Source organism: Nicotiana sylvestris, chromosome 10 (genome assembly GCF_000393655.2).
Source record: "Nicotiana sylvestris chromosome 10, ASM39365v2, whole genome shotgun sequence".
In the NCBI taxonomy this organism is placed as follows: domain Eukaryota; kingdom Viridiplantae; phylum Streptophyta; class Magnoliopsida; order Solanales; family Solanaceae; genus Nicotiana; species Nicotiana sylvestris.
The window spans coordinates 157130936-157203024 of NC_091066.1; the positions used below are offsets into that span (position 1 = coordinate 157130936).

At 37.3% G+C, this 72089-nt stretch overlaps 4 protein-coding genes across 5 annotated transcripts; all 4 read left to right on the forward strand.

Moving 5' to 3' along the window:
* The first annotated feature begins 11735 nt into the window (after positions 1-11735).
* Positions 11736-12710, forward strand: LOC104221211 (F-box/FBD/LRR-repeat protein At1g13570-like). Its single transcript, XM_009772221.2, has one exon. The coding sequence runs from the start codon at positions 11736-11738 to the stop codon at positions 12708-12710; it is 975 nt and encodes a 324-aa protein (XP_009770523.2).
* Positions 12711-19900: 7190 nt separating this feature from the next.
* On the forward strand, positions 19901-26772 carry LOC104240526 (F-box/FBD/LRR-repeat protein At1g13570-like). Of its 2 annotated transcripts, none has more exons than XM_070160303.1 (4): positions 19901-20040; positions 23925-24620; positions 25859-26023; positions 26129-26772. In XM_070160303.1, the coding sequence occupies exons 2-4, from the start codon at positions 23934-23936 to the stop codon at positions 26456-26458; spliced, it is 1182 nt and encodes a 393-aa protein (XP_070016404.1). In that variant the 5' UTR covers positions 19901-20040; positions 23925-23933; the 3' UTR covers positions 26459-26772. The 2 variants fall into 2 exon arrangements, with proteins under 2 accessions (XP_070016404.1, XP_070016405.1); XM_070160304.1 differs by having other exon boundaries at positions 19904-20025.
* A 30303-nt stretch (positions 26773-57075) lies between these two features.
* LOC104227297 (F-box/FBD/LRR-repeat protein At1g13570-like) lies at positions 57076-58804 on the forward strand. Its single transcript, XM_009779518.2, has 3 exons — positions 57076-57966; positions 58262-58420; positions 58508-58804. Exons 1-3 carry the CDS (start codon positions 57076-57078, stop codon positions 58802-58804), a joined length of 1347 nt encoding a protein of 448 aa, XP_009777820.2.
* A 9903-nt stretch (positions 58805-68707) lies between these two features.
* On the forward strand, positions 68708-70133 carry LOC138880160 (secreted RxLR effector protein 161-like). Its single transcript, XM_070159828.1, has 2 exons — positions 68708-69176; positions 70054-70133. The coding sequence occupies exons 1-2, from the start codon at positions 68708-68710 to the stop codon at positions 70131-70133; spliced, it is 549 nt and encodes a 182-aa protein (XP_070015929.1).
* The last annotated feature ends 1956 nt before the right edge of the window (positions 70134-72089 follow it).

Genomic DNA, 72089 nt, shown 5'->3' on the forward strand with positions numbered 1-72089 from the left:
TCCGCCCTTCTGTTTTTCTCGCTTTCTTTGTTCATAGCTGTACAAAGCCGAACAAACTTCTCTGAGAGAAACTTCGTCATTTCCATGGAGTAGAGTAGTTTCAAGGTGCTCGTACTCATCAGGAAGTGACGCCAACAACATCAAGGCCAAGTCACCATCATCATAAGTTGTATCCATATTTTGCAAATCTGTGACCAACTTATTGAAACTGGTGATATGTTCATTCATCGTGGTACCAGGAACATAGGTGAAGTGAAACAGTCTCTTCTTCATGTACAATTTATTTTGACTATTTTTCTTCAAAAATTTATCCTCCAGTGCTTTCCATAATTTACTTGCAGAAGTTTCCTTTGTGTATGGATATTTCTGCTCTCTAGCAAGGTAGGATCGAATGGTACCGCAAGCAACACGGTTGATAATTCTCCAATCTTCTTCTCCAATAACATCTGGTTTCTTTTCTTCAATGGCCAGATCTAGCCCTTGTTGAAAAAGGACATCTAGAACCTCGCCTTGCCACATCCCAAAATGTCCGGACCCGTCAAAAATTTCTACCGCAAATTTCGCATTTGACACAATTCTTGTCATAAGCGAAGATGCCAATGATGACGTATTGTTGACACTTGATGTAGATTCTTCTTGTTTATTGTCTCCCATATTTGACACAAATATTATTTAATAGCTGACGACACAAATCAAGATTATTTCCTTTCTGATGTAGAAGATCAGACTAAGCTGCAACTACAGAGCATACTCAGACAGAACCTTGACTCAGTTACCAAGATAAATCTTTTCTGATGTGGAAGATCAGACTATGCTGCAACCACAGAGCATACTTAGACAGTACCTTGGCTCTGATACCAATTGTTGCGGAAGCCAAATGTATATAGTGTGAATAAGTCACAACTACTATACCAAAAATTATGACAGCCACCAAATAATAAATAAGACAATAAAGCAACAATAAAGGGAACACCAGAATTTACGAGGTTCGGCTAATTTTGCCTACTCCTCGGACACAACCAATATTTTATTTCACTCCAAAAATACAAGTGAAATAATACTAAAGAGAGAAGATACAAATGCCTTAAACAGATGAGAAGGCAAATGAGAGGTGTGTTTCAATCCTAAACATTAGGCCTTCTTTTATAGGGGAAAAATCCCCCCCAAACTTAACTCCCAACCAATGTGGGACTTTGGCATTTTGCCAAACTTCAACAAATCTCCACCTTGGCAAAATTCCACATTTTCAATTCTCTCTCAATAACAAATTTTGGTTGTGTCTTCATCTTCAATCTTCAGTGTTCAACAATGTTGATCAAATCCAAACAATGTTGAAACTTGACCGCAGTCACCACCTTTGTCAGCATATCAGCAGGATTCTCTGTAGTATGAATTTTCTTCACCGTGACTCCACCTTCTTCTATGATTTCTCGTACGAAATGATACCGAACATCAATGTGCTTCGTCCTTGCATGATAAACTTGGTTCTTCGCTAATTGAATAGCACTTTGACTATCACAAAAAATTGTGATACCTTTTTGTTCAACACCAAGCTCCTTTAGCAATCCTTGAAGCCAAATTGCCTCTTTCACAGCATCTGTAATAGCCATGTACTCTGCCTCTGTTGTAGACAAAGCAACTGTTGACTGCAAAGTAGACTTCCAACTAACTGGTGCCTTTGCAAAAGTAAACACATAACCAGTAGTTGATCTTCGTTTGTCCACAGTGACACTAAACTAAGAGCAAGTCTCAGGTTATCTAAAACTCATGGACTGCACCACTTTTCCGCTCAGCAAATTCATCTGGTCAAATTAACGAAAATCTCAGGTTTCGATCCTGAGATTGAGTTTATTCGGTTTCTTCTCTTTAGTTCGCCATCACTTGTGACAATGAGCGTCATGGAGCACCCGGAACTTGAAGCCGTAGAAGCATTGGATATAGCTAGGAAGTTGCTCCAGCTTCGACCACCAACAGCAGTACATATTGATTTTTTGAGGGACAGTTTAATATCATAATGTTATTTTAAGGAACTGGAATTTGGTGAGAGGATTAGTATAACTTCGATTTGTGTTTTAGTCTCTGCTCATATATAGATTCATAATTTTTTTTTTTTTTACGTATTTTTCCCAAATCGCTACAAAAACACATTATGTTTGACCTTGTTGATTGAGAATACTATCGTATTTCTGTCATAACACAAAATTCCGCATATTATATGGGGTACAAGTGGACCCGTAAACTTTGGCAGGAATTCTGTGTATGTATATGTATATATCTTAGAAATGGTTAATTTAAATTAATTGGAACCCTGAACGCTAAAAACCTTAGGGAGCACTGGTTGAGTAGAATATTGTGCCCTTTCGCATTAACATCATGGGTCTTCCTTTGGGTACATGTGCTATATACAGTGTGTACACATAAGCCATGTATGACACAATTATATTTTAAACTGATCTGTCTCAATTTCAAAACTAACTGGTGAATATGGCCAAATTAGGTCTAATCTTAGCTTATTTATCCAGAACTCAGAAGCAAACTTTTTGCTAATGATGCGTACAATGTGGCAATTCAGGCTACTTAAGGGCGCCAAAGGTTGCAGTTACAACTTATAAAATATCAAGAAAGGGTCATTCTAATTCGTTCTAATATAGAGATTAGAGATAAGTCAATATGGTCGTATTTGATAAAAATGCATTTATAGCATCAAAGACGACGACGATGACAATAACAATAACAACGACGACGACCTGGTAAAATTCCACTAGTGGCGTCTAGGGAAGGTAGTGTGTGTTGAAGTTTGGCAAAATGCCAAAGTCCCACATTGGTTGGGAGTTAAGTTTGGAGGGGATTTTTCCCCTATAAAAGAAGGCCTAATGTTTAGGATTGAAACACACCTCTCATTTGCCTTCTCATCTGTTTAAGGCATTTGTATCTTCTCTCTTTTAGTATTATTTCACTTGTATTTTTGGAGTGAAATAAAATATTGGTTGTGTCCGAGGAGTAGGCAAAATTAGCCGAACCTCGTAAATTCTGGTGTTCCCTTTATTGTTGTTTTATTGTCTTATTTATTATTTGGTGGCTGTCATAATTTTTGGTATAGTAGTTGTGACTTATTCACACTATATACATTTGGCTTCCGCAACAATTGGTATCAGAGCCAAGGTACTGTCTAAGTATGCTCTGTGGTTGCAGCATAGTCTGATCTTCCACATCAGAAAAGATTTATCTTGGTAACTGAGTCAAGGTTCTGTCTGAGTATGCTCTGTAGTTGCAGCTTAGTCTGATCTTCTACATCAGAAAGGAAATAATCTTGATTTGTGTCGTCAGCTATTAAATAATATTTGTGTCAAATATGGGGGACAATAAACAAGAAGAATCTACATCAAGTGTCAACAATACGTCATCATTGGCATCTTCGCTTATGACAAGAATTGTGTCAAATGCGAAATTTGCGGTAGAAATTTTTGACGGGTCCGGACATTTTGGGATGTGGCAAGGCGAGGTTCTAGATGTCCTTTTTCAACAAGGGTTAGATCTGGCCATTGAAGAAAAGAAACCAGATGTTATTGGAGAAGAAGATTGGAGAATTATCAACCGTGTTGCTTGCGGTACCATTCGATCCTACCTTGCTAGAGAGCAGAAATATCCATACACAAAGGAAACTTCTGCAAGTAAATTATGGAAAGCACTGGAGGATAAATTTTTGAAGAAAAACAGTCAAAATAAATTGTACATGAAGAAGAGACTGTTTCACTTCACCTATGTTCCTGGTACCACGATGAATGAACATATCACCAGTTTCAATAAGTTGGTCACAGATTTGCAAAATATGGATACAACTTATGATGATGGTGACTTGGCCTTAATGTTGTTGGCGTCACTTCCTGATGAGTACGAGCACCTTGAAACTACTCTACTCCATGGAAATGACGAAATTTCTCTCAGAGAAGTTTGTTCAGCTTTGTACAGCTATGAACAAAGAAAGCGAGAAAAACAGAAGGGCGGAGAAGGAGAAGCACTGTTTGTGAGGGGTCGTCCTCAAAATCAAACGAGGACAAAGAAGGGAAGATCCAAGTCAAGATCCAGACCCAGCAAAGATGAATGTGCCTTTTGTCGAGAAAAAGGGCACTGGAAGAAAGACTGTCCGAAGTTGAAGAATAAGGCCAAACATAACAATGGAAAGGCTATTATGGATTCAAATGTAGCTGATTGTGATGATTCAGACTTCTCATTAGTTACAACAGAGTCATCAACATCATCAGACATATGGTTGATGGACTCGGCTTGTAGCTATCATATGTGTCCCAACAGGGACTGGTTCGTGGAATTTCAAGAAGGAGAATATGGAGTCATCCACACAGCGGATAACAGCCCTCTTACCTCATATGGCATTGGTTCAATACGATTAAGGAACCATGATGGAATGATCAGAACATTGATAGATGTTCGATATGTACCGGATTTGAAGAAGAATCTCATCTCTGTGGGAGCCCTAGAATCAAAAGGGTTCAAAATCATTGCAGAAAATGGAGTGATGAGAGTATGCTCCGGTGCACTAGTGGTAATGAAGGCTAATCGGAAGAATAATAATATGTACCGCTATCGTGGCAGTACAGTTATTGGGACAGCGACAGTAACATCCAGTGACGACAAAGAGGCAGAAGCAACCAAGCTATGGCACATGCGCTTGGGACATGCTGGAGGAAAATCCTTGAAAACTCTATCAGATCAAGGATTGTTAAAAGGAGTAAAGGCTTGCAACTTGGAGTTTTGTGAGCATTGTGTTAAAGGGAAACAGACAAGGGTTAAATTTGGTACAGCGATCCATAATACTAAAGGCATTTTGGATTATGTACACTCTGATGTTTGGGGTCCTTCCAAAACACCTTCATTGGGTGGGAAGCACTATTTTGTAACCTTTGTTGATGATTTTTCCCGAAGAGTATGGGTGTATACAATGAAGAGCAAAGATGAAGTGTTGGGAATTTTTCTCAAATGGAAGACGATGGTGGAAAATCAGACAGGCAGGAGAATCAAGTGTATTCGCACAGACAATGGAGGTGAATACAAAAATGATCATTTCAATAAGGTCTGTGAAAATGATGGCATCATCCGACACTTCACTGTTAGACATACACCACAACAGAATGGAGTGGCAGAACGTATGAACCGGACCTTGCTGGAGAAGGTACGGTGTATGTTGTCCAATGCTGGCTTGGGCAAAGAATTTTGGGCTGAGGCAATTACATATGCATGCCACCTCATTAATCGTCTACCATCTGCTGCTATTGATGGCAAAACACCATTTGAAAAATGGTACGGAAAACCTGCTGTAGATTATAACTCTTTGCACGTGTTTGGCTCAACTGCATATTATCATGTGACGGAGTCAAAATTGGATCCAAGGGCAAAGAAGGCTATTTTTATGGGAATTACTTCTGGAGTCAAAGGATATCGCTTATGGTGTCCTATGACAAAGAAAGTAATATTCAGCAGAGATGTTACCTTTGATGAATTTGCTATGGTAAATAAGGTAACAGAAGATACCAAACAAAATGAAGGTGCTTCTAAGCAGGTGGAGTTTGAGGGAAAATTTATTTTTCCTACACAAGAAGCAGAGGAGGAAACAAATGAAGATTACCCTCTGGAAGGAGAGCCAGTAGAGGAGATTCCAACTCAGGAATCTCAACAACAACTTGAATCAATAGCAACCAGCAGGCCAAAAAGAACAATAACGAAACCTGTTCGTCTCATAGAGACGGTTGCTTGTGCAACCTCAATTGTAGCTGATGATGTTCCTACTACTTATAAAGACGCTGTCCAAAGTTCAGAAGAAGATAAGTGGAGGATTTCCATGAATGATGAAATACAGTCCCTTCATCAGAATCATACATGGAGATTGGCCAATCTCCCGAAGGGAAAGAAAGCAATTGGGTGCAAATGGGTATTTGCAAAGAAAGAAGGATTTCCTAACCAATTAGATGTTCGCTACAAAGCAAGATTGGTGGCCAAAGGATATGCTCAAAAGGAGGGAATTGATTACAATGAAGTGTTTTCTCCAGTTGTAAAACATTCCTCCATTAGAATTATGTTGGCTTTGGTAGCACAATTGGATTTGGAACTAGTTCAGATGGATGTAAAAACTGCGTTTTTACATGGAAACTTGGAGGAGGAAATCTACATGACTCAGCCAGAAGGATTCAAAGTTGCTGGAAAAGAAAATATGGTGTGCAAACTTGAAAAATCGTTGTACGGATTGAAACAATCTTCTAGACAATGGTACAAGCGATTTGACGAGTTTATGTTGCGGCAAGGGTACAAGAGAAGCAAATACGATCATTGTGTGTATTTGCACAAGCTTAAAGATGGTTCATTTGTATATCTTCTCCTATATGTTGATGATATGTTGATAGCTTCCAAGAATTTGGAAGAAATTGATAAGTTGAAGATTCAACTGAAGAAGGAGTTCGAGATGAAGGATTTGGGTGAGGCAAAGAAAATTCTTGGCATGGAGATAATTAGAGATAGACGTTCAAAGAAACTCTGTTTATCTCAAAAGGAATATTTGAAGAGAGTACTTCAACGTTTTGGCATAGATGACAAGACTAAGCCAGTTAGTACTCCACTTGCTTCCCATTTTAAGCTAAGTACTACTATGTCGCCAATGGATGAAGCTGAACGAGAGTATATGTCAAAGGTACCATACGCAAATGTTGTTGGTAGCTTGATGTATGCAATGGTTTGCACAAGGCCTGACATTTCACAAGCTGTTGGAGTTATTAGCAGATATATGCACAATCCAGGGAAGGAGCATTGGCAAGCTGTGAAGTGGATTCTACGGTATATTCATAATACTGTAGATGTCGGGTTAGTTTTTGAGCAGGAAGACAATCAGTCTGTAGTTGGATATTGTGACTCAGATTTTGCGGGTGATATGGACAAACGAAGATCAACTACTGGTTATGTGTTTACTTTTGCAAAGGCACCAGTTAGTTGGAAGTCTACTTTGCAGTCAACAGTTGCTTTGTCTACAACAGAGGCAGAGTACATGGCTATTACAGATGCTGTGAAAGAGGCAATTTGGCTTCAAGGATTGCTAAAGGAGCTTGGTGTTGAACAAAAAGGTATCACAATTTTTTGTGATAGTCAAAGTGCTATTCAATTAGCGAAGAACCAAGTTTATCATGCAAGGACGAAGCACATTGATGTTCGGTATCATTTCGTACGAGAAATCATAGAAGAAGGTGGAGTCACGGTGAAGAAAATTCATACTACAGAGAATCCTGCTGATATGCTGACAAAGGTGGTGACTGCGGTCAAGTTTCAACATTGTTTGGATTTGATCAACATTGTTGAACACTGAAGATTGAAGATGAAGACACAACCAAAATTTGTTATTGAGAGAGAATTGAAAATGTGGAATTTTGCCAAGGTGGAGATTTGTTGAAGTTTGGCAAAATGCCAAAGTCCCACATTGGTTGGGAGTTAAGTTTGGAGGGGATTTTTCCCCTATAAAAGAAGGCCTAATGTTTAGGATTGAAATACACCTCTCATTTGCCTTCTCATCTGTTTAAGGCATTTGTATCTTCTCTTTTTAGTATTATTTCACTTATATTTTTGGAGTGAAATAAAATATTGGTTGTGTCCGAGGAGTAGGCAAAATTAGCCGAACCTCGTAAATTCTGGTGTTCCCTTTATTGTCTTATTTATTATTTGGTGGCTGTCATAATTTTTGGTATAGTAGTTGTGACTTATTCACACTATATACATTTGGCTTCCGCAACAGTGTGTACGCAGACCTTACCCCTACTCCGAGAGAGTAGAGAGGTGGTTTCCGAAAGACCTTCGGCTCAAGAAGACAAAAAGAGACAATATATCAGTACCATCAACAAAAACAAAAGAATAATAACAGCATCATAAAAGCCAGAAAATAGATGAATATTATAGTAATAACCAGTAAATAGCATCAAAGACGAGTAAATAAAACGCAAGTTATTTTTAAGGCACTGTAAATTAAGGAAGTGATGAGAGCTTTACAGCAACGGTAAAGTTGTATCCGTATGATCTATAGGTCATAGGTTCGAGCCGTAGAAGTAATCACTAATGCTTGCAATATGATAGACTATCTACATCACACTCCTTGGGTTGCAGCCCTTCTCTGAACTCTGCGCTACTACAACGTAAGAGACACTTAGCTGAGGATAAAAATTATGCTGTTCAATTTTCTAGTTAACAATGGACAATCTACTCCTCTACACTAAACATTCTGTACTGTACTGTACTATCAATCTTGTGATCATCTCCGGACTTCTCAGCTTCTGTCGGGAAGATCGCAAATTTCTTTCTTGTCACAGGTAATAGACACAACCAGCGAGGGCAGAGGTAGAACACGACCTTTGGCCGAACCCATTAATTTTTATCCAAATGTATTTATTTTAAGAAAATTATCGAATATGTACAATTTATTAATTTAGACCCAGTAACTTAAACAAGTTAGAACTCAACACCAACACACGTCTTTTTTTAATTTTCTCTTTTTTCTTTGTGATCTCCTCCGCTTTTACTTAGATGCAAAAATATCTATCTTCTTTGAGTAATTTCTAACAAAAGTCTAGCAATGGTTGCCGCTTTATTCGCTTTTTGTCCACTTTTAGATATAGTATTGCATGATATTTTTCGGATGAATATTTCAAGAAGATGAGAAATGGAGAAAATATTATAGTCGTTGCTAGAGAAAACTTTTTCCGGCCAAGCTCCTTGTCCTCCATTATCGTCAGTGTTCCTTTATTTATACACTGTGTAATCAATGTATAATAATTGTATAATATGGTGTACAATCAGTGTGTATACCTTATACAATAATGATACATGTATTATACAAAATTGGACGTGAAAAGTTACGGTGGCTATGGTGAGTGTTAAAAATATTGCATATAATGTGTATATATTATGTATGCACATTTATATGAAAGGTGTATCTACACTGATATAATGCATATACAATTTTTATACAAATTCAATGTTCATATAATTTTGTATATATTTTGTATAGAAAGTGTATAATAGTATATATATTGTTCAACGACATATAAAAGGTGTATATACACTTTATACTTGAATATAATGTGTATAGTACATGCAAAACCTATATATCACCTTCTTCCTCTTCTTCTAATATCATGAGTATTTTTTCTTATACAATATTATATTTTTCTAGATCGGATCACTAATTTTTTTGTTTGTAAAAGATAAAAAAGGAAATTGTAATTTGTGTATAATATGATGAAGTTTGGTGGTTATGGAGAAGACGATTAGGTTTAATGGAATTTCTAGGCTGAAAAGGGTGGATTTTGACGGGGATTTCATTAGGTTTGAAGGATTTTTGGGATTATTTGGCGGGATTTAAATTTTTTTGAGTACTAATATTAAACGTAAAAGAAGGTTAAGTGACTATCAAAAATTGGGCTAGCAGCTATTATGATTGCATTGAGGAGCCACAGTTTTCCGCTGGTTTTCTGCGTTTCACTTGCTAGCCCTTATAATTGGTTTTGGGCTATGAATTGTATGCTTTATCTTAAGGAATTTTTCATAAAGCACCATCTTTTAGGTCTAATTAGCCATTTATAGATACCCTTTGCTATATTACGTGTTATAGATACCTTTTATGTTTTTATACAATGTATTTCATGTATTTAAGCCGTTGTATTCATTAATACAACCAAAAAAATAGGCGTAAAAACTGAAATTTCAGCTAAGTTTGACATGTATTTAGCTGTATTCAAGCGACATTAACGTTAAATACAGTAACGTATCTACGCAAAATCTGGAAGGTTAAACTGGTTAAAAACGGAAGGAAATCAAATCACATGATATTCTCCTAATTTAACTCAACGGACTAAAACGATCCCTCATTAATCTGTATTTGAAAGATACATAATAAAGATTATAACTGAATAAAGAGAAATACATATGAATAATATAGTTGAGTAGAATTGTATACAGTTGAATACAACAAAATACAACTTAATTCATCTGAATAAAACACTTGAATAAAACAAAATACAAATGAATAAAACTCTTGAACGATGTGAATATATAAATGAATGCTACTGAATACATGTGAATACAACTGAAATATATATTCGAATACAACTGAATACAAATAGGCGATTTGGGCGATCTAGAGAGAGAAACAGCCTTATGGCTTCGCCGGCCGGCGGCCAGCCATTAATTCCGGCTGGTCAGCCCCCTAACACATCTGAGATATATTAGTAGTTCACAACACTGGTAGAAGGCCAAAAAAGGATTCTCTACCATTAATGGTGACTATGTCCATCAACTTAGTTCACTTCTCCATACTATAGACCAGCTATGGCCAAGTTTGTTGCAATAAACAAGGTGAGAAAAGGGCAATCAACAAAGGATATCTTCTTAAACAGGCGATCAAATTGGCCTTGCTGATCTTCCCATCGTGATCTGTATCAAACAAGGTGAGAAGTCTGTGGATCTGCGATGGTCAAGATAATGGAGTAATAATGGAGGAGAACTAGAGAATTTGGTGGGAGAAGAGGTATGAATCGTGGGTTGAGGGAGAGAGTAAAGTGTATGCAAAAAGAGAGAGAGAACGTGGTTAGTCAATTTTACTGTGATTATGTGAGAGAAAAGACTAAAAAGGAGAGAGAAAAATATTATTTAGCATATATGGTGCCTTAAATGTAGGATGTATCTATAATTAGATATTTGGCTATAAAGTATAAAAGGTATCTATAGGATGTAATATTTTAAAATAGTATTTATTTAAAATAAATAGGGTACTAAGGTTTTCTATAGGGTGTAATCTTATAGCTATCCATTGTCATTAATTTTCGCCGAGTGGCTACAAATGATTTTTGCTCTAGTTTAAATAGGGGAATGGATTGAGCCAAATTCGCCAAAAAGTCAGCAGCCCAATTATAATTTAATACTCACAGTTTATATTTATGTTTTTTTTAGTCGCGGCTACTAGTAGCAATTTTAAAAATTAAGCCCATATTAGATAGAAACGTCTCCTCCGCATTTACTGTATAGATACTCAACAACACTGCGCTGCCGCTCCCCTGTTTCTCTTTACCTATTTCTTCAGTCAAGTTCTTTATTTTCTAACGGAATCTAATTGTAATTTTCTCTGTTATCATTAATTTCTCTTTCATATCTGTTCTGCACTTCTCAATGGCACTTTGATTTTCTTTTTGCTTTGCTAACTTTTGATTTTGAGAGTTACATAATGCTTAGAAATTTAAGAATTCAATACCCTCTGCCTTTTTTTTTGCCCTTTTCTATATGTTGATTTATTTTCCCTATTTGAGACATAAAATAAAAGAGCTTTTAAGTCTGACAAGAGCCTCTCTATCCCTCGGGCCAGGGGTAAGACATGCGTACGCACTACCTCCTCAGACCCCATTTGTGGGATTTCACTGTGTCGTTGTTATTCTTGTTGTTTAAGTCTGACAAGAGAATGCATGTAGTTATTATGTTGATATTGCTGTTTATTGGATTTTCTGTTATTTTTTTGTTGTATTTTTTTCATAGGGAAAAAGTGGAGCTGATTACATTGGCGTATTTGATTCTTATTGATAGGAAGATATGCCTCCAACGTAGGAAAATAAATCAATCAGAAACAAGTCAGGAGTCAATTGCTGATGAAGATATAATCAGTAACTTGCCAAGGAACGTAATAGATTGCATTTTTAGGGAAAATGCCTATACGTGAAGCGGTAAGAACGAGTGTTCTTTCAAAGAAGTGGAGATTTTACTACTTAACCATTCCGGAGTTAGTTTTTGATGACCAGTTCTGCAAAGAACTTCAAGACTATGCCGCCACTCAGAAGAAATTGCGTATATTATCTGAATATGAACTCGAGCTCAAGTACCAATTTGACGAAATTGTTACCAAGTCTCTTATGCTTCATCCTGGTCGAATAGAGACATTTAAAGCGTGCATTCCTAGTTTCAATTCCACAAAGGGTCCTAATGTGAACAAATGGATTCTGTACTTGTCTCGGAAAAATATCAAGAAATTAAACTTAGAATATCCCAAGAAGGATATTGTACGTCATAAGTTACCTCCTTATTTCTTTTCTTGTCTGGATTTGACATACTTGAAGCTCCGTAATTTTGATGTCTCGCCTCCGCCACCAGAGTGTAAAGGCTTCCTATATCTTGACCAATTAGTGCTTATTGGTATTTACTTTGCGAACAACTGTTTTGAAAGTATTCTCTCCGGTTGCCCGGTTCTTCAGAGGCTAGAATTGCATTTGTGTACCGGTATTCGTCATGTTAATATCAGTGGTTGTAAACTCAAGAGGTTGCGCATAAAGGCCTATGATAAGTTTGAATCAATTTCCTTAGAAAACGCTCCTAACTTGACTGAAGTTTCTGTAATGCTGGACAGAATTGTAACAGACTCGGACAAAGTTGTAATAGGCTTGGAAGCCAATCCTAATTCTGATTTGGTTAAGTTTGTGGATAGCTGTCCTAGAGTCGAACTACTTTGTCTAAATGGAAAGTTTCTGCAGGTTTGTACTGCTATTGAAGTTACTTATACATGTCTCTATTTTCCTATTACTAAATTCAAGTTTTTCTTTACCTTCACAACTGACACTATAGGCAGGGGCGAAGCTACAGCCTATCAACTGACCACCCTTTGTCGAAAAATTACATTGTGTATATAGGTTAAATATTAGGTTTTAGAGGTATATAATTTATGTTTGAACACCTTTTATCGGAAATTCTTTTTCTTTTCTTTCAAATTTGAATACCCTTGAAATTTTTGGCTTCACCACTGACTATAAGGGTTCCAAGAATTATTTTTTTATTTAATCTGATTAAGATGTGATTCACAATCATTTTTTCCAGCTCCTAGCTCAAACACCAGTTCCCCCTAAGCTATCGACATCGCCAGACTCTCTAAAGATTCTTGAATTCAAAGGTGTAAATTTTATGAACTTTGATGAGATATCTGCTGTTGTTTGCTTGATTAGAAGTGCTCCGAATTTGCAAGAACTTTATATTGAGGTAAGTAGTAACACTCCATCTAATTTATGGTAATTTGTTTTGGAAACGAATAAACACTTAAAGTCAACCTTTCTATAACAGTTGCATTTGTTTCGATATTTCTTGGATGTTATAGTGAATGATATTATAGAAGACATATATTATAACATAACATAAAAAATTAATTTCGAGAAAAACTTGGCTTTTGCAGTGAATGGTTGTTATATAGGGATGTTGTTATAGAGACGTATGACTGTATTTGATTTTATTTTCTATTTTTGTGTAGGCTTCTACGGTCAAGCTAAACCAAGAGCAGGTCTCAGGTTATCTAAAACTCCTGGACTGCTCAACTTTTCCCCTTAGCAAACTTCATCTGGTCAAGTTAACGAATATCTCAGCTTTCGATCCTGAGTTTGAGTTTATTCGATTCATTCTCTTTAGCTCGCCCTCACTTGCGACAATGAGCATCCTGCAGCACCCACAACTTGAAGTTGCAGAAGCATTGGAAATAACTAAAAAGCTGCTCCTGTTTCGGCTATCATCAGCAGTGAGTATAGAGTTCTCGAGCGACAGTAAAACATAAGTGTCATAGTGTTATTTTTAGGGAACTGGCATTGGTATGAGAATTAGTATAACTTGTATTTTGATTTTGAAACTGATGTAACTTTCAGCAAAGTAACTTGCTTAAGTTCAAATTACTGAACCATTTCTTCATTTTATCTAATCTTAGCTTAATCTGGAATTCCTAAACAAAACTTTTTGCTAGTGAATACATTGAATGTGGCTTTTCAGGCTTATGCACAGGCTTTTTGCTAATGCTACCAATTCTTATGGACATCCTTCTTGATGCTAATTTTGTACATTGGTTTTCTGTTTTTTTTTTTTTTTTTTTGGTAAAAGAGAGTAGTACTCTCTTGCATTTACTAACTTTAATTTACTTTGTAGGAGTATATTTCATTGTACAAATGAGGAGTGCTCCTTTCCTATATCCTCCTTTCTTATTTTGAACGTCATAGTTAGTTTAGCACAAGGATCAAATGTATATAAGTGTAACATGTATGCCTTGGTCTCTCCAACACTCGGCTAGCGTTTAGACAAATATTTGATTGAAACTTAAAAAAAGAGTTTTTTAGTTGTGTTGAAAAAACAATTTTTGAAAGTTAAAATTATGTTTGAACATGCATTTTATTTGAAGAAAAGTTGAAGTTTGTGAGTGGGAGAAAATATTTCACTCAAAAACTTGAATTTTTTCTCCCAAAACGTGATCATATTTCATAAACAAATAATACTTTTTTTAAATTGAAACAATAAAGCCAAAATATATGACCAAACGAGACTTAAATAAGACTCTGGGGGGTAAGGTTGCATATCCCTTCGTTCATGTACTCTCTTTTTGGGTAAAAATATCTTTACACTCGTAACTTAAATTTTTAACTATATTGTCACGACTCAAAATCCACTATAGGTCGTGATGGCCTAACGCCGCCGTCAGGCAAGCCAACGGTGAATGATCAGCTTAATTACTCATTTTTATTACTTTGAAATCATAATTCTCATTAATTAAATAGTATAAAACTTGGTACTCGTAGAGAACCCGTGATTTTATTTTACAATTCCTGTATAAAATACATTTCAAGGTGAAATGATAATAATTACGTGAACTACAATAATGAACAACCAGTAGGAACCCCCAAAATCCGGTGTCACAAGTGCATGATCATCTACTAAGGAGTACAATAATAATACGACACTCGTATGGAATACAAGTTAGACATGACAATATGAATAACTGTGATGGAGACTCTTTATGCTGCGGATCGTAATATGGAATGCAGCTCATCGTAAAGTCCCCGCAATAGCCGCGTCTCTGCGCCCAGAGGACCGCCAGAAACATATATATATTTGCACAATAAGTGCAGCAAGTATAGCATGAGTACGTAAATCAACGCGTACCCAGTAAGTATCTAGCCTAACCCCAGAGAAGTAGCGATAAGGGGTCGATATCGACACTTACTAGTGGTTCAATAAGACAGACAGTAAGAAATAAACAATATGGGGGCAGAGCAGATAAACAGTATGAACAAATATAAATACGAGGTACAATCCTCTTCTAAACGGTAAACTCAAGCTTTCATCAAGCAGTTAGCTCCTCAACCGGAGTATATATAAGATGGACCTCACCAGATAGGTCATCACAACTCAAATCAGGAAAAAGAACTCGGATGTGCTGGTTTCTTTCCATATATTACACACGATGTTGCCGAGGCGAACAGTTCGATCCACAAGAGTTTTTTTATAGAAATGCCGCGGCGAACGACCCGACTCCCATCATAATATGTGCATTGTCGAGGGTCGAACATCACGAATCATAGACATATATCATACTGCCGAGGCGAAAGGCCCGCTCCCATAAGAGTGTGGTACATAATTCTACCGAGGTGAAAGACTCGATCCCATTACAATTAGAAGCTTTAACGGGTCCTTGACCCACTCACGAATAAACGTGTGAGTTACGAATCTTTAAGGAAAACCTTTCGATGAAAACGCATTAGCGCGGGAGAAGTCTATAATAGGAGCATAATTATTCTACGACTAATCATGTAGCTCGTCAAATCTCTACAATAGCAAGTCTATCACTTTACGTAAGCCTAGTCCCAAGTCGTAAAGTAAAATAAAGGAAATTAATAGGCAAGGGACAACTCAAATAGTACAGTTATAGCATGGTGGGAACCTAACTCTACCCGGACATAACATGAATCTAACTACGTACAGACTCTCGTCACCTCGTGCGTACGTAGCCCCCGCAACAAGTAGCATATATCAAATACATCACCTAGGGGTAGTTTCCCCCTTATTAGACACGAGACTTACTCACTCCAAAGTTTCATAACCGACTCCAACACCTCTCTAGCACCTCAACCAAAGGCCCAATAATCTGAAACTAGTCAAACAATCATGAAAACCAATAAAAATATACTCCCACCTCATAATTAATTAATTAATTAATTTATAACACTTCCCACCTCTACTCAAAAAGTCAACACAGTCAACCTCGGGCGCACGTGCCTAGATTCCAAAAAATTTCGAAGATAAACTTTACTCATGACCCCACGAACTCAAATACGATTTATCCCAATTTCATGTCCAATTTTGTAGTCAAATTCCAAGATTACCAAATTTTAGGTTTTTCACCAAAATCCCAAATTTCTACTAATTTCCTATTTAATTCCACATATAAATCATGTATTTAACTCACAATATGCGAGAATTACTTACCTTGACATAACTGATGAAAATTTCCCTTCCAAGAGCTCCAAAAACCACCCAACCAAAAGAAAATGTGAGAGAAATGGGCTAAGTCTCGGATTAAAAGCATCCCATTACTTAGCGATTTTCGCATATGCGAACGAGTTAATCGCAACTGCGAGCTCGCTTTTGCGAGACAAAGCTCGCTTCTGTGAATTGCACTGCCCAACTGCTCTATCGCACATGCGCTAGAATGTCCGCTTCTACGCAAACGTAGGTGCGAGCCACCATTGCGCTTCTGCGCTTCCTACCTCTTTTGCGTTGCCACAGACCGCATCTGCGACCACGCAGGTGCGAGAATTGCTTCGCAGCTGCGACCACTGCATTACCATTCCCCAGTCGCTTCTGTGACCTTCATCTCGCTTCTGCGAAGTCGCTTATGCGACCAAGGCTTCGCAAAAGCTACTACACCGGCAACAGAAATTCCAGCAGCTTCAACAAGGCTCTAAATGATCCGAACCCCGTCCGAAACTCACCCGAGCCACTTGGGGCCTTAACTAGATATACCAACACGTCCCAAAGTATGATACGAACTTGCTCGAGGCCTCAAATCACACCAAATAATATCCAAACTACGAATCGATGATCAAAATCATTCTTTATACTTTCAAACTTCCAAACTTCGACGATCGTCCGAATCATATCAAAATATCCCGGAATGACACAAAACTCTACCCACCAATCACAAATAACGATACGAACTTATTCCAAGGCTTGGAACCCCAAACGGACATCGATAACACCAGAGTCCACCTCAAACCAAATTTAAGAAATTCTAAGACCTTCAAAATGCCAACTTTCCACAATAAGTGTTGAAATGCTCCTAGGCGACACGGTACTCAACCCGAACATACGCCCAAGTCCGAAATCATCATACGAACCTATTGGAACCCTCATATCCCGATTCTAAGATCGTTACTCAAAAGTCAAACCTTAGTCACTCCTTCCAACTTAAAGCTTCTGAAATTAGAATTTTCCTTCCAAATCAACTCCGAACTTCCCAAAATCCAAATCCAACCATACGTACAAGTCGTAACACATGAAGTGAAGCTACTCAGGGCCTCAAACTGCCGAACGACGCACTAGGGCTCAAAACGACCGGTCGGATCGTACATATATTCACAAATAATTCCTTTCTTTACCCATTTTTTAAGGAGAAGAGTCAAAACTACCCCTAAAGTATGCGAAATTGACAACATTTGCCCACCGCTAATAGTTTGGCTCACTCGTGCCCCTATGGCTATCAAAATTGGCCCAAGTCCAAATAACCCATAACCTGCCCAAGGTTGGGCAGTTATTGACCCGTCTATTTATTGAACTCAGTCCATCTTGACCCAACTCATTTCAATTCATTTAAAGTTGGGCTAATTTTTAGCCAAATTGATCCATGAGTAAAAGTATCTTATAAAACTTTATTTTTGGTTTGATATGTTTTATATGACCATAACAAAAGAAATAAAGTCTTAGTATTTAGTAATTATACAATTCACAAGAAAACAACACATAGATTAATTAAAGCTTGGTAAGAGTTGGGCGGATTGTGCTATGACCCAAATTTTAGCTCATCTTGACTTAGGCCATCTCATCCCAAATAACTTGGGAGAATTAAAAAATAGCCAGATTTACAAGTGGTCATTCAAAAATAGCCACAATTTCAAAAGTAATCGAAATTTAGCAACTTTTTATGTAAAGATAAATCTAACGAAAACACTGTTCAAAATTCGGAAAAATACTCCAGCATAATATACTGGAATTCCAATAAATATGCTGGAAGTTTATACACAGGTGCACCGAACTCCAGTATATTATGCTGGATCGGTCTGTTGCAGCAAAATAGTGGCTATTTTTCAGTGACTTGGCAAACACTAACTATTTTTGAATGACCAGTCCGAAAACTGGCTAGTCCGTACTATTTTAACAAATAACTTTTGGGTGAATTATTGACCCGTCCATTTATTGATTCAATCCATTTTGACCCGCTTAAAATTGGCTCAACCTGCCCATTTAACACCCCTGCCCTTATGGTTATCTAGTTGCGCCACATATGCCTCTATTTTCATACAAACCAAACTTAGCATAATTAGAAGACTAATTAGAACATATTCGGACTTAAACACATACATTAAGGGCAAATTTAGTCCAATTTAATTTCTAACTATAATTATGTAGCAAATTGTAAAGCTGCATTTATGAACCAACTTGGCTAAATTATAGTGAATTTCTCACCAGTTTAAGGCATCACATATAGAGCACATTATGTGCCATTTTTAAGATACAACAAACCATTATATCATGTACTCTCTCCGTTCACTTTTACTTGTCCACTATGAATTTTGCATAATTCTTAAAAAATAATAAATGAAATGCATAATTTATCATGATATTCATATTAATTTATGCATATTTTTAATGGATTTAAGAAAATAGTTTGAAATGAGTAATTAATACTGTATGTATAACAAGAAAAAAGAAATTGCTTTTCTTGATATGCTAAAAATGACAAGTAACAGTGAAAATCTATTTTTACTAAACTGGACAAGTAAAAGTGAACGGAAGGAGTAATAAGATCATTACATTGTTTCAAGCCACAAAATATATTTTCTAGGTTAAAAGAAAACACTTAACCACCCATATTATCCACTAAAAATGGATTGGATAATGAACTTTTTAAAAACGGATCAAATATGGATTAGAACTATATTATCCATTTAGAAAATGGTTAACTACGGGGTAACCAATGAGTTTAACTCTTACATTTTGTAAAGTCTCAAATTGGAGGTTTCTCAGGATACTATGAATTCTCCTAAAAGTGATCATATTCAAGAATCATGGATAATATGGTTGGTTAACCCGTTTTTATCCGTATTAAATATGACTGGATCAGATAATTGAACCGTTTTTTCAGTAAAAATAGCACGGTATAGCCAGTTTTCGGACTGGTCATTCAAAATAGCCAGCGTTTACGAAGTCAATAAAAAATAGCCACTATTTTGCTGCAACAAAGACCGGTCCAGCATAATATACTGGAATTAGGTGCACCTGTGTATAAACTCCAACATATTATGCTGGACCGGTATACTTTGCTGACTCCAGTATAATATACTGGAGACTGGAACACCGGTGCTCCAAACTCCAGTATATTATACTGGACAATTATACTTGCTGGAACTTCAGTATATTATGCTGGAGTTCTAGTGTACTTATGCTGAAACTCCATCATATTATGGTGGAGTTCCAGCATACTTATCCTGGAACTCCAATATAATATGCTAGAGTCCAAGCATACTTATACTGGAACTCCAGTATAATATACTGGCGTATTTTCCAGGTTTTGAACAGTGTTTTCGCTCAGATTTATCTTTACATGAAAAGTGGCTAAATTTTGATTACTTTTGAAACTGGGCTATTTTTGAATGACCAGTTGTAAATCTGGCTATTTTTGAATCTCTCCCGTTTTTCCATTACCCGTTTCCGACCCGATCCATATCCGACACGACCTCGTTTGCCTCTACTCATTTACATTACACTAAAATCACCAAAATGCCATCCATGTGTAATTCCTCCGTGGCTCTCCATTATCATTTTCCTCTTCCGTCTCCTTCTACCTAAAAAGGAAACCCAACTCTCCTAAGTCCCAAGTCCTAGGTCCGTCCCTCGTCACTCGCCGTTGCGGCTAGACTGCTAGAGGTACGACGGCCACTTGTAAGTTCCGAATGTCTCTTCTTCTTCCTTTTTTTTTTTCAGAAATCGATATTATTTAGAACACTGATTTTTTACATTGTTTTTGTTCCTACCATATCTATCTAGATCTTAAAATCTGTTTCATATATCAGGCCTCAGATCTAGTAGTTAAGGTTCTAGGTTATGCAGTTTCGAAAAGAATCGAAGTGTTACACTATATTGGTGAGGCACTTTTAGTTTTCTAGGGTAGTGACGTCATGGAAAGGTCTGTGCTTTAGCCATTTGCTTTTCTCAACGGTTAAGACTGACTATGAAAAGCTGTTTGTAAAGCTGATAGGGATGGCAATGTGGCTGTGCGGCTGCGGGGCGATGCGGGTTTAAACTTGTGCGGGGCGGGGCGGGGCGGGTTTACATTTATGCGGGGCAGGACGGGGCGGGTTAAAATAATTCTTTTTAAAATTCATAGCGGGCGGGTTGCGGGTTTGTGATTAAGCTGTTGCGGATTTATGTATTAAGCCGTTGCGGGTTTGTGATGAAATACTAGGTGTAATGTCTTGGTTCATCTGAATGATTTTGAATTTGAACATCTGTTTGCGCGTGACTTAAATAAAAATTAATCTTTTTCTTCATATTGATATAGTTTAATATACCAAGCAAATTTTGGATTAAAATAACATAAACTACTGCCAGAAGAATCAATCACCAAATTTCAAGTTCTCCCTTATTCACTTCTGTTTTTCATTCCGTTGTCCTAGATTGCTTCCTTTCGCCACTAGTCATTTGTAAAATTTAAAGTAACTGCTACTTGAATTTTCTGAAATTTAAGCATACAACTTTAGTGATACCAAATAATTATTAGTTGGCCTGCACAAGAAAATGGACCATTGATGCTAGATTTCTTTTCTTTTTGGTTGGGAAAATGGAAGAGATACTTTTCATTTTACTTCTACTGGGTATTTTTACTACTTGATGTAAAGAGTTTGGACTTTAGATAGTTTTAAAAAAATTTCCTTTTTTTATTTTTATAAATACCTTGAAATATGAATGAGCAGTATTCAACAACACAGTGAAATTGCCATTTGAAATTAGGTACGTACCAACAAAATATAATGAATTTAAAGTTTTTATTTACATTTAAATTTATGAATATATAAATAACAAAGTAGAAAAAAGGAGGGCAAAAGATTATGTGGGGCGGGGCGGGGCGGGTTGAACTTTTTGCGGGTTGAGCCAAACCCGCCCCGCAACCGCACCATTGCCATCCCTAGTAAAGCAAAACGGGAAAGATTAAATATCGCTAGTAAATAATATTCATTTTCTAGTATTTCCTTTTATTTTCCACGACTTAATCGTATTGTTAGGTGTGTGAATAAAAGTCTCAAATTGGTAGTGGAAAAGATTGGGAAGTATGAATACTGGTGGTGGTATGAGGCCTTTAGGGAAAACTGTGCTAACTTGACCCAAAGCGTATAATATTACGCCATGTTAAAAGAGTATCTTCGGGCTGCTTGAGCCCAATACGTATATTGACTCAATGTAGTAAAACTCAGAGGAAAGTTAACTCTATTTCATTGTGTATAGCATCAGAAAAGTAGAGATCAAAATGAAAAAAGGAGGATATCACAAACTTTAAAGCTGAACGTGAAGAAGCTTCCATCAATGAATGTGGTATACCCTCATCTTGTGTGCGGGGGAAGATCTTTTTCTCGTATACTTTGGGAAACTCTTGAATCATTTCATGAGATAATTCCTCATAATATTTCTAACACAAAAATTGCCAGCTACATTGCTTTCACCAGGAACCGCCAATACTTGTCAAATTGTGGTCGTATAGTATCTTCGTACACTAATCCAAAACGACTAGTTTTGAAGGTTGTTTACAAGACTAAAAGAATGTCCCGTAGGCAATACAATAAGGAATATGCTTTATTCATCAATTACGCACTTGTGCTGTTTGTTGAGTAACTCCATGTAATTAGACATCTTAATTTAACAAATGTTTTCTTAGGTGCATGAGGTAGACCCAGAAAATATGGTTGAATCTTATATTCTGATGTAGATCTTTAATTCTTCTTAGGCTTGCAAGTGACTTTTTGCTTTTGGTTTCTTGTTGTCTTAAGTCGTCCTCTTTTCTTTACAAGTTATTCTCTGATTTGTGCCTGCCTTAAGGCTAAGGGGAGAACTGCATGTCCTACTAGTTGGATAGAGGCCTACCTTCCTATTGGCTTCTGCGGTGAAAAGTTGTTGGGCTAAAGAGTATTGAAGCTAATCCGTAAAATCAAATGCAGATGAATAGATCCACTTTCGCTTTAGAAAATAAGATCCTAGAAGCAATTGTCAGCACCCAAGAGTGTGGCCTAGTGGTCAATGAAGTCGGTAAGAACCATTAGGTTTTAGGTTGAAATCCTAGCGGAGGCAAAAATATAGGTGATTTCTTCTCATCTATCCATATCAACCTAGTTACCTGGTACCTGTTGCTGGTGGGAGGTGGCAGGTATCCCGTGGAATTAGTCGAGGTGTGGGCAAGCTGGCCCGGACACCACACCATCAACATAAAAATAAAGATCCTAGAAGCAATTGTTTAGCATGAAATTATCTGTCATAATGAAAACAACAAGACAGTAAGGTAGGGGTAAGGTCTGCGTACACACTACCCTCCCCGGACCGCACAGTGTGGGATATTACTGGGTATGTTGTTGTTGTTGTTAACTCATGCACTAAAGATAACACTTGTTTAAGATTGTGAAATTACTGCATAAGTAGCACCACCTGTGTAATATAATAAATACATCCTCTTATTATCCAGCCTGCTTACCTTAATAAATACATCCTCTTATTATTCAGCCTGCTTACCTACGTCGTGTTCTTTTGATCTTGTAAATAACCCTCAGGACAAATCATTTAGGTCTGGTTTGAAATTTCATTGCGTGAATATACTAACAACTGTTGTTTGAAGATTTTTTTGGTTTCTTCTGAAAGCTTCGTACCTGATGGCTTTTGTAATAGAGGCCTTATGTGGAACTATCTTTGGAAATTATCCAAGAGTTTTGCGGTGACTTTTGTTTATTGTATCTAAAAGTCTTACCAGTTCTAGGGTCAACTATGCCTTGTATAAGAAGTGAAGAAGATCTTTTTCAGCAGCTTCCTATATTTGCAACCTCTAACTTATATGATCCCAATGGCGAGCTAAAGTTCATATTTCTTCTCTATTAGCTTCTTACTTATTTTCCATTGAGCGGTGTTATTTTCCTTGTTGGGATCATATAGTTCCATACTTTAAAAGTTGTTTATTGACCTTGTAATGTTTTTGGATCTTGGAGTTCAATAGTAGGTATGGACCCCGGTTGGTTGAGCAGCAGTGGTTGGATCATCTTCTAATTTAACACTATCTGGTTAAAAATCACATCTAAATCTAAGTTCATTTTAGTATCTTCAGTTTGTTGATGTCTTTTACTGACTATTATAGTCTCCTGAGTAATTAAGTGCTATGAGTATTCTGCTTCTTTATATGAACTCAGCAAGACAAGGACGAGATGATGAAGAATGTCATTTTAGTTGAAGATAGAAACATGTAGTATCAACGAAAATTGTTAACCTATAGAGAGTGGAAGGAAGGTACCAAATTTGCCTAATTAACGAAAAATTGAACTGGTTGAGCTTGAAAGTCGAAACGCGAATTACAAAATCCAAATTCCAGATTGGTTGATAGCCTTATAAATTAAAAATTGAAGCCTGAATATTGAGAGAGTTAAGAGAAAATTGAATGTGGAAGTTAGAGTGTGAGAAAATGAATTAGGGTGTGATTTAAGATCTGCATTAATATCTAATGCTAATGCTACTAATAGCCCAACCAGTTATAGATCCTCAATTCATGTTTAAGCTAATAGATTTGTCAAATATTTCAGATAAAAAGTATGAGTCGATGGGGTAGAAGCAAGGAAGCTACTGATGCGAGAAAGTCTACCATTGGAGACTTACCAACTGATATTAAACAGAGGATACTAGAGTATATGCCCATCCAAGTTGCTGCAAGAACTAGCATCTTATCAAAGAGATGGCCATATATATGGTCTACGCAGCCAAACCTTGTGTTTGATCACCACTTTTTTCAGTATGTATCTAATAACAGGGCATCTGCTGGAAGGATAATCCATAAAATTCTCATGCGACATACTGGACTGATTCTGGGATTCCAACTTATCTCTAGGGAACACAAGCTGGCACAGTCAGATGTGGATCAGTGCATTACCTTTCTCTTAGAAAATGGTGTCCAGAAGCTCACCATAGATATGGCCAACAATAAACCTTATGCATTGCCTTGTGCCATTTTCAGTAGTTCAACATTGACACATTTGAAGCTTTCGAGGTGTATCTTTGAGCTGCCTGATGTTATCAAATTGCCCAATCTTGTCAGCCTTAATCTAGAACTTGCTGAACTTGCCAGTCGAAAAACTGTACGCTTTCCTCATCTTCCAATGCTCGAGATTTTGAAGATAAACATGTCCAGAATCTGCAGTTATACTGAAATATTTTCTTTCTATCACGTGGCCCCAATGCTGAGAAGCATTAAACACCTCTACTTGGCTGGTTCGTTCCTAGAGGTAAGATAATGCCTGCATTCTTTACGTAACTGCTGGTGGTCAAACGAGCCTTCAACTTTTATAAAACATAGTAATTTTTATGAGTTTAAGTTATATACATCGTAGCGTAAGTAAATTTTACACTATCGGGTCATCTTTATATCCTTTAGATGACCCGATAGTGTAAAAAATAATTTACTGACAGTGTCTATAACTTTAAACTCAATTTTTATAGTACTACCATATCACAAGAAGAAAAAAGACAACTGCATCTACCTGTTCATTAAAAAGTAAGGTTAGTAATTTGATGGTCCAACAGATTCGTAAGGAGCATGTAGGGGAGGGGGGTAGTATGAGACCTCTCATTTAGAAGGAACATGCAAGATTGGGAGATTGCGGAGCTCCAAGACTTATTGACACTGCTATATGGGCAAGATAGGGCTCAGCCATCATGTGATTCCTGGAGATGGGGTCTGCGTGGCGATGGTCTGTTCACCGTAAAGTCCTTTTACCAGAGTATGTTGGTTAGAGAGGAGACCTCTTTTCCATACTCCTCGATCTGGATTCCTAAGGCGCCTATGAAGGTGTGCTTTTTTGCATGGCTAGCGGTGAGGGGAGTGATTTTGACTGCTGAGAATCTACGAAAGAGGGGAATTACACTTGTTAGTTGGTGCTATATGCGTAAAAGCTCAGGGGAAGAAGTTGATCATCTTTTGTTGCATTGCCCTGTGTCCTCGGCTTTGTGGAGGGCGATCATGAACCTTTTTGGTGTTTAATGGGTGATGCCAAGCACTGTAAAGGAAATGCTATATAACTGGGCCGGTTTCCGTAGAAGAAGAAAGAAAAAGGCGTGGAAGTTCGCCCCGTTAGCTCTCATGTGGATAGTTTGGGGGGAGAGAAATAGGAGAGCTTTTGAGGGGATTGAGTATCCTTTTTCACATCTTAAGAAAAGTGTTTTGTCTTTGATCGCTTTTGGTGCACTCATATAGCCCCTATTTGTATGGAAGATTGGGCGTCTTTTGTAGAGAATCATGTTCTGATGTAAATTCTCTACTTTTGGTATACTTCTTGTATACGGGAGTTCTCTCCCTTTTGATTAATACAATTTACCTTATCAAAAAAAAAAAGTAATTTGAAAAATAAGACTGATTATTGATAGTGTAAAAATTTGTTACATTGTCAAGCATATATAAGTTAAATATGTATGAATTAACAATTAAGTAAAACACATCAGTTTTCTGTCAAATTGCTTTTTGCAGAACTCATGGATGGTTCCTGAGCCAGAGAGGCTTGTTCAACCACTAAACCTGGAAAGGTTGATACTATATGACTTGGAGATTTCTTACAAACATATTTATTGTGCTCTTTGCTTCCTTCGGATTTCACCTAAACTTTATGAACTCAGCATACGTGAAACCGTGAGGGTAAGACATACTGTGGCTTACGGTACTTTATACGTGTCTATATGTATGTAAAACTTCATATGTATGTTGGGAAGCTTGACTGAGTGCAATATGATTCTTCTTTAGGTTGGTGATACACCGAGTAATACAACGGAGTTGCTTTCAAATTACTTTTCCGAGCCTCGGAACCTTGTGAATGAAGCACTGAAAATGATTAAGACAGTGAGGTTAAGGAAGTTCAAGGGTTCAAGAGTTGAAATGTGCCTAGTAAGACTCCTCCTTGCTCACTCTTTAAACCTAGAGAAGATGATCATTGAACAGTATTCGAGAAATGCCACAAGGTGTAATGAACATTTGAAAGAACTGGTAAGCTTTCCTCGAGCATCACCCAAAGCAGTACTCAAGTATTTAGAATCTCCATCCCACGAAACGAGGAAAAGAGCAGCTCCAGTTTAGATTCTAGCGTATTATGACTTTTTGGTTAGGTGCATTGATGTCCTATTCAAACTGAATGTCATTTAGCTAAATATGGATGTAATTTGGCAAACACTTTCTCTGACTAACAGGGCCTCAGCCTTTTTTTTTTTGGCTGTAAACTCTGCTCTATGTATAGACCTGCTGTCACATTTTGTTATGATCCTTCTTAATGTTAGTAAATAATATAAAGCCTTGTCAGCAAATGAAAATTGTATGTAATTTTTTTTCAAAGGGAGAATGTTCAAATTTGCCCTTGGAACTTCATGAAATGGTCAAGATTTATCCTCTATTAACCATTGGGATCAGATGTATGTTTGTATCATTACAAAAATGGATTAGATGTGCCCTTATCGACTAATGGCAGAAGCTACATGGGTCATTCGTCAATCGTATCTAAATATTATCACTATTATGTAGACAATATTATTGGTCGTTGCTCATGTATTACACAGCGATCGAGATTTGCATTTTCATATTGACCAATACATCTTTTTTGGTGATTGATTTGATATGATAACTAATGTGTCATTATTGTGTAACGAATGGACCACCAATTCCTTAGCAATGAGAGAATTAGAGGAGCCGAAAGGAGAATTAAGGGAGAGAAGGGAAAGATATAGAGAAGAACAGTGAGAAAAATTTAGAGAGGAAAATAATCAAATATCATTCAGTCATTACACACCGTTACAATATTTATTCTATATAAGAAATATAGATGTAGAATGAGGTCGTAGGCCACAGCTAACTAATTACAAGGTCTAAAATAAAAATAAATACTTACGGAGTGTTATAAATATATTATATTATGGATGTTCATTTAGTACTCCGTTGTAAATAATTTTCCTGGAGAAGATTATCCATATCTGGTATAGTAGCAGCTTACACAGCAGCTTGCAGTAGCAGCTTACACAGCAGCTTGCGCAGCAGCTTACGCAGCAGCTGCAGTAACAGCTAACACAACAGCTTGCGTAGCAGCTTACACATCAGCTTCCTTTCTTCTATAAATAGAAGAGATTTCAGTTCATTATGTACATCAGTTTGAGTTCGAATAATATATCAGTTTCTTTCTATACTTGTCTTTACTTTACTTTCTTTATTTTATAACACGTTATCAGCACGAGACTCTACCATCTCGAGCAAATATTTTGAAAGTATCTGAGGTAAGAACTTTCTTTTCCTAAATAATGTCAAATATTTCTAAACTTGAATTTGTAGCCCTGAATATATCGGGCAAAAGCTACATGTCTTGGGTGCTTGATGCTGAAATTCATCTTGATGCGATAAGTCTGACAGACACCATCAAAGACAAAAATCAGGCATCAAATCAAGACCGTGCCAAAGCAATGATATTCCTACGCCATCACCTTGATGAAGGCCTGAAAATGGAATATCTTACTGTTAAAGATTCAGTCATACTGTGGAATAATTTGAAAGATAGATATGACCACCTGAAGATGGTCGTTCTTCCACAGGCACGATATGATTGGACTCATCTAAGACTACAAGATTTTAAATCTATCAGTGAGTATAATTCTGCTATGTTCAGAATTATTTCCCAATTGAAGTTATGTGGTGATAATATTACTGATCATGATATGTTGGAGAAAACTTTCACCACTTTTCATGCCTCGAATATGCTCCTGCAGCAGCAATATCGAGAGATGGGATTTAAAAAGTATTCTGAACTTATCTCACATCTTCTTATAGCAGAGCAACATAATGGGCTATTAATGAAAAATCATGAAAGTCGACCTATTGGTTCTTGTCCATTCCCTGAAGTGAATGAGACGAACTTCCACCAAGCTAAACGTGGAAGAGGTCGTGGCCCCAGTCGTGGTCATGGCCGTGGTCGGGGAAGAAACCCCAATCATGGTAATAATAATGCACCAAAGAAGCCTCCTCACCACCAGCAGTGGAAAAGGAAGGAACAAAAGCATGAAGCGGTGCAAGCGCCAAATGCAGAAAATGCATGCTATAGATGTGGAGGAAAAGGGCACTGGTCACGTACTTGTCGTACGCCAAAGCACCTGGTTGAGCTTTATCAAGCCTCCCTGAAGAAGACAGAGAAAAATGCTGAAGCAAATTTTATTTCTGAAGATAATTTAGACTTCATGCATTTGGATGTAGCTGATTACTTTGCACTCCCAGAAGGAGAAACAAGTCATGTAATCGGTAGTGAATCTGTAGAAATGTAAATATTTTAATTTTTGTTGTTTGTAATAGATAGTATGGTTATGTAATTGTTGTACATAAATAAAAGTTATGCTTTGATAATGATGTTTACTATAATATATTTTATTTATGTTATTTTGAAGAATATGGATAACCCTCAAATTATGTTTGGATCAAAGACAAATCATGAAGATATTTGTGTTATTGATAGTGGAACAACTCATGCCATATTCAACGATCAGAAATACTTTTCTTATTTGCATAAGGAAAAAGCAAATGTTTCAACAATTTCTGGTAATATAAGTTTGATTGAAGGCTCCGGAAGAGCCATAATATTTCTGTCTAAGGGAACAAAACTTATTATAGACAATGCATTGTTCTCCTCCAAGTCCCGAAGAAACTTGTTGAGTTTTATAGATATCCGCCGAAATGGGTATCATGTTGAGACAATAGATGAAATGAACAGGGAATATCTTTGTATTACAAAGAATATTTCTGGCCAGAAATGCATTGTAGAAAAGTTACCAACTTTATCTTCTGGCTTATACTATTCAAAAATTAGTACAATTGAAGCACACTCTATCGTAAACCAGAAGTTTACGGATTCAAATACTTTTGTGCTTTGGCATGGCCGTTTGGGCCATCCCGGATCAATAATGATGAGACGAATTACTGAAAATTCGAGTGGGCATCCATTAAAGAACTTGAAGATTCTTACAAATGACGAATTTTCTTGTGATGCTTGTTATCAAGGAAAAATGATCACTAGACCATCACCAATGAAGGTTGGTATTGAATCCCCTGCCTTTTTAGAGCGTATACATGGGGATATATGTGGACCTATTCACCCACCAAGTGGGTTGTTTAGATATTTTATGGTCCTAATAGATGCATCTTCAAGATGGTCTCATGTGTGCCTACTATCATCTCGCAACCTGGCGTTTGCAAAGCTATTAGCCCAAATAATTCGATTAAGGGCACAATTCCCAGATTATCCTATAAAGGCTATTCGCCTTGATAATGCTGGAGAATTCTCATCTCAAGCTTTTGATGATTATTGTCTATCCGTTGGGATAAAAGTTGAACATCCTGTAGCTTATGTTCATACTCAAAATGGCCTTGCAGAGTCATTTATTAAACGCCTGCAATTGATAGCAAGACCACTACTTATGAAAACAAAATTGCCCACTACTGCTTGGGGCCATGCTATCTTGCATGCAGCATCACTTATCCGTCTCAGACCGACACATTATAATAAATATTCTCCGTCACAATTAGTTTTTGGTCATGAACCAAATATTGCCCATCTACGAATTTTCGGATGTGCTGTATATGTGCCAGTAGCACCACCACAACGTAGTAAGATGGGACCACAAAGAAGGATAGGAATATATGTTGGGTTTGAATCACCCTCTATTATTCGCTATCTTGAACCATTAACAGGAGATTTATTTACTGCTCGATTTGCAGATTGTCGGTTTGATGAAACAAATTTTCCACAATTAGGGGGAGAGAAAAAGGAAATCAAAAGAGAAATTGTGTGGAAAATTTCATCATTATCTCACTTTGATCCCCGTACCCCTATATGTAATCAGGAGGTCCAGAAGATCATCCATTTACAGAATATAGCAAATCAAATGCCAGACGCATTTACTGATTTGAAAAGGATAACTAAGTCACATATCCCAGCAGAGAATGTGCCTATCCGAATTGATGTCCCAGTAGGACCATCTACTAGCATGAGAGATAGTGAACCTAAAGCACGCCTGAAGCGTGGTAGGCCTTTGGGTTCTAAGGATCGAAATCCTCGAAAAAGAAAATCGACAAATGATCAAAACGATACTATGAAGGGATCTCCTGAAGAGACCCAAAATCTGATTAGTTCTGAGATTCCTGAAGAAATCAATGAACCCGAAGCTCATGTGAGTGAGGAACTTTTAATAAGTTCGATCGGTGATGAGATTAATTTAAATCGATCTGAAATAGTGGTGGATAATATTTTTGCATATAATGTTGCACTTAATATTATGCAAGATAGTGAGGATCTTGAACCTCGATCTGTCGAAGAATGTCGACAAAGATCTGATTGGCCAAAATGGCAAGAGGCAATTCAATCGGAATTGAAGTCACTTGCTAAAAGAGAGGTCTTTGGACCAGTAGTCCAAACACCTGCTGGTATAAAACCAGTTGGTCATAAATGGGTTTTTGTGCGAAAAAGGAATGATAAAAATGAAGTTGAAAGATACAAAGCTCGCCTTGTTGCACAAGGATTCTCACAACGACCTGGAGTCGATTTTGATGAAACATATTCACCTGTTATGGATGCCATAACATTTCGATATCTCATCAGTTTAGCACTACATGAAAAGCTTGAAATACATCTAATGGATGTAGTTACAGCTTATCTGTACGGTTCACTTGATAATGAAATTTATATGAAAATTCCTGAAGGATTTAAAATGCCTGAAGCAAAATCTCAGGAAATGTATTCAATCAGATTACAAAGATCTTTGTACGGTTTAAAGCAATCTGGGCGCATGTGGTATAATCGCCTTAGTGAATATTTGCTGAAAGAAGGTTACATAAATGATGTTATTTGTCCATGTATTTTTATAAAGAAAATGGCATCAGAATTTGTTATACTTGCTGTTTATGTTGATGACATAAATCTTGTTGGAACTCCAGAAGAGCTCCAAAAGGCAATTGAATATCTTAAGAAAGAATTTGAGATGAAAGATCTTGGAAAGACAAAACTTTGTCTTGGTCTGCAAATTGAACATTTAGCAGACGAGATCTTTATCCATCAATCTGCCTATACAGAAAGGGTCTTAAAACGCTTTTACATGGACAAAGCGCACCCATTGAGTACACCAATGGTTGTTCGATCACTTGAAGTGAATAAGGATTTGTTCCGACCTCCAGAAGAGGACGAGGAACTCCTTGGTCCCGAAGTACCCTATCTCAGTGCAATTGGTGCACTAATGTATCTTGCTAATGCTACAAGGCCTGACATAGCATTTTCTGTTAATTTACTAGCAAGATATAGTTCTTCTCCTACACGGAGACATTGGAACGGGATTAAGCATATATTGCGATATTTAAAGGGAACTCTTGATATGGGTTTGTTTTATGCTAACAAAGATAGTGCAGACCTTGTTGGTTATGCAGATGCAGGTTATTTATCTGATCCCCATAAAGCTCGATCTCAAACCGGCTACGTATTTACATATGGAGGTACTATCATATCATGGCGCTCCACAAAGCAATCTATTGTTGCTACTTCTTCAAATCACGCTGAGATAATAGCTATTCATGAAGCAAGTAGGGAATGCGTATGGTTGAGATCAATAATTCATTTTATTCGAGAAAAATGTGGTTTGGAATGTGAGAAAAGACCCACAATTTTATACGAAGACAATGCTGCATGCATAGCCCAATTGAAGGGAGGATTTATAAAAGGAGATAGAACGAAGCACATTTCACCAAAATTATTCTACACACACGATCTTCAGAAAAGTGGTGACATTGATGTGCAACAAATCCGTTCAAGTGATAATCCAGCAGATTTATTCACTAAATCTTTGCCAACTTCAACTTTTGAGAAGATGGTATACAAGATTGGAATGCGGAGACTCAAATATTTGAAACAAGGTTTTCATCAGGGGGAGTAAAATAAGCTGTAAGCACGTGATTTTTGCCCAATATAAGAATTACTCCCAAAAAATTTAAAAATGAAATGATTTTTTGTGTGCAATTTTGTGATATTTTGAATAATTATTTGTATTTGTCTGTGCGTGTTTATTTGCTAAATTAATAAAAATACAAAAATATGTCGCATTTTGCATGTAGGATTTAATTCTACAATTGTTAGTAATTAAATTTGTTTTACAAAAATTAAAAAATTACAAAAATAGGCATCGTTTGCATTTTTAGCATTTAATGTCCAAATATACAATTTTATGCTTAATTATTACTTAATTGTGCGTTAATTATTATTGGGAGTTAATTTGCGCTTTTATAACTTAATTTAATTCTTAATAATAGTTTAAGTATTTTTATAATTTAGTTTTAGAGAAATAAAAGAAGAAAAAAGAGCAAAAATATAAAGAAAGTCGGAATTGGGCCTCTTCTTCAAATTTAAGCCACAAGCCCAAAAAATGGCCCAATCTTCCCTACGACCCAGTCCATTTCGAACTGGGTCGACCCAGTCCATAACCCAAAAGACCCAAACCCCCTTTGTCTTTCATTTTTTACAAAACAAAAACAAAACAAAAAAAAAATTAAAAGAAAAAAACCCTAAAAATTAATCCCATCCGCCCCCCCTCCTCTATCTCTCGTCTTCTCCCCAAACGACCCCAACCTCAAGCAGCCATGGCTGTTCCCCCCCACATAGCCGGCCAAGCTTCCAAGCAAACCCCACTCCACGTTCGTCACCTCCGAACAACCCCTCACCGCCGGACATAACCCCAAACGACCACAGTCCTTTAACACCAAAGCTCCACCACGAAACATGACGTCGTCCGATGCTTCATCTTCTTCAGTCGCTGCCCAGCAGCTTTGCTACATCCAAACAGACCCCATGGCTACTGTCTCGTCTTCTCCGGCGTCGAGCTTGAAGCTCGACACCCATGGTAGCTGCTGCCTTAGCTTCGACCTCCATCGCACATGGCTGCTGCTGTCCGTTCCTTGGTGTTGCTTCAGTCCCTTCTCTGAAACCATAGCGTCTTCCTCCTGCTTCGCTACGTCCAAACGACCAGACGCTCCTGTTTCTGCTCGCCGCGCACATGGATGTTGCTTCAACCTTTGCCACGACCAGCTGCTTCTGCTTCACGTGCTGCTTCTCCGATGCTTCATCTTCTTCATCAAAAGTTCAAGGGTCTTTGGTTGAGTCAAGGTCCGGTACGTCGAGTTTTGGTTGGGGGTCGTCAAAACAGTCCCTACATAGGTCGAGGCTCGTCGAAATAGTCCGTACATATTTCGTTTCGATCCGGTTAGTAGTTTTTGAGTTTTATTTTGTCCATATTTTTGTTTGATATTTTCCGGATCCAAAATCGTTAAATGATTCAATTCTTGTTGTGTTTGTTCATCGTTGAAATCATTTTTCTAGTTTGTTCATGTTCATGTGCTTTGTTAAAATTAATTTTTCAGATTTCAAATAGAAGTTTAATTAGTTGTTTTCATATTCATTTCATGTTTGTATTATTGTTTAAGTGAATGTTTGTTAGTTTGATGTTTGTTAGATTCAAATTGAAGTTTAATTAATTGCTTCTTCAATTTGTTTCATGTGTTTATGTATTTTTAAAAATTGTTAATACTGTTAAGTTCAAGTTTAAGTTCATAATTGTTTCTAACAACAAATCTTGTTATTTGTCTAAAAAAGAATTTAGTTGTGTTAAAGGAAATATATTGATTTAATCGTTTAATCCGTCATGTTTGTTGTGTTAAAATAGATTCATTCATGTTCATACTTTGTTTGGATGATCTTGAATCCGAATTTTGTATAGTTTGATTTCTTGTTTATCATTTATGATTATTTCGTGAATTTGTCTCATAATCTTGTTTAAGTTTGATATAGGAATTGTTGGTTGTAATGTTGTTATGGTTGATTTTAAGTTCAATATTATTGAATTTAATCTAAATATACTTGTTTGATTGTTGTTGTTGTTTAAATCCGAAAATAGGTTTGTTGCTAAAATATTGTTCAATCAAATTTTAGTTGTTCTTTGTTGTTCAATTTGTGTTCATGTGATTTGTTGTTGAAATGTTGTTAAATTCGTGTTCATGTGATATTGTTGTTATGATGTTCATCCGTGTTCATATTGTTGTTTGAACATTGTTAGAAATTGATCATATTGTCTATATTTTGGTTAAGTTTGATTAATTGATGTGTTATAGCTGATGGGTAGTTTGGTAATTTATAGTACTTTCGGGGGTAAAATAGTAATTTGCAATAGGGTCGGAGGGGTAGTTTAGGAATTGTACATTTTGTAATTGTTTATTTGAAGCATGAGGGACAAAATGAAATGGGGTGGGTGGTGATATGATTATTTAATATAAAGGGGGGACAAAATTTAATTTAAAGGGGGAATCTTGCATTATTTTATGTTAGGCATGAGGGACAAAATGAAATGGGGTGGTGTGATATGTTTATTTAATGTAATGGGGATGAGTGGAAAGATAATGGGTTGGGTAGATAAAAAGTATTGATTTTAATTGATTAAAAGATTTATGGGATGAGATTATATATATGAAGTCTTGAACACAAGACAAGGGAGAATATAAGAGAAATACACACACAGATAGAGAGAAAAAAACGGACAGAGAATAGAAGAGAGAAAAATTCCGAAAAATATTTAAGCTTTCAAAATAAAAATAAAACTAAAAAAAAATCTACTGCTTTCTTTCTTTGTTTGAAATTAGTATTAATGGTTGTTGTTTCATTTAAAGCTTAAAGCTTTTGTTTTTGGGATTACTACTCCACCGGTCTGTTACTGGGTTGTTACTGTTGCTGGGCAGTTGTTGCTATTGTACTGTTATTATTGCTGCTGATTCTCATCATCATTTTCTTTTGCTTCCAATATCAGGTACATATCTGTAAATTCATGTCATGAAAAGCTTCAACATGACAAGTAAATGAAGTTTGGAATTATAAGGATGTCTTCTACTCATTTAAATTTTATTAGTTTAAGTTTCAGTTTTGTTTTAATTGGTTAGTATAGTATTATACTTGACATGATAAACTGTTAACTAATTAACCTTCTGGAGTAGTAAATTCCACGATAATCTTATATGTTTTGAGGACTAGTGATGACATTTACTGTTTGAATTGATAGGGAACATTGCAGAAAATTGGCCATTAATTAAATCTTGTGATATTGTTAGCTAAGTAAAGAATAGTACGGAAATACCCAGAAATTACATTACTAGCTTATTTTGTCAAATATCCAATTTTGTTTAAGGCTAGATGATGTCGTCTTATTAAATCAATTGGTAGATTAATTCTCTTTATTAATAACAAATGGCGTAGTTAAATCAACTCATTTCTTTTAATGTATGAAATAATGTCGATGATTTTTTTTTACAAAATATAGAGTTAGTGTTTGCAAATATTCGCATAGGCAGAGAATAAGAATTGGTTTATTTATCTCAAACTCAATCTTCGTAATCAAAAATCAACTAAATAATTATAACTTTGGACTAAAACAAATACATGAGAAGGACATGGGATTTATAAACAAATCGTGGCATTTTATGTAAAAGATATATAGAAGAAGAGTTCGCCTTAAATGAAACAATGAAGATTCTGCAGAAACTATTAATTTGTTTATCATTTTAAGTTCTTTCCCAATTTTATACACCATTCGATTTATGGACATCCAAATGTTGTATCCACAAAAAATGTTAGTTTTAGATACATATTGTCTGTTTTCTTCTTCACGCCATTAATTCTTTAAAATTTGAGATATATGATTCATATGTGTAAAATAAGGCTCGCGGTCAACACGTAATAACAATTTGTAGAGAACCTTATCAAGAATATTTTTGTGATTAGGGATACGTTCGCGTAACCTGATTATATTTCTAAAAGCAATTCGGATTATGCGTTCGCGCAACTTCGATCGAATATTTAATAAAAGGGATTCCTCGGAGAATATCATTATTAATTTCATAAAACCCCGAGATGTGAGGTTCACTACTTAATTATACAAAAAGGGCGAATGTTTTTGATTTTATTTAAGCACAATTTCGAAAATAATTGTTTTAATAAATATATTATCTATATTATCGTGTACACGTGCGCGTGACACAACTCCGCATGTTTTTAAAAAAATATAATTTATAACACGAATATACGTACGCGTGATTCGATTCAAAGAAGGGTCTTTAAATATAAATAGAAGCGGTAACAATAAAATCATGCAATAAAAATGTATTTTACAAATCAAAATAATCAAGCCGAATATAACAGTTGAGCGACCGTGCTAGAACCACGGAACTCGGGAATGCCTAGCACCTTCTCCCGGGTTAACAGAATTCCTTATCCGGATTTCTGGTTCGCAGAATAATAAACAGAGTCATATTCTCCTCGATTCAGGGATTAAAATTGGTGACTTGGGACGCCTTAAAATTCCCAGGTGGCGACTCTGAAACAAACAAACAAATCCCGTTTCGACTGTCCTTTAATTGGAGAAAACTCCCTGAATTGTGTATATAAAACTGCTACGAAACCCTTTTTCTTTCTGAGTCTTCTAAATTTATGGTGTACACGTGCGCGTGGCCCACCTTTCTGTTAGAAGTCATACCAAATAAGACGAAGTTGGGACAAGTAACTAGGCCGGGCAGACTTTCGTGCTCCCGGTACGTTGCCCCCACTTCGGCTCAAGCTGTCCACTTGGGTGAGCCAGGGCTAGAACAATATGCCTCAGGTTTTTTCACTTAGAATAACTCAGCTTCATGCCGGATCCCTAGTAGGAGCGATTGTTTGCATCACGTGCATTTGACTTTGGAGGCTCAACACAGGGGTTGGGTCTGTCTAGGACAGGTGTACCGAAAAAAAAAAAGGAAAATGACCATCCTGATGCATCTTACTTGCTGCTACTTGCGCATTTATTTGATTCGGATTTGTGTGTTGACTGACTTTTGAATATCATGAATAATATTTTGAAATTAAAAAAAAAAAAAAAGGAAATAGCGGTTAGGGAATTGATTGTTTATTTTTGTAAAAACAACAACAACAAAAAAACCAATGCCCAAATACTGTCAAAACTCTTGTAGAAAATTTGAGAAAATGAAAAAAAAATGTTTTATTAGTTTGTTTTATTAAAAGCAAAGGAAAAAAAAGAGTCGTTGTTTTGTCTTGTTTTTTTTAAAAAAAAAACAAATTAGAAAAAAAAAATAGTTTGTCTTGCAATAAAAATAATAAAATAAAAAGAGTCGCGTTGAAAGTGGTTTTATTATTTGTTGCAAATATATATATATATATATATATATATATATATATATATATATATATAAATCCAAAAAGTTTTTCTTTATTCCAAAAAATGTATATATATTTGTTGCAAAAATATTTGTCCTGCCAAAAAGTCTAGAAAAGTTTTTTTTAGACTCCCAATTTTCAAAACAAAAAATCCAAATATATTTTCCATTATTGATTTCTTTAGAAAGTTTTTTTTTAATTATTTTAAAAAAAATAATAAAATAAAAAATCCAAAAATATTTTAATTCTTCTTTCAAAATTGAAAAGAAAATTCAAAATTCAAAATAAAATATTTTTAAAAGTATTTCTTTGATTAAAGGTAAAATTCCGAAAAAATATTTTCTTTTTTTCTTTAGAATAAGAAAAAAAACAAATAAAAATTCAGAAAAAATATCTTAGAAGTCTTTCTTTTAAAAAGAAAATCAAAAAAAAAAACTTCCTTTCTTCTTTTAAAGTAGTTCTTTCACAAATTCAAAAAAAAAAAAAGTTAGTTCATTTACTTATTCTTGATCTGCCCGAACTACGCGGGTTTGATTCTCACCGGATGTGAGATACGTAAGCAACCCTCATCGGGTCCAACCCCCATTTTTGCTATAATAGCCAAAAACCAATAAATAAATAAACAACATGTCAAAATTTTAAATTTTTTTTCATAAATAAGTCGGGCAGTGTCCAGCCTCCACTTTTTGCTAAAACAAAATAGCCAAAAAAAATATGTCAAATTTTAAGAGTCATAAAGAAGTCGGGTGACGTTGTTTTATCAAGACATAGCCGAATGTTCCCGAATGGGACGCCAGAAGGCCGACTTTGCATAAACAACCACCTTTTGGGTCATGTTTAGGATTTTGGTCTAGTTGACCCACACAGCCTTAAAAATCTTCGTCCCCGAGGCGCTGAAGGGCCGTGTTTGCAACACCAGGTTTTTATTGTAATTTAAAAAAAAAATAAAAATAAATAGTCGGCGGTCAGGTGAATACCGTTTGAATTTTGTCATAATAAGCCGAGCCAGCTTCGGCCGCGTCTTAAACCGTTCTTGCCGAAATAGCCTCAGAGTATCTTTCAGTTGTCGAAAGGCTATTTTCGTAAAAGAACGGACAAGTGTGTAAAGTGTCATAAAATAATCCTCTCCGGCCTCAAAATTTGGAAGGGGTCACATTTGCAAAAATAACCGTTTGGTTGCATTTGTCAAACGGAGAAAGGAAGCTGGCCGTTTGTTTTGGAGTTTGTAAAACTTTTGATTATAATATGTGGGTCGTTTGATTTTCAAGTTTGTAGGTCATTTTTAAACCTTTGAAACCCAATTTGTTTTAAATTAAAAAAAAATGTTTAGTATTGTTTATCTTTTATTGGTCCGAACTACGCAAGGTCTGATTCATGCGGGGGCATGATACGTAGGCAATCTCTATAAGATTCGACCACCACAATAAAATATATATAAGAAAATAAAATAAAATAAAAGAGAATAAAATTTTCAAGAAAGTTGGGACGACACAAGCAGTCGAGCAAATGCATAATAGAAAGGGGATATTTGTCTAGGAGCATTGCATCTCAACGTGTAATTATATATGTGTTAAATTCTCAAAACTAACAAGTTTGTTCATTTCCAGAATTCAAGCAGTTAGTTTCTCTAAAGAGTATACTGGCATATTATCATTATCACACGAGATCAAAAGGACCAATACCCGAAAGTATGTCTATCCCAGATGTTGACACAGGTATTGAGCTAGAGGAGATGGATGTCGGGAAAATGAAAGAAGAGATGTTTAAACTCAAGCAGCAAATGGCTGAGATGTACCAAGCCTGGTCTACAGGACAGTTACCCCCATCTTACCCAACTAACCCTGCTCCATCAATGACCCAAACTCAGGATAATATTACCACTGAATTATCCCCAAATTTCCCCATTTACCAACACTACCGAGGAACCACCTCTCAGACACCGCAGTCTCCACCTCCGAAACCAGTTTCATACTTTCCTCCACCTGTGACTCCTGTTTTCGTAGCACCTCCCCCGGCTACATTCCACAAATCTCCTAGTGAGCCTACATTCCAGGCCCAGGATAACCAATATTACCCCCCGGAGCCCACCCTCAAGGCCTCCGAAATCTATTCAACTACTCCTCGTTTTGACCTCCCAACCGAAAGTGACAAGCCAGCCAAAAATGCTGAACAAGAAGAGATGTTCAGGAAGGTCAAAAGTCTAGAACAATCATTCCGAGACATGCGAGGGTTAGGTGGGCAAGTCAGTGTAGCATACAAGGATTTGTGCTTGTTCCCAAATGTACAATTACCAGTTGGCTTCAAGATGCCTAAATTTGACCTATACAATGGGCACGACGACCCAGTAGCCCACTTAAGGGGTTTCTGCAGCAAGATGCGAGGAGCTGGGGGAAAGGACGAATTATTGATGGCTTACTTCAGTCAAAGTTTAGGCGGATCAGCTTTGGAGTGGTATACACGCCAGGACCATGGGAGATGGTACACCTGGGATGACCTGGCACAGGCATTCGCATACCATTTCCAATACAATCTGGAAATCATCCCAGATCGACTATCTTTGACAAAATTTGAGAAGAAACACAATGAAAGTTTCAGAGAGTACGGCTTCCGGTGGAGAGAACAAGCAGCAAGAGTGGATCCTCCTATGAAGGAGAGTGAAATGGTAGACTACTTCCTCCAAGCCTTGGAACCAACTTACTATGCCCATTTGGTTTCAGCGGTTGGGAAATCATTCAACGAGGTAGTGAAGATGGGAGGTATGGTGGAAGAAGGCCTCAAGACAAATAAAATTATGAGCTATTCAGCAATTAAGGCAGCTACTCAAGCTATTCAAAGCGGGGTAGGAGAAATCGGAAGAAAAAAGAGAGAGGAAGCAGCGGTAGTTGATTCAGGAATTTGGTCGGGACCCAGAGGTTCACCGCCTTACTATAATCAACAACGACCTCGCCAATCAACTTACCACCACAATTCATCCCAACACTACTATCACCCTTCAGAGCCCCATTCTTCCATTAACCAAGCCCAAACATACACTCAGCCTCCGGTTCGCTCGCAATGGCGCGCGCCGGCTCCCCAGAACACACATACACCGCTGCAAAACACCTATTCACCACCAAGAGCCTACAAGAACCCTCCAGGGGCAGGTTTCCGGGGAAATCAGGCTTTCAGAAATGAAAAAATACAAAGAACATTCACTGAGTTGGGGAAACCTATACTGCCGTGTTCCACAAATTAAGGCAGTTAGGCTTGTTGAGTCCTGTCGAGCCCAGATTGCCAAATCCCTTTCCCAAAAATATGGACCACTCGGTAAGCTGTGAGTATTGTTCGGGGGCTCCCGGACATGATACCGAGAAATGTTGGAAGTTGAAACATGTAGTACAGAATCTTATTGACACCAACAAGATTGAGGTTCAGACACCAGAGGCACCCAACATCAATCAGAACCCGTTGCCGGCACACCTTGAAACCCACATGATTGAGCTAATGCACGAAGGAGGGAAGCTAAAGAAACCCTCACAAACAGTGATGATGATCCGTGTCGGTTCAAAAGAAATGTTAACCAGTGGGAAAACGGTGGTATAGTTGGAAAAGGTGGATGACAAGCCAGTTATGGTGTTGGGAAAAGGGTCCAATGAGGCAGATGTACAGTTTGTGGGGTTGAAAGCAAAAATCAACAATTGAATGGCTACTCCTCTTCCTATACGAAGGGAGTCTTGGTAGTGGGCTCAGATTTTCTTTTTTGTTGTCTGGATTATTCCAGGGTTGTAATTCAGATCTTTCTTGTGCTCGCCAAAGTGTGAAACCTTGCTATCCCGTATTTTAATAAAGTGAAAGTTTTTTTTTTCTTTCCTCATCCTTATATTGTTTTAATTTTTCTTCTTATTTTTCTCTTCTGAACAGTTCTCTTTCTACTGGTTCTAATGACATGGCATACACGACGAATCTTCAACCTAGTCTAAAAAAAATCAATCTGATTTCGAACTTATAGTACAAGATTGTGATGATAAGTCGGAATACGATAAGGATGAAGCATTCGAAGAAATTAATAGAGAGTTGAGCCAATTTGAAAAAAAAAGCCCAACTCAAATGACACGAAAGTCGTCAATCTAGGGGATGCGGATGACATCAGGGAAGCTAAGATAAGCATCCACATGGAACCAAACATCAGGGAAGAACTAATCAAAGCACTTACTGAATTCAAAACATTTTGCATGGTCATACGACGACATGCCGGGCTTAAGCACCAATCTAGTGGTTCAAAAATTGCCCACTGACCCGGCATTACCCCCCGTCCAGCAAAATTGAGGAAGTTCAAAACCAACGTGAGTGGGAAGATTAAGGAAGAAGTGACCAAACAGCTGAATACTAAGGTTATTCGGGCCGCTCGATATCCTGATTGGTGGGCTAATGTGGTGCCAATGAAAAAAAAGAAGAAGAAGAAGACGGAAAATCCGAGGTGTGTGTTGATTATCGCAATCTAAACAGAGCAAGCCCGATGACACTTTATGATCAACAGATATCGAAGGGAAATGCGTCGACATGGCTATCAATTCTGACGCAGTTAAGAGATATTATGATTTCTGGTAATTGTAATTGTTGTTTGTTTGTACTTAGAATTTATCAGAGAATGAAATGACGGAGGCAATTCTTTCTTCTATCTAATCACTTTGATATTTGCTTCCCCTTTTGAGCCTTATTTACTCTTTCATACCCCTATTTTGGAATCAGTAATGGAAACGAAAAAAGTAATGATAATAAGAACAAAAGAAAAGTCAAGAAAAAAAACAAAGGAATGGGAACTACGTTGGACCTGATTCCTCAAAGAAGGATACGTAGGCGCCTCACGGCTCGGTCATAGTGTAACATAGTGTGCATAAGGTAACATAGTATGACAAAATAAAAATCCCCGAGCAAGAAAAAACTGGGGCAGAAGTTGGCGCTTGTAATTTTGTCAAGAAAGTTTGATTCCAAGAGTTGTACTATTTTACCCCTAAAAATTATTTTTGAACTTTGGATACCCCCTTCTACTTTCAGCCATACACAAAAACCCCTATTAATGTCCAAAAAAGACCTCCCGATCAGTATCTGAGAAATGCTAAGTCAATTCAAATGGAAGTCGGGAATAACACTCTGATCCCCAGCAAAGAAGAAGATCATAAGCTGAAAATGAATTGATAGCCGAAAGAATCCCCAACAGAGAGAGTCATATCGGCAGCACTCCAATCCCCAGCTGAAAAATAAAATAAAATAAGAAAGTCTTATCGGTGAAAACCTTCAGAGGCACCATAAGGCGACGGGAGTTGAGAGAAATGAGAGAGTCTTATTAGTGAAAACCCCTCGAAGGGCACTATGAGGCGACAAGACAAGATTGGCGGGAAGGATCCGCATTTGGCAAAGAGTTGAGTGCATGTTTATCCCCAGCAACATGAGGCCGTCTGGAAGGTTGATTGATACAAATAGACTGGGTTTATTAATCCGGAATGCGCGACATGATCGTTGGAATCGGTTATATCATTCAGATAAGTTCTTTTCTTTCCTTTTCCCTAGCATTTGTTCAGAAAGACTTCTTCTTTTTTCTATTTTTTTGAAATCATCACTTTTTCATTTCTTGGTTTAAATGACTTTATCTTCCCAGCAGTTTGTTTTTGAAAAGGAATTTCAGAGCTTACTACCAGTTGCCAAAATGATGCAAAGCAAAATGCGAATAGGACACGCCAAAGACAAGGCGATAAAGAGAAAAGAAGTTGGTCGCAAGACCAAATGATGAAAGGGGCCTAGATCCCAATAGGACCAAATTTCCAAAGGAAGTTGGAGAAAAACAGGAAAACAACAGTTGATAAAATTGTGGACCTAATTCCAAGAGGGCCCCCGGCAGATCATCGAGATGTAGGAGCATCCCCGACAAATTTTCGACCAAGTTCCAAGAGGGTTGGACAACATAGAGTGGGGAAGGGAGAAAGGGAAAAACCATCCCAGTAGGAGTATCATAACCAACCACTGGTTTTTTTAAACTAACAAATTTTGTTTGGTTTGAAACAGGTAAAGGGAATGGCAGTGAAGACCATAAGGGAAAATGCAAACTGGGGCAGAAAATTTTCTGGAAATCAGGTACCCATTTGGGGAAGAATAAAGATAGCATCAAGGAAGTGGTCTTTGAACTAGGGTTGCCCCCAACATAATAAGCTTCCAATGGAGGAAGTTGATCCCCAGCAGACAGAACAAAGAGATGACATTTGTGCTCAGAAAAGCAAAGAGCCATTATCCTCCCCAGCAGCTTCCAGAAGAATGAAGCATCGATTCGAAGGGATAAAATTCCCCAGCAACGTTATCCTCAACAAAGTTATCTCAAGAAGATAACACTTTTATCCCCAGCAGTGTTAAGAAAAAAAACAACAACAAAAAAAAAATGTTAAGAAAAAAAAATTGAATTTGAAGGAGGGAAAGAAAGGAGACTCCCCCAGTGGTATTATCCCCAGCAATCAGGCGTCCACCTGGAGAACAAGGAAGAGCAACGGAAGTATTAGAAGTCAGGCGTCCACCTGGAGAACAAGGATGAGTAATGGAAGTATTAGCAATCAGGCGTCCACCTGGAGAACAAGGAAGAGCAATGAAAGAAACAGCAATCAGGCATCCACCTGGAGAAACAAGGAAGAGAAATGGAAGTATTAGCAGTCAGGCGTCCACCTGGAGAACAAGGAAGAACAGTTGAAGTATTAGTAATCAGACATCCACCTGGAGAACAAGGAAAAGCACCAAAACCGGGGCAGAAGATTTTCTGTCATTGTCGAAAATTTTCTCGGAGGAACGAGGAAATCAATTCAAGTTTTAAGAGATAGCAAGACAACACGATTCGAACAAAAACAGTCGGAGGTAAGACAATTCCAAGATTTTGAAAATGGGATCATCCGCCCTCGAATAGGATATTTCGGGTTCATCCGCCCTCGAATAGGATATTTTGGGTTCATCCGCCCTCGAATAGGATATTTCGGGTTCATCCGCCCTCGAATAGGATATTTTGGGTTCATCCGCCCTCGAATAGGATATTTTGGGTTCATCCGCCCTCGAATAGGATATTTCGGGTTCATCCGCCCTCGAATAGGATATTTTGGGTTCATCCGCCCTCGAATAGGATATTTCGGGTTCATCCGCCCTCGAATAGGATATTTTGGGTTCATCCGCCCTCGAATAGGATATTTTGGGTTCATCCGCCCTCGAATAGGATATTTTTGGGTTCATCCGCCCTCGAATAGGATATAATGGGTTCATCCGCCCTCGAATAGGATATTATGGGTTCATCCGCCCTCGAATAGGATATTTTGGGTTCATCCGCCCTCGAATAGGATATAATGGGTTCATCCGCCCTCGAATAGGATATAATGGGTTCATCCGCCCTCGAATAGGATATTTTGGGTTCATCCGCCCTCGAATAGGATATTTTCGGGTTCATCCGCCCTCGAATAGGATATTTTGGGTTCATCCGCCCTCGAATAGGATATTGTTGGGTTCATCCGCCCTCGAATAGGATATAATGGGTTCATCCGCCCTCGAATAGGATATTTTGGGTTCATCCGCCCTCGAATAGGATATAATGGGTTCATCAGCCCTCGAATAGGATATTTCGGGTCCATCCGCCCTCGAATAGGATATAATGGGTTCATCCGCCCTCAAATAGGATATAATGAGATCATCCGCCCTCGAATAGGATTTTATTTTAAAGTTGTTGTTGAAGTCAGGAGCCCGCCTGAAGAGAGGAATGGCGATTATTTTCAAAGTTATTGTTGAAGTCAGGAGCCCGCCTGAAGAGAGGAATGGCGTTTATTTTCAAAGATGTTGTTGAAGTCAGGAGCCCGCCTGAAGAGAGGAATGACGCTTATTTTTAAAGTTGTTGTTGATGTTGGGAGCCCGCCCAGATAACAGAGGCATACATTTCAAGATCAAGTCATAGGACAATAAAATAGAGGGTTACAATAGGAATCCCCAGCTGGAAACAATAAAATTCCCCGGCACCGGGAAACAGAAGGTTGCAACAAAGAGGTCACAGTAAAACTCAAGTACATGTGTCAAAAGAAGAAAAACACCGGAAGAAATGCAAGCAGACAAGGAAGCAAGGCAACAAAAACAAATTGTACTCTAGCCTAGCTTCTTGTTTTCTTTTAAGCATGGTGTAACAAGGAGATCGGTAAGCAGTGGTAATAGCATGCAACAACAGTAACAATGCAGTCCCACGGTAGTCCCAGCTACCAAAATTTCCCGAACTACATTGACCTGATTCCTGTTTAGCCCAGGATATGTAGGAAACCTTTGAAGCAAAGGTTCGGTCAAATCTTTTTCAAAAAATGCTTCAACGGAGTACTCGGATGGGCAAAAATCGCTCGCTTTATCTTTGCACGAAAACCCTTCGTGTCTCCGGGCAAAGAGGGGCAGCTGTAAGCACGTGATTTTTGCCCTATATGAGAATTACTCCCAAAAAATTCAAAAATAAAATGATTTTTCTTTGGTGTGCAATTTTGTGATATTTTGAATAATTATTTGTATTTGTCTGTGCGTGTTTATTTGCTAAATTAATAAAAATACAAAAATATGTCGCATTTTGCATGTAGGATTTAATTCTACAATTGTTAGTAATTAAATTTGTTTTACAAAAATTAAAAAATTACAAAAATAGGCATCGTTTGCATTTTTAGCATTTAATGTCCAAATATACAATTTTATGCTTAATTATTACTTAATTGTGCGTTAATTGTTATTGGGAGTTAATTTGCGCTTTTATAACTTAATTTAATTCTTAATAATAGTTTAAGTATTTTTATAATTTAGTTTTAGAGAAATAAAAGAAGAAAAGTGAGCGAAAATATAAAGAAAGTCGGAATTGGGTCTCTTCTTCAAATTTAAGCCACAAGCCCAAAAAATGGCCCAATCTTCCCTACGATCCAGTCCATTTCGAACTGGGTCGACCCAGTCCATAACCCAAAAGACCCAAACCCCCTTTGTCTTTCATTTTTTACAAAACAAAAACAAAACAAAAAAAAATTAAAAGAAGAAAACCCTAAAAATTAATCCCATCCGCCCCCCTCCTCTCTCTCTCGTCTTCTCCCCAAACGACCCCAACCTCAAGCAGCCATGGCTGTTCCCCCCCCCCACACAGCCGGCCAAGCTTCCAAGCAAACCCCACTCCACGTTCGTCACCTCCGAACAACCCCTCACCGCCGGACATAACCCCAAACGACCACAGTCCTTTAACACCAAAGCTCCACTACGAAACATGACGTCGTCCGATGCTTCATCTTCTTCAGTCGCTGCCCAGCAGCTTTGCTACATCCAAACAGACCCCATGGCTACTGTCTCGTCTTCTCCGGCGTCGAGCTTGAAGCTCGACACCCATGGTAGCTGCTGCCTTAGCTTCGACCTCCATCGCACATGGCTGCTGCTGTCCGTTCCTTGGTGTTGCTTCAGTCCCTTCTCTGAAACCATAGCGTCTTCCTCCTGCTTCGCTACGTCCAAACGACCAGACGCTCCTGTTTCTGCTCGCCGCGCACATGGATGTTGCTTCAACCTTTGCCACGACCAGCTGCTTCTGCTTCACGTGCTGCTTCTCCGATGCTTCATCTTCTTCATCAAAAGTTCAAGGGTCTTTGGTTGAGTCAAGGTCCGGTACGTCGAGTTTTGGTTGGGGGTCGTCAAAACAGTCCCTACATAGGTCGAGGCTCGTCGAAATAGTCCGTACATATTTCGTTTCGATCCGGTTAGTAGTTTTTGAGTTTTATTTTGTCCATATTTTTGTTTGATATTTTCCGGATCCAAAATTGTTAAATGATTCAATTCTTGTTGTGTTTGTTCATCGTTGAAATCATTTTTCTAGTTTGTTCATGTTCATGTGCTTTGTTAAAATTAATTTTTCAGATTTCAAATAGAAGTTTAATTAATTGTTTTCATATTCATTTCATGTTTGTATTATTGTTTAAGTGAATGTTTGTTAGTTTGATGTTTGTTAGATTCAAATTGAAGTTTAATTAATTGCTTCTTCAATTTGTTTCATGTGTTTATGTATTTTTAAAAATTGTTAATACTGTTAAGTTCAAGTTTAAGTTCATAATTGTTTCTAACAACAAATCTTGTTATTTGTCTAAAAAAGAATTTAGTTGTGTTAAAGGAAATATATTGATTTAATCGTTTAATCCGTCATGTTTGTTGTGTTAAAATAAATTCATTCATGTTCATACTTTGTTTGGATGATCTTGAATCCGAATTTTGTATAGTTTGATTTCTTATTTATCATTTATGATTATTTCGTGAATTTGTCTCATAATCTTTTTTAAGTTTGATATAGGAATTGTTTGTTGTAATGTTGTTATGGTTGATTTTAAGTTCAATATTATTGAATTTAATCTAAATATACTTGTTTGATTGTTGTTGTTGTTTAAATCCGAAAATAGGTTTGTTGCTAAAATATTGTTCAATCAAATTTTAGTTGTTCTTTGTTGTTCAATTTGTGTTCATGTGATTTGTTGTTGAAATGTTGTTAAATTCGTGTTCATGTGATATTGTTGTTATGATGTTCATCCGTGTTCATATTGTTGTTTGAACATTGTTAGAAATTGATCATATTGTCTATATTTTGGTTAAGTTTGATTAATTGATGTGTTATAGCTGATGGGTAGTTTGGTAATTTATAGTACTTTCGGGGGTAAAATAGTAATTTGCAATAGGGTCGGAGGGGTAGTTTAGGAATTGTACATTTTGTAATTGTTTATTTGAAGCATGGGGGACAAAATGAAATGGGGTGGGTTGTGATATGGTTATTTAATATAAAGGGGGGACAAGACAAAATTTAGTGGGGGAATCTTGCATTATTTTATGTTAGGCATGAGGGAGAAAATGAAATGGGGTGGTGTGATATGTTTATTTAATGTAATGGGGATGAGTGGGAAGATAATGGGTTGGGTAGAGAAAAAGTATTGATTTTAATTGATTAAAAGATTTATGGGATGAGATTATATATATGAAGTCTTGAACACAAGACAAGAGAGAATATAAGAGAAATACACACACAGATAGAGAGAAAAAAACGGACAGAGAATAGAAGAGAGAAAAATTCCGAAAAATATTTAAGCTTTCAAAATAAAAATAAAACTAAAAAAAAATCTACTGCTTTCTTTCTTTGTTTGAAATTAGTATTAATGGTTGTTGTTTCATTTAAAGCTTAAAGCTTTTGTTTTTGGGATTACTACTCCACCGGTCTGTTACTGGGTTGTTACTGTTGCTGGGCAGTTGTTGCTATTGTACTGTTATTATTGCTGCTGATTCTCATCATCATTTTCTTTTGCTTCCAATATCAGGTACATATCTGTAAATTCATGTCATGAAAAGCTTCAACATGGCAAGTAAATGAAGTTTGGAATTATAAGGATGTCTTCTACTCATTTAAATTTTATTAGTTTAAGTTTCAGTTTTGTTTTAATTGGTTAGTATAGTATTATACTTGACATGATAAACTGTTAACTAATTAACCTTCTGGAGTAGTAAATTCCATGATAATCTTATATGTTTTGAGGACTAGTGATGACATTTACTGTTTGAATTGATAGGGAACATTGCAGAAAATTGGCCATTAATTAAATCTTGTGATATTATTAGCTAAGTAAAGAATAGTACGGAAATACCCAGAAATTACATTACTAGCTTATTTTGTCAAATATCCAATTTTCTTTAAGGCTAGATGATGTCGTCTTATTAAATCAATTGGTAGATTAATTCTCTTTATTAATGACAAATGGCGTAGTTAAATCAACTCATTTCTTTTAATGTATGAAATAATGTCGATGATTTTTTTTACAAAATATAGAGTTAGTGTTTGCAAATATTCGCATAGGCAGAGAATAAGAATTGGTTTATTTATCTCAAACTCAATCTTCGTAATCAAAAATCAACTAAATAATTATAACTTTGGACTAAAACAAATACATGAGAAGGACATGGGATTTATAAACAAATCGTGGCATTTTATGTAAAAGATATATAGAAGAAGAGTTCGCCTTAAATGAAACAATGAAGATTCTGCAGAAACTATTAATTTGTTTATCATTTTAAGTTCTTTCCCAATTTTATACACCATTCGATTTATGGACATCCAAATGTTGTATCCACAAAAAATGTTAGTTTTAGATACATATTGTCTGTTTTCTTCTTCACGCCATTAATTCTTTAAAATTTGAGATATATGATTCATATGTGTAAAATAAGGCTCGCGGTCAACACGTAATAACAATTTGTAGAGAACCTTATCAAGAATATTTTTGTGATTAGGGATACGTTCGCGTAACCTGATTATATTTCTAAAAGCAATTCGGATTATGCGTTCGCGCAACTTCGATCGAATATTTAATAAAAGGGATTCCTCGGAGAATATCATTATTAATTTCATAAAACCCCGAGATGTGAGGTTCACTACTTAATTATACAAAAAGGGCGAATGTTTTTGATTTTATTTAAGCACAATTTCGAAAATAATTGTTTTAATAAATATATTATCTATATTATCGTGTACACGTGCGCGTGACACAACTCCGCATGTTTTTTAAAAAAATATAATTTATAACACGAATATACGTACGCGTGATTCGATTCAAAGAAGGGTCTTTAAATATAAATAGAAGCGGTAACAATAAAATCATGCAATAAAAATGTATTTTACAAATCAAAATAATCAAGCCGAATATAACAGTTGAGCGACCGTGCTAGAACCACGGAACTCGGGAATGCCTAGCACCTTCTCCCGGGTTAACAGAATTCCTTATCCGGATTTCTGGTTCGCAGAATAATAAACAGAGTCATATTCTCCTCGATTCAGGGATTAAAATTGGTGACTTGGGACGCCTTAAAATTCCCAGGTGGCGACTCTGAAACAAACAAACAAATCCCGTTTCGACTGTCCTTTAATTGGAGAAAACTCCCTACTCACCCTCGCGGGCGCAGAAAAAGGAGGTGCGACATAAGCGATGCACTCTTTTTCCCTTACTAAGGTTTTTTCCCATGGGGTTTTCCTTATAAGGTTTTTAATGAGGCACCTAACAATGCGTATTACTGAATATGTGTACTCTTTTTCCTTTACTAGAATTGTTTTCCCACGTGGTTTTTCCTAGTGAGGTTTTAATGAGACACATTATTTTTTAATGAACATCCAAGGGGGAGTGTTATAAATATATTATATTATAGATGTTCATTTAGTACTCCGTTATAAATAATCTTCCTGGAGAAGATTATCCATATCTGGTATAGTAGCAGCTTACACAGCAGCTTGCAGTAGCAGCTTACACAACACCTTACACAGCAGCTTGCAGTAGCAGCTTGCGCAGCAGCTTACACAGCAGCTTGCGTAGCAGCTTACACAGCAGCTTCCTTTCTTCTATAAATAGAAGAGATTTCAGTTCATTATGTACATCAGTTTGAATTCGAATAATATATCAGTTTCTCTCTATACTTGTCTTTATTTTACAGTCTTTATTTTATAACACGGAGAACTTTATGATAGACGTTTTACTTTTCTTATTTTTTTCATAGTATTAATTTATTTACTTATGCCCTTTCTAATATAGGAGTACTTTACTGTTATAAAATTTCATTAGAATAAAACCCTAATGGCTTACACTTCGTGGTCATCTCACATAGGCTGACTGCTTTCATTGCCACAAAATTTAAGAAAAATGTGGGTCCATCCCATAAATCAAAGGAAGAAAATTTCTTCCTTGGTTTGGTAGCCAACTTTGTTGAATTGTGAAAAATGTGTGTAAATTGTCAAATATTGTAGGCTTTAGAGGGTGAAGCTTTGGCTATAAAAGGAGAGCTTCAACTCTCATTTCTTCACACCAACAAAGAGAGAAAGAAAGAGTGAGGTTTCACAGACAAGGTATAAGAAAATAGTCTGTGAGGAAAATAGAGAGTGAGCGATATTGTAGTGAGGTGGGAATATCAAAAGAGGGTTATTTCTTTTGAGTGTTGTAGTGGTCTTTGGAGTATTTATCTCCGACCTACAAAGTGTAAAATTCCTTACTATAGTGATATCAGTTGCTCCTCTCGGGGTCGTGGTTTTTTCCCTTATTCAGAAGGGTTTTCCACGTAAAAATCTTGGTGTCATTGTTACTCTTTTATTCTTGTTAATTACCGTATCTCGGTGCTACATTATTATTCCGCTTTATTACCGTGAATATTATTTTGGTAAGGGGTTTATTCCCAACAACTGGTATCAGAGCACAGGTTCTGCTCGTTCACTGAAATACTATTCACTGTCGGTAGTACTATACTTGGTGAAAAATAAAAATGTCCGGAGTAAAGTACGAGGTAGCAAAATTCAACGGAGATAACGGTTTCTCAACATGGCAAAGAAGGATGAGAGATCTGCTCATCCAACAAGGATTACACAAGGTTCTAGATGTTGATTCCAAAAAGCCTGATACCATGAAAGCTGAGGATTGGGCTGACTTGGATGAAAGAGCTGCTAGTGCAATCAGGTTGCACTTATCAGATGATGTGGTAAATAACATCATTGATGAAGACACTGCACGTGGAATTTGGACAAGGTTGGAAAGCCTATACATGTCCAAAACGCTGACAAATAAATTGTACCTGAAGAAGCAGTTATACGCCCTACACATGAGTGAAGGTACGAATTTTTTGTCACATTTAAATGTGTTTAACGGACTAATCACACAGCTTGCCAACCTCGGAGTGAAAATCGAGGAAGAAGATAAAGCCATCTTGCTATTGAACTCGTTGCCATCTTCGTACGATAATTTGGCAACAACCATCCTGCACGGTAAGACTACTATTGAGTTGAAAGATGTCACATCGGCTCTTCTACTCAATGAGAAGATGAGAAAGAAGCCTGAAAATCAAGGACAGGCTCTCATCACAGAAGGTAGAGGCAGGAGTTATCAAAGGAGTTCGAACAACTATGGTAGATCCGGAGCTCGTGGGAAGTCAAAGAACCGATCCAAATCAAGAGTCAGAAATTGCTACAACTGTAATCAACCAGGTCACTTCAAAAGAGATTGCCCAAATCCAAGGAAGGGCAAAGGTGAAACCAGTGGCCAGAAGAATGACGACAACACAGCCGCCATGGTGCAAAATAATGATAATGTTGTCCTCTTTATAAATGAGGAAGAGGAATGCATGCACCTGTCAGGTCCAGAGTCGGAATGGGTGGTTGACACAGCGGCATCTCACCATGCCACACCGGTAAGAGATCTTTTTTGCAGATATGTAGCAGGTGATTTCGGCACAGTGAAAATGGGTAACACAAGTTACTCAAAGATTGCGGGGATTGGTGACATTTGTATCAAGACAAATGTCGGATGCACATTGGTTCTAAAGGATGTGCGGCATGTACCTGATTTGCGGATGAACTTGATCTCGGGAATTGCTTTAGACCGAGATGGATACGAGAGTTATTTTGCAAATCAAAAGTGGAGACTCACTAAGGGATCATTGGTGATTGCAAAGGGAGTTGCTCGTGGCACGTTGTACAGGACAAATGCAGAAATATGCCAAGGTGAATTGAACGCGGCACAAGATGAGATTTCTGTAGATTTGTGGCACAAAAGAATGGGTCATATGAGCGAGAAGGGATTGCAGATTCTTGCCAAGAAATCACTCATTTCTTATGCCAAAGGTACAACGGTAAAACCTTGTGACTACTGTTTATTTGGTAAGCAGCATAGAGTCTCATTTCAGACATCGTCTGAAAGAAAATTGAATATACTTGATTTAGTATATTCTGATGTTTGCGGCCCAATGGAAATTGAATCAATGGGCGGTAACAAATATTTTGTTACTTTTATTGATGATGCTTCACGAAAATTATGGGTTTATATTTTGAAAACCAAAGATCAGGTGTTTCAAGTTTTCCAGAAGTTTCATGCTCTAGTAGAAAGGGAGACGGGTCGAAAGCTAAAGCGTCTCCGAAGTGACAATGGAGGTGAGTACACTTCAAGGGAATTTGAAGAGTATTGTTCAAGTCATGGGATCAGACATGAAAAGACAGTTCCTGGAACCCCACAGCACAATGGCGTAGCCGAGAGGATGAACCGCACCATTGTGGAGAAGGTGAGAAGCATGCTCAGAATGGCTAAACTGCCTAAGTCATTCTGGGGTGAAGCAGTTCAGACAGCCTGTTACCTGATCAATAGGAGTCCATCAGTTCCGTTGGCGTTTGAAATCCCAGAGAGAGTTTGGACCAACAAGGAGGTGTCCTACTCGCATCTGAAGGTGTTCGGTTGCAGAGCTTTTGCACATGTACCAAAAGAGCAGAGAACAAAGCTGGATGATAAATCTGTTCCCTGCATATTTATCGGATATGGAGATGAAGAGTTCGGGTACAGACTGTGGGATCCTGTAAAGAAGAAGGTCATCAGAAGCAGAGATGTAGTCTTCCGAGAAAGTGAAGTTGGAACTGCTGCTGATATGTCAGAAAAGGCGAAGAATGGTATAATTCCTAACTTTGTTACTATTCCTTCTACTTCTAACAATCCCACAAGTGCAGAAAGTACGACCGACGAGGTTGCCGAGCAGGGGGAGCAACCTGGTGAGGTTATTGAGCAGGGGGAGCAACTTGATGAAGGTGTCGAGGAAGTGGAGCACCCCACTCAGGGAGAAGAACAACCTCAACCTCTGAGGAGATCAGAGAGGCCAAGGGTAGAGTCATGCAGGTACCCTTCCACAGAGTATGTCCTCATCAGTGATGAGGGGGAGCCAGAAAGTCTTAAGGAGGTGTTGTCCCATCCAGAAAAGAACCAGTGGATGAAAGCTATGCAAGAAGAGATGGAATCTCTACAGAAAAATGGCACATACAAGCTGGTTGAACTTCCAAAGGGTAAAAGACCACTCAAATGCAAATGGGTCTTTAAACTCAAGAAAGATGGAAATGGCAAGCTGGTCAGATACAAAGCTCGATTGGTGGTTAAAGGCTTCGAACAAAAGAAAGGTATTGATTTTGACGAAATTTTCTCACCTGTTGTCAAAATGACTTCTATTCGAACAATTTTGAGCTTAGCAGCTAGCCTAGATCTTGAAGTGGAGCAGTTGGATGTGAAAACTGCATTTCTTCATGGAGATTTGGAAGAGGAGATTTATATGGAGCAGCCAGAAGGATTTGAAGTAGCTGGAAAGAAACACATGGTGTGCAAATTGAATAAGAGTCTTTATGGATTGAAGCAGGCACCAAGGCAGTGGTACATGAAGTTTGACTCATTCATGAAAAGTCAAACATACCTAAAGACCTATTCTGATCCATGTGTATACTTCAAAAGATTTTCTGAGAATAACTTTATTATATTGTTGTTGTATGTGGATGACATGTTAATTGTAGGAAAAGACAAGGGGCTGATCGCAAAACTGAAGAGAGATTTGTCCAACTCATTTGATATGAAGGACTTGGGCCCAGCACAACAAATTCTAGGGATGAAGATAGTTCGAGAGAGAACAAGTAGAAAGTTGTGGCTATTTCAGGAGAAGTATATTGAACGTGTACTAGAACGATTCAACATGAAGAATGCTAAGCCAATCAGCACACCTCTTGCTAGTCATCTAAAGTTGAGCAAAAAATGTGTCTTACAACAGAGGAGGAGAAAGGGAACATGGCTAGAGTTCCTTATTCTTCAGCAGTCGGAAGCTTGATGTATGCAATGGTATGCACTAGACCTGATATTGCTCACGGAGTTGGTGTTGTCAGCAGGTTTCTTGAAAATCCTGGAAAGGAACATTGGGAAGCAGTCAAGTGGATACTCAGGTACCTATGAGGCACCACAGGAGATTTTCTGTGCTTTGGAGTATCGCATTCAATCTTGAAGGGCTATACAAATACTGATATGGCAGGTGACATTGATAATAGAAAATCTACTACTGGATTTTTGTTTACATTTTCAGGGGGAGCTATATCATGGCAGTCGAAGTTGTAGAAGTGTGTCACACTCTGTATAACTGAAGCAGAGTATATTGTCACTACTGAAGCTGGCAAAGAGATGGTATGGCTCAAACGGTTCCTTCAAGAACTTGGATTGCATCAGAAGGAGTATGTCGTCTATTGTGACAGTCAAAGTGCAATACACCTGAGCAAAAACACCATGTATCATGCAAGGACGAAGCATATCGACGTGAGGTATCATTGGATTTGAGAAAGGATAGAGGATGGGTCTATGTAGGTAAAGAAGATTCATACAAGTGAGAATCTTTCGGATATGCTGATCAAAGTGGTACCAAGAGACAGGTTTGAGCTATGCAAAGAACTTGTCGGCATACACTCAAACTAGAACCTCTGGTGTTACCTCCTTCAGGTGAATGAGACTGGAAGGGGAGGTTTGTGGGGTCCATCCCATAAATCAAGGAAGAAAATTTCTTCCTTGATTAGCAGCCCATGTTTTTTTTGTTGTTTGTGTCAAAATCGGCACGCTTGCAGAAGGAAATGTCAAATGTAGTAGGCGAGACTCTGCCTATAAAATGAGAGCTTCAGTTCTTATTTTGACACACCAATCTCAGAGGAAAAATATATCCGGGAGATAGAAAGAAAGAGTGAGGTTTCACAGACAGGGTATAAGAAAATAGTCTGTGAAAAAAATAGAGAGTGAGTGATATTGTAGTGAGGTGGGAATATCAAAAGAGAGTTATTTCTTTTGAGTGTTGTAGTGGTCTTTTGAGTATTTTACTCGGACCTACAAAGTATAAAATTCTTTGCTATAGTGATATCAGTTGCTCTCCTCAGGGCCGTGGTTTTTCCCCTTATTCAAAAGGGTTTTCCACGTAAAAATCTTGGTGTCGTTGTAACTTTTTTTATTCTTGTTAATTACCGTATCTCGGTGCTACGTTATTATTACAACAACAACAACAACCCAGTATAATCCCACTTAGTGGGGTCTGGGGAGGGTAGTGTGTACGCAGACCTTACCCCTACCGTGAGGTAGAGAGGCTGTTTCCAAATAGACCCCCGACATCCTTCCCTCCAAGAACTTCCCACCTTGCTCTTTGGGGAGACTCGAACTCACAACCTCTTGGTTGGAAGTGGAGGTTGCTTACCATCAGAGCAACCCCTCTTGGTTGGAAGTGGAGGTTATTATTCCGCTTTTATTACCGTGAATATTATTTTTGTAGGGGGTTTATTCCCGACAAAAAATTCATCCAATAATCTTCTTGTGTTTACTTCTTAATATTTTGAATCCCGTTAATAAAAATAATTTCATCATCATCAATAATCTTAGGCCAGGGTAAGCTTCAAGTGCTTCATGTTTTTCTTTTTGTAATAATTTCTTTTCCTTTCGAATACCTTATTTATGTAGTGATTATGTTGATCATGCTGTTTCATTGCGGTATTTTGCCCCCTGTTTCTTTTCTTTTATTTTTTTTTCATAGGGAAAAATAGAGATGATTAATTTGGTCTATCTGATTCTTATTCTTAGGAAGAATGTCTCCACACCGTAGCAAAATAAAACAATCAGACACAAGCCAGGAATCAATTGATGATGATGATATAATCAGTGACTTGCCGGGCAATGTAATAGATTGCATTCTAGGAAAAATGCCTATACGTGATGCTATAAGAACGAGTATTCTTTCAAAGAAGTGGAGATTAAACTACTCAACCATTCCGCAATTAGTGTTTGATGACCAATTCTGCAAAGAACTTGTTGACTTCGCCAACAAGAAGTGTGCTCCTGAATTTTCTGAATATGAGTTAAAATACCATCTTGAAGAAATTATCTCCAAGTCTCTTATGCTTCATCCTGGGCGAATAGAGAAATTTAAAGTATGCATTCCTAATTTCACTACAACGAGCGTTCCTGATGTGAACAAATGGATATTGTACTTATCTCGGAAGAATATCAAGACAATAAGCTTAAAATACATGACGAGTATTGTGCATCATAAGTTACCTCCTTATTTCTTTTCTTGTCTGCACTTGACATACTTGAAGCTCCTCAATATTCATATTTCGCCTCCTCCGCCAGAGTTTAAAGGCTTCCTAAATCTCTACAAAGTACTACTTTCTCGGGTTCACTTTGGAAGCAATTGTCTTGAAAGTTTCCTCTGCAGCTGCCCTGTTCTTCGGGCGCTAGAGTTGTATTGGTGTTCTGGTATTCGTCATTTTAATATCAGTGGATCTAAACTCAAGAAGTTGCGCATAAAGGCCTATGATAAGTTCAAATCAATCTCCTTAGAAAACGCTCCTAACTTGAATGAAGTTTCTGTTATGCTGGAGAGAGTTGTAATAGGCAATCCGAATTCTGATTTGGTTAAGTTTGTGGGTAGCTTGCCTAAAGTCAAAACAATTCGTGTAAATGGCATGTGTCTGAAGGTTAGTACCTGAAATTGCTGTTACAGTTTATCTTTCTCAACTGATAATATAGGGGTTCTAAGGCCAGCCTGGTGCACTAAGTTCCCGCTATGCGCGGGGTCCAGGAAGGGCCGGACCACAAGGATCTACCTTACCCGGTATTTCTGCAAGAGGCTGTTTCCACGGCTTGAACCCGTGACCTCCTAGTCACGTGGCAACAACTTTAACAGTTACGCCAAGGCTCAATATAGGGGTTCTAAGAACTTTTTTTTAATTTATTCTGATTAAAATGTTTATAAACATATTGTTCTTTCAGCTCCTAGCTAAAACACCAGTTCCTCCTATACTATGGAAATCGCCAGACTTTCTGAAGGTTATTGAACTCAAAGGTCTGAAGTTTATTGACTTCAAACAAATATCTGCTGCTGTCTGCTTGATTAGAAGTGCTCTGAATTTGCAAGAACTTTATATTGAAGTAAATTGTAACGCTCCATCTAATTTATGATACTTTGTTTTGGAAACGAATAAGCACTTATTTGGTTTCTGCTCTATTGTCGTGTAGGCTTCTACCGCCGAGCTAAACCAAGAGCAGGTCTCAGGTTATCTAAAATTCCTGGACTGCTCAACTTTTCCCCTTAAAAAACTTCATCTGGTCAAGTTAACAAATATCTCAGGTTTCGATCCTGAGTTTGAGTTTATCTGGTTCCTTCTCTTTAGCTCGCCATCACTTGTGACAATGAGCATCGTGGAGCACCCAAAACTTGGAGTAAAAGAAGCACAGATTATACGTAGGAAGGTGCTCAAGTTTCAGCCACCATCAACAGTGTCTATAGATTTCTCAAGGGACAGTAAAGTCTAAGTATCAAAGTGTTAGTTTTAGGGAATTGGCGTTGGTAGCAGAATCATAACTGTCAAGTATTTTTAATGCATGACTTGTACTGGTTTTTGTTATCGCTCCAATTATTCTGTTTTGCTAAGCTAAAGTATACGACGAAATTGGATATTCTTTTATTCATGTCAAGGGGTATTTGCATCTATACCCGCTTTTTGTGTCACGTTTTAGCTTGTGTCCGCTTTGCAAAAAAAATTGCAAGCGTACCCGCTTTTTCGCATAACTTCAGCATAAGGGGCTGAAGTAGCAAAGACAATCGCGCAAAACTTCAACATACTAGTTGTGAGCACGTGATTTTTGCTTCACGAAAACTACTCCCAAAGAAATCGAAAAATAAAACAAATTGTCTTTGGGTACAATTTTGAGAACTTTGCGTGACATTTTGGATAATTATTTTTGTCTGTGAATGTTTAGTTTGTTTTAATTAATTTAAAATACAAAATTATATGTTGCATGCACATTTAAGATTTAATTGTGCACTTAGGAATTAATTGAACCATGTTTTGTTTTTAAGAGAAAGAAAATCACAAAATAATATATTTTTGCATTTTTAGCATTTCATGTCCAAGTTATGTGATTTTATTTGATTGTGTGTGTTAATTGTTATTAAAAGTTAGTTAGTACTTTTATAAATTAATCTAGTCCTATAAGTTAATTTAGGATTTTTGGAATTTTTAGTTTTATTAGTTTAAGAAAAGAAAGGCAAAATAAAAGAGTGTTAAGTCATATTTGGGCCAAATCAATTTAAAGTCCATCATCCCAAACAATTTTTCTTCCCCTTTGAAATTGAAACCCGGATACCCAGCCCATACCTCATCCCCGACCCGGTTTGCCCCATAGCACAAACAACCCCCCTTTCTTCACTTCATTTTTCATTTCCAAACCCCTAACAAAAAAACCCTAAACAACCCGCCCCATCTCCTTCTTCATCTTCTCCAAACGACCCCTCCAGCTTCAAACGACCTCCATGGCTGCCCTCTTTCTTCTTCTTCGAACCAACGACCACCCCACTGCCATCTCCAAGCTCCCTCGACATCCATGGCTGTCCTTCTTCTTCTTCGAACCCACGACCCCCGACCACCCCACTGCCATCTCCAAGCTCCCTCGACATCCATGGCTGTCCTTCTTCTTCTTCGAACCAACGACCACCCCACTGCCATCTCCAAGCTTCCGTCGACATCCATGGCTGCCAGCCTTCTCCATCGACGTCCAACGACCACTAGCGACTCCATCACTCGTCGACAGCCCGCCTCACGCCCACCACGACCACCTCCCTTCACGCCAACCTTACTACCAATGACCACTGGCCAGCCTTCTCCATCAGTTCGTTCGACTACCTGAAACAGCCCGCCTCACCTTCTCCATAGCCACCCTCCAGTCCAAAACGAGACCAGTCACCCTCCAGTACAAAACGAGACCAACCATCCGAGGTCGTGCTCAGTCGTACGTCGAGGAAGTGCGTCGAGGTTCCGTCCGAGTCCGTGTTTGTTAGTCAAGCGTCGAAATAGTGTTGTGAATGAAGTTGTGTTTCATCAGAAGTTCAGCATGACGTCGGATCGTTAGCATAAGGTCAGCCATAACTCGTTCACAGATTTTTTGTTTTTTCTTTGGAGTTTCGTTTTCACTGTGCGTAACGGAGCAAGAAAGTGCAGTAGTAAAGGTCACATCTCTTACCTCGAATCTATGTTATTCACGGATCTATTTGTGGTTTCGTTTTAATGTGGGTTTATTTTGATTAAGTTTTCGCATGAAGTATCCTACTGCATATTCGTTGATATTATATGTGTATGCGTTTTGACGACTTTCCTATTGTTTTGAGTTCAATTGATGATTGTGTTTAGTGATTTGGATATACTTGATTGTTCTGTTAAGTTTGTTCTGATATGAATCTGGCCTTGTTGAATTGTCCTAATGTTGTTGAGTGGGAGTTAGTTTCATGTGTTTAATTAGTCAATTGTTAGGATTTCTCAATTAAGATTGGTTATAGCTGCTATAGTTTGGTTAATTGATTAGGAGGATTGGATATAGCTGATGGGGTAGAATGGTAATTTCAATAGTTTCAGGGGTATTTTGGGATTTAAAGTTTTAAAATGATTAATTTTAATGTTATGTCCACTAAGCACTAATAATATTAAAATAAGGCATTGTTTAATACATAGTGGGGGACAAGACATTTGCTAGTGGGGAACAAGACATTTGCTAGTGGGGAACAAGGCATGCAAGTGTGGGGAACAAAACATAATGGTATGAAAAGCTTAAAAGGATTGATTAAAATATGTTGCTCATACCTGTTTTTGGGTTATAAATAGGGTCATTTCAAGACAGAAAAGGGGCTGGTTTTTGGAAGAAAAAGAGGAGTTCTCTTTCAGTCTTTTTTCCGAGAGAGTTTAGGCTGGATTTTTAACATTTAAAAGTTCAGTAATTTGAGAGTAAAAACATGCTGGTTTTTAATCCTACAAGGTTCAGTGTTTGGAGAGCTAAGAAACTGAAAAGTGAGTCTTTTCTTTTACTGCTGAATATCAGAACTAGTACTGTTGTTGTTTCATTGGTGTTGCTGTTTGGTATTTCTGGGGTTTCAATTGGTTCTTCCTGAGTTTGCTATTGGTTATTGGCTACTGTTTTCATTGGGTGTTGCTGGAAATCTGCTGGTTCCTTCCTTTTTAATCTGTCACTGGGTTGTTCTGTCACTGCGTTGCTGTGTTATTACTGTGGCTGACTGCTCCTTCATCTTCTTGTATTTCCGTTATCCAGGTACACGTTCTAAAGCTCTCAAATTTAAAGGAAAGGAAGTAAAGAGTTGTTGGAATGGATTTCTGAATTTCCCCTGTTTCTTTGTGTTTAATTTGATGTATAAGTAGTAGTTCACTTGCTATTTCATAGTATGTATTAGAATGACTTTGGAATGCATAAAATGGACTGATTGAATCTATTTCTACAAACATGGAATATCAATTGTAATTAATCTTAGTTAATGATTACTAGTTATGAAATATACTATATTTAATTCTTTTTTTCAGTAGTCGTGAAATAATTTCAAATAGTTTATGTCACAAAACAGGTTCAAATAGTTTATGGAAATCAGCATGTTGGTTTAATAGGTCTAATTTTGAAATTGCGAGTTCACTTGAGAAAATAACATCATTTTAAATAGCAATATAAATAATGTTAGTAACTAATGTTAGTTCTCAAATATTAGTGATTAATGTTAGCTTGATGACAGTTTTTAAGCATTGATGCATTTTTCAACAAATCGTAAAAAGAGCTCAAAAAATGGCTTTGTATTCCACATAGTTAATTCCAATAGTCCAATTCATATAATAAAGCTAGATTGAACTGAATCGAAATGGTAGCTGGTTTGTTAATATTTACAACGGCAGGCGGCGGATCTTAAGTTAGGTAGCGGGTTCAAACTAGAAGGTGTTTCCTTTTGTTTGGACCCGGACTTGAACTTGAAGCCCGAACTTTTTTAATGCTAATTGATTAGGATTTTCTTTATTCGTAGAGGCAAATAAATAGAAAATCATAGTCGCTTTAGGATATCCTTGAATAAAAATGAGATGAGCCTCTGCGAGGCCCTCAATAAATATTTGTTTCAAAATACTTAGATTTAGGGACGGGCCGTTTAGCGAATTTCACGGTCTTTCCCAAAAGATAATAACGCGCAAGTCACTTCCGACGCGCTTTAAAAATCTACTCTCTTAAACTCAGGTGCACATTTATGTGACCCAAATCCAAATCTCAACGAAGTCGAAATGTGTCGCTAATCACGGGTACATTGATTGTGACGTGGTTCGAGATGCATTTCCATTACGTTGCAAATTCCTTTTTAAAAAAAATAATGAATGAGATGAGCCTCGACAAACAAAAAATACACAAGCTGCGGGGCCCTCTATACGTGTTGGTAAAATTACTTAGACTTCGGAATGGTCCGTTTAGCAAAATTTCACGGCCCTACCCAAAAATAATGATACGCTAGTCGTTTTAGGCGCGCCTTTAATAATTTACTTTCTTAAACTCGGGTGCACATTTACGTGACCCAAATCTAAATCTCAACAGAGTTGAAATGTGTCAATAACCATGGGTGCATTGATGTGACGTGGTTCGAGGTGTATTTTCACGACGTTGCAATTCTCATTAAAAATAATAATAATAAAAGCGGTACACAGTTAAAATTTGCACATAAGTTCAACATGTATTAAAACCAGATAAATAAGCCGAATATGACAATTGAGCGACCGTGCTAGAACCACGGAACTCGGGAATGCCTAACACCTTCTCCCGGATTAACAGTATTCCTTACTCGGATTTCTGGTTCGCGGACTGTAATACAGAGTCAATCTTTTCCTCGATTCGGGATTCAACCGGTGACTTGGGACACCATAAATCTCCCAAGTGGCGACTCTGAATTAAATAATAAATCTCGTTTCGATTGTCCTTTAATTGGAAAAACTCCCCTACGCCCCTGCGGGCGCAGGTGAAAAAGGAGGTGTGACACTAGTAGCCAAGTTTTTGTTTTGTAACTGCCGAAGAGCTGAAGTTTTTGTTTGTAACCGGCAAAGTTTTTGTTTGTAAGCTGAAGTGTTTGTTTTTTAACTATCGAACTTCAGCTCTACAGCTAAAGTTTTTGTTTTTTTAGTTGGGGAATTTCAGCTCTAGAGCTGAAGTTTTATTTTTTTAACTGGCGAAGAGCTGAAGTTTCAAGATTGCAACTACATAGCTGTAACTCAACAGTGTTATCCATGAGTACGTGGAAGATAAGAAATGACTGGACAAGAAAATATATAGCACTATTAGCATGGGAAAACATATGGTATCCAAAATCTGCTAGGGGTTTCAATATTATTTCTATGATTGGATGGGGATCGACTTCTTTTTCATTCGTCAATGTTGCTTTTTGTTAATAAACTAGTCCAAACCAACCAAGGCAACAATGTTACCACAAGGTACATCCTCAACAGTTTCCTGCTTCTTACTCATCCAGATAAGAGTTCACACTGACGAAGAAAACAAGTTACACTAGAAAAGCAGCACGAGAAGCCTAGATTTCTAGAACTTTTGTACAGAGATGTATTAGTGGTTTTAACTATAGTCAAACTTATACATAGCCGTAACAGATTTCTTGCAGAAAAGGGAGAAGGAGAAGTTTGAGAAAGAAGAGGCGGATATAACTTTGAGGAGGAGAAGGAGAAGGATGAGGAGAAATGGAGCTGAAGTTGTTTAAAAAGTGGGTACAAGTTAAAAGTTTTTAAAAAATATTTGGTCGCCCCGTGCAATTTTTACCTGTCAAGTCATGCTAGCTCTTAAGAAGAATGGCATTTGTAGCAAGTTTTGCTAACTTGTTACTTCACCAGTTGTTGCAGAACTAACATTTCTGATTTGAATTCTTCAGTCCTCTTCTTCATTTTCTGTTGTTTCGTAGTTTATATTTTGTACTCCAACAAAAAGTTATTCTAATTATGCAACTTTGAGGAAAAAATCATTCTAATTAGTGCAGTGATATATTAGCTAGAGCATCAACCATCTTGTTTGCCTCTCGTAAGCAATGTATAATCTGGAAATTCTCGAACAAGATGAAGAAAAGGACAACCCGTTGCACGATGTATCCCGCGTTCATGTAGAATCCGAGGAAAGGCCGCACCCCAAAGGATGTGATGTTGGCAGATCAGTGGTTGATTCCATGATTCGAATTCGTGACCTATAGGTCATAGAGAAACAACTTTACCGTTGCTCCGAGCTCCCTTTCTCGAACAGATGAAGATATGTAAAAAAGAAGACAAATATGGATATCAGCTTCCAATGCGGATTCAATTTTTCTAAAATTCACTTTACACTCCCCTCCCCACCCACCCACACATATTTTTTGCGGATGGAATTTAGCCCTTTTCCATAGTGAAGTTTTAGCTCGCTTCTTTTCTTGATTGTTTATTTTGAACCTTGCTCGTATGAAGTCTTATTTACATCCTTTCTTTCTACTCGTTTATATCCCTTGATCAACTAGATGGGCCTAGTGTATTTGTTGAATATGACAATATCCCACATCGGTTGGGAAGTAAACTTGGTGGGAATTTTTTCCTATAAAAGGAGGCCTAATGTTTAGGATTTAAACACACATCTCATTTGCCTTCTTATCTTCTTAAGACATTTGTATCTTCTCTCTTTAGTATTATTTCACTTGTATTTTTGGAGTGGAATAAAATATTGGTTGTGTCCGAGGAGTAGGCAAAATTGGCCGAACCTCGTAAATTCTGGTGTTCCTTTTGTTGTTGCTTTATTGTCTTATTTATTATTTTGTGGCTGTCATAATTTTTAGTATAGTAGTTGTGACTTATTCATACTATATACATTTGGCTTCCGCAACAATTGGTATCAGAGCTAAGGTACTGTCTAAGTATGCTCTGTGGTTGCAGCATAGTCTGATCTTCCACATCAGAAAAGATTTATCTTGGTAACTGAGTCAAGGTTCTGTCTGAGTATGCTCTGTGGTTGCAACTTAGTCTGACCTTCCACACCAGAAAGGAAATAATCTTGATTTGTGTCGTCAACTATTAAATAATATTTGTGTCAAAGATGAGAGACAATAAACAAGAAGAATCTACATCAAGTGTCAACAATACGTCATCATTGACATCTTTGCTTATGACAAGAATTGTGTCAAATGCGAAGTTTGCGGTAGAAATATTTGACGGGTCCGGACATTTTGGGATGTGGCAAGGCGAGGTTCTAGATGTCCTTTTTCAACAAGGGCTAGATCTGGCCATTGAAGAAAAGAAACCAGATGTTATTGGAGAAGAAGATTGGAAGATTCTCAACCGTGTTGCTTGCGGTACCATTCGATCCTACCTTGCTAGAGAGCAGAAATATCCATACACAAAGGAAACTTCTGCAAGTAAATTATGGAAAGCACTGGAGGATAAATTTTTGAAGAAAAACAGTCAAAATAAATTGTACATGAAGAAGAGACTGTTTCACTTCACCTATGTTCCTGGTACCACGATGAATGAACATATCACCAGTTTCAATAAGTTGGTCACAGATTTGCAAAATATGGATACAACTTATGATGATGGTGACTTGGCCTTGATGTTGTTGGCGTCACTTCCTGATGAGTACGAGCACCTTGAAACTACTCTACTCCATGGAAATGACGAAGTTTCTCTCAGAGAAGTTTGTTCGGCTTTGTACAGCTATGAACAAAGAAAGCGAGAAAAATAGAAGGGCGGAGAAGGAGAAGCACTATTTGTGAGGGGTCGTCCTCAAAATCAAACGAGGACAAAGAAGGGAAGATCCAAGTCAAGATCCAGACCCAGCAAAGATGAATGTGCCTTTTGTCGAGAAAAGGGGCACTGGAAGAAAGACTGTCCGAAGTTGAAGAATAAGGCCAAACATAACAATGGAAAGGCTATTATGGATTCAAATGTAGCTGATTGTGATAATTCAGACTTCTCATTAGTTACAACAGAGTCATCAACATCATCAGACATATGGTTGATGGACTCGGCTTGTAGCTATCATATGTGTCCCAACAGGGACTGGTTCATGGATTTTCAAGAAAGAAAATATGGAGTCATCCACACAGCGGACAACAACCCTCTTACCTTATATGGAATTGGTTCAATACGATTAAGGAACCATGATGGAATGATCAGAACATTAACAGATGTTCGATATGTACCGAACTTGAAGAAGAATCTCATCTCTGTGGGAGCCCTAGAATTAAAAGGGTTCAAAATCATTGCAGAAAATGGAGTGATGAGAGTATGCTCCGGTGCACTAGTGGTAATGAAGGCTAATCGGAAGAACAATAATATGTACCGCTATCGTGGCAGTTCAGTTATTGGGACAACGACAGTGACATCCAGTGACAATAAAGAGGCAGAAGCAACCAAGCTATGGCACATGCGCTTGGGACATGCTGGAGGAAAATCCTTGAAAACTCTATCAGATCAAGGATTGTTAAAAGGAGTAAAGGCTTGTAACTTGGAGTTTTGTGAGCATTGTGTCAAAGGGAAACAGACAAGGGTTAAATTTGGTACAGCGATCCATAATACTAAAAGCATTTTGGATTATGTACACTCTGATGTTTGGGGTCATTCCAAAACACCTTCATTGGGTGGGAAACACTATTTTGTAACCTTTGTTGATGATTTTTCCCGAAGAGTGTGGGTGTATACAATGAAGAGCAAAGATGAAGTGTTGGGAATTTTTCTCAAATGGAAAACGATGGTGGAGAATCAAATAGGCAAGAGGATCAAGTGTATTCGCACAGACAATGAAGGTGAATACAAAAATGATCATTTCAATAAGGTATGTGAAAATGATGGCATCGTCTGACACTTCACTATCAGACATACACCACAACAGAATGGAGTGGTAGAACGTATGAACCGGACCTTGCTGGAGAAGGTACGGTGTATGTTTTCCAATGCTGGCTTGGGCAAAGAATTTTGCGCTGAGGCAGTTACATATGTATGCCACCTCATTAATCGCTTACCATCTGCTGATGTTGATGGCAAGACACCATTTGAAAAATGGTACGGAAAGCCTGCTGTAGATTATGACTCTTTGCACGTGTTTGGCTCAATTGCATATTATCATGTGACAGAGTCAAAATTGGATCCAAGGGGAAAGAAGGCTATTTTTATGGGAATTACTTCTGGAGTCAAAGGATATCGATTATGGTGTCCTATGACAAAGAAAGTAATATTCAGCAGGGATGTTACCTTTGATGAATCTACTATGGTAAATAAGGTAACAGAAGATACCAAACAAAATGAAGGTGCTTCTAGGCAGGTGGAGTTTGAGGGAAAATTTATTTTTCCTACACAAGAAGTAGAGGAGGAAACAAATGAAGATTACCCTCTGGAAGGAGAGCCAGTAGAGGAGATTCCAACTCAGGAACATCAACAACAACTTGAATCAATAGCAACTAGCAGGCCAAAAAGAATAATAACAAAACATGTTCGTCTCATAGAGACGGTTGCTTGTGCAACCTCAATTGTAGCTGATGATGTCCCTACCACTTATAAAGACGCAGTTCAAAGTTTAGAAGAAGATAAGTGGAGAATTGCCATGAATGATGAAATACAGTCCCTTCATCTAAATCATGCATGGAGATTGGCCAATCTCCCAAAGAGAAAGAAAGCAATTGGGTGCAAATGGGTATTTGCAAAGAAAGAAGAATTTCCTAACCAAGTAGATGTTCGCTACAAAGCAAGATTGGTGGCCAAAGGATATGCTCAAAAGGAGGGAATTGATTACAATGAAGTGTTTTCTCCAGTTATAAAATATTCCTCCATTAGAATTATGTTGGCTTTGGTAGCACAATTGGATTTGGAACTAGTTAAGATGGATGTAAAAACTGCGTTTTTACATGGAAACTTGGAGGAAGAAATCTACATGACTCAGCCAGACGGATTCAAAGTTGCTGGAAAAGAAAATATGGTGTGCAAACTTGAAAAATCGTTGTACGGATTGAAACAATCTTCTAGACAATGGTATAAGCGATTTGACGAGTTTATGTTGCGGCAAGGGTACAAGAGAAGAACATACGATCATTGTGTATATTTGCGCAAGCTTAAAGATGGTTCCTTTATATATCTTCTCCTATATGTTGATGATATGTTGATAGCTTCCAAGAATTCGGAAGAAATTGATAAGTTGAAGATTCAACTGAAGAAGGAGTTCGAGATGAAGGATCTAGGTGAGGCAAAGAAAATTCTTGGCATGGAGATAATAAGAGATAGACGTTCGAAGAAACTCTGTTTATCTCAGAAATAATATTTGAAAAGAGTACTACAACGTTTTGGCATAGATGAAAAGACTAAGCCAGTTAGTACTCCACTTGCTTCCCATTTTAAGCTAAGTACTACTATGTCGCCAATTGATGAAGCTGAACAGGAGTATATGTCAAGGGTACCATATGCAAATATTGTTGGTAGCTTGATGTATGTAATGGTCTGTACGAGACCTGACATTTCACAAGTTGTTGGAGTTATTAGTAGATATATGCATAATCCAGGAAAGGAGCATTGGCAAGCTGTGAAGTGGATTTTACGGTATATTCACAATATTGTAGATGTTGGGTTAGTTTTTGAGCAGGAAGACAATCAATCTGTAGTTGGATATTGTGACTCAGATTTTGCGGGTGATCTGGACAAACGAAGATCAACTACTGGTTATGTGTTTACTTTTGCAAAGGCACCAGTTAGTTGGAAGTTTACTTTACAGTCAACAGTTGTTTTGTCTACAACAGAGGCAGAATATATGGCTATTATAGAGGCTGTGAAGGAAGCAATTTGGCTTCAGGGATTGCTAAAGGAGCTTGGTGTTGAACAAAAAAGTATCACAATCTTTTGTGATAGTCAAAGTGCTATTCAATTGGCGAAGAACCAAGTTTATCATGCAAGGACGAAGCACATTGATGTTCGGTATCATTTCGTACGAGAAATTATAGAAGAAGGTGGAGTCACAGTGAAGAAAATTCATACTACAGAGAATCCTGCTGATATGCTGACAAAAGTGGTGACTGCGGTCAAGTTTCAACATTGTTTGGATTTGATCAACATTGTTGAACACTGAAGATTGAAGATGAAGACACAACCAAAATTTGTTATTGAGAGAGAATTGAAGATGTGGAATTTTGCCAAGGTGGAGATTGTATTTGTCGAATATGACAATATCCCACATCGATTGAGAAGTAAACTTGGTGGGAATTTTTTCCTATAAAAGGAGGCATAATGTTTAGGATTTAAACACACCTCTCATTTGACTTCTTATCTTCTTAAGGCATTTGTATCTTCTCTCTTTAGTATTATTTCACTTGTATTTTTGGAGTGGAATAAAATATTGGTTGTGTCCGAGGAGTAGGCAAAATTGGCCGAACCTCGTAAATTCTGGTGTTCCTTTTGTTGTTGCTTTATTGTCTTATTTATTATTTTGTGGTTGTCATAATTTTTAGTATAGTAGTTGTGACTTATTCACACTATATACATTTGGCTTCCGCAACACCTAGGATAAGGCATTAAAAACCCGTCGATATGTGGGGTGATCGAACCGACTCATCTTTGAAAACAAGATGCACTCCTACAGATCGAAATATAAAGAAATAGTTAATATATTCAAGATAATTACGTATTTACAAAATACCGTCTCAATTCATCCTATTTTATCAGATCCGGTTTTTGAGGTAGCTGTATTGTGACTTTGACTGCCAAAAGGTACTACAAGAACGTCTTACAATTTGATTTTAGGAAGAGAACGTGGAGAAAAGGCTGCAAAAAAACCTAAAAGGGATTAGTTTTGGGATTTATTTTAACACGGAAATCAGTTTAAGTTCAAAAGGTCTTAAATATTTGTTTTAAACCTTCCAATTATATCATACGTACTTTCCTTGCGGTTTAACAAATAAGGTCTTGCTAGTTGGCTTTGGGTGCCAAATACTTTATTATGGCCTGTTTGGATGGTTGTTACCCATGGTTTCATTATGTATAATTGTATTAATAAATATAATGTTTGAATGGATTGTATCGCTTATTGTAGTTTAATAACATTTTTATAAGTAACCACGCAAAAACCACCAAATCCATAGTTACAAAAATTGAACTTTTTCATGGTTATATAACAATGGAGTTACAACAGGTTTACTAACACCATACAATATAATATAATTTTTAGAACAATAAAAGCAACCATGGTATCAATAAAAACAATACAATAGAAAAAAAGAAGAAGTTAAAAGGTCTCTCTGAATGTGGTGACTTACCAAATAGTAATATATCTTTTATATTTTACAAAAACAAGAAAAAGGAAAACTTAATTGAGGTCAATTTAAATGGGCTAAGAACAAGGCCCAATATAAATGTATTGAACCGCATTTAACTTGAAAATCTCAGCAACACTGCTCCGCCGCTGCCCTACTTCTTTAAGGGAATCAAATTGTATGTATGTTTTTCTCTGTAGTATGTAATCATTATTTAATGTTTATTCCACGTGTTTCTTTCTTCAATCTATGGCACCCCATATATTTTACAATGAGCTTTTTGTAATTTTTACTTTTATGAGTTCGATCACATGCTAATGATTGAGTCTTTATTAATATTTATAAATATTTGATAAATTTTCTAATAAAAATACGTCGTTTGAGCAAGTGGGTTCGGCCGAATCCGTATACGGGCTTCTAGCTTCGCCAACGAGAAGATTCTCGACTTTTTGCTTTGCTGACTTTTGAGTTTTGACTTTGATGAGAATATCTGACATTAAAATTTAGTTGTACGAATTTATAACTACTATACTTTTGAATTACTTGATGCTAACACCTAAAGTATAAGGGGTGTCATAAGTATTTGCTACTTTCATGGAGAAGATCCATATATTGGTGATCAAACACATCACACGAAGGTCCGCATTATCCTACATTTGAGAAATATGATGAGAAAGAATCAAGGGAACAAACAAAACTAAAGCCACAAAATCCATCAATAAAATTATTTTTCTTCGTATATAAAAAAGAAATATTTGCTACTTTGTATCACCATCATAAATCTAAGAATGCCCTCTTTCTTTCCTCCTCCTTTTTGCCCCTTTTCTATATATGTTTATTTATTTTTCCTGTTTGAGACATTAAAGATCCTTTAAGTCTAACAAGAGAATTCTTGTAATGATTATGCTGATCCTGATTTTCTTCTGTATTTTTTCCAGTAGAGTTGATTAAGTTGGAAAATTCTTAAGAAGAATGTGTCCAATCTGTAGCAAAATATATCAATCAGACACAAGTAAGGAATCAATTGATGATGAGGATAGAATCAGTAACTTGCCCGGGAATGTAATAGATTGCATTCTAGGGAAAATGCCTTTACGCGATGCAGTAAGAACGAGTATTCTTTCAAAGAAGTGGAGATTTTACTACTTAGCCATTCCGCAATTAGTGTTTGATGACCAGTTCTGCAAAGAAGTTAACGACTTTGTCGCCAAGAAGAATCATGGTATATTCTCCATGTTTGAGCTCAATTACCAATTTAACGAAATTGTCACCAAGTATCTTATGCTTCATCCTCGTCGCATAGAGACTTTTCAAGTGTGCTTTCCTAGATATTTAACATCAACGATGGTTCCTGATGGCGGTTCAGCTGTGATTGATGTGAACAAATGGATACTATATTTATCTGGGAGAAACATCAATAAATTAACCTTAATATACACTGGTGTTTTGAACTATCGTCATAAATTACCTTCTTATTTCTTCTCTTGTCTAGAC

Excerpts from the sequence above, each read along its gene's own strand:
- LOC104221211 (XM_009772221.2), top strand. The coding sequence starts at position 11,736 with ATGCCTATACGTGAAGCGGTAAGAACGAGTGTTCTTTCAAAGAAGTGG.
- LOC104240526 (XM_070160303.1), top strand. The coding sequence starts at position 23,934 with ATGAGTCGATGGGGTAGAAGCAAGGAAGCTACTGATGCGAGAAAGTCT. Across the intron at positions 24,621-25,858 it reads TGGCTGGTTCGTTCCTAGAG|AACTCATGGATGGTTCCTGA; the intron begins GTAAGATAATGC and ends TGCTTTTTGCAG. Across the intron at positions 26,024-26,128 it reads GCATACGTGAAACCGTGAGG|GTTGGTGATACACCGAGTAA; the intron begins GTAAGACATACT and ends ATTCTTCTTTAG.
- LOC104227297 (XM_009779518.2), top strand. The coding sequence starts at position 57,076 with ATGTCTCCACACCGTAGCAAAATAAAACAATCAGACACAAGCCAGGAA. Across the intron at positions 57,967-58,261 it reads TAAATGGCATGTGTCTGAAG|CTCCTAGCTAAAACACCAGT; the intron begins GTTAGTACCTGA and ends TTGTTCTTTCAG. Across the intron at positions 58,421-58,507 it reads TGCAAGAACTTTATATTGAA|GCTTCTACCGCCGAGCTAAA; the intron begins GTAAATTGTAAC and ends ATTGTCGTGTAG.
- LOC138880160 (XM_070159828.1), top strand. The coding sequence starts at position 68,708 with ATGTCGCCAATTGATGAAGCTGAACAGGAGTATATGTCAAGGGTACCA. Across the intron at positions 69,177-70,053 it reads GCTTGGTGTTGAACAAAAAA|GTACTACAAGAACGTCTTAC; the intron begins GTATCACAATCT and ends GACTGCCAAAAG.